Here is a 72089-nt window from a genome sequence, read left to right on the forward strand (position 1 = left end):
AATGAATTGTTAGGATTTGTCTAAAGACATAAACAGTAGTAGATAAACATCAATTGTAATTGAGACTAACATGAGAGATTCAAATGGAAAACAACTTGAAAATCTTGTAAAATTTATCATATGTATCATTAGAACTGCAAAATCTAACATGAATCCATAAACATATAAAAGGAAAAAAAAAAAAAAGCAATCCAAAAGGGACCATAACAATCAAATCCATTTTATAAAACAACTCAAATTTAGGTAACTTGATTAGAAAATACTAATTGATTATTTTTAGTAGTTCACTCTCAAAATACTAATAGAACTACTTTCGCACATAAAGTCAACTGTTGCAACCAGGACTACTGCTACAACTTAAACAACTACTTCAGCACATTTAACAACCATAGAAACATAAATTGTTGATGCCTTAACTAAAAAATAAAAATTGGAACATCAAAAATAAAAAAATACAAAGAAGAGGAAGAAAAGAAAAGTTACAAAGAAAAGCTAGCACTAAGTAGGTAGAACTCACAGGAGAAGAAAAAAAAAAAAAAAAAAGCACCAGAAACCAAAATAAAAAGTCTCATCCAAGAACTTTTCTGAGAGAATCCCATAGACAATAAGAAAATTTTAAATAAGTCGAATAATAATACCATTTCATCTTTCAGCAAGTATATCCCTTGCGGCTCGTTGTGTGTATAGCAACATTTTCTTAGCTCTCAAGTATTTAATTTTTGCTTCATTCCTGGAAAACAAATAAGTTTTTTAATTTAATATAAAATAAAAATTACAAAAGTTGTTATACTATGTTCTTACAATAGTCTCTTGAGAACATTATTGCCAATGTTCCATTGACTTAGCATTGTCAGGCTTCAAGAGGGCGGCGGCAAATGCAGAGTTACCATTTTGTGCAACAGTTCTTACATCTTTTGTTACTTTCATTCTATAAAGACGCACATACTCCCTATGTCTCTTTCATATTATAATCAACTATAACATATTTTTGCTTCATTATCATAAAGGAGAAACAAATATTAAACCATGAAGAATAAGTAACATTATCTAAATATTTATTCTAACTTTTCAGTTCCTTTATGCAAGTCCATAACTTCTCAATGTCATTAGTTGATAGTTTTTTTTCATCCTTCTAATGTAACTGGAACTCTAAAACCATCTCCCTCACCAGAATTCCTACAAAAGAAGTAAACTTAAATCCATTCTCTCCAATTGGTTGTCCCATCTCGCTAATGTAAGTGAAAGGGTCGTTCATTGGTAAAAATAAATAAATAAATAAATTTAAATTTCCCTTTCCCCTCCCCTTTTGCTTCCAAGGATTCGTTGTGTTTTCATTAGGTGAAGGGCTACCTCTATTTATAGCGAAGCACTACCAATTCCCTCAATAGGGATAGGTGGTGTCAAGATTAAACTTTTCCTAAACATACACTACAGACCTTTTTCAAATCAAAATACAACCACAAAATCAATGCCATTGATTACTAGATAATTGTATCACTATGTGTACAACAAACATATTTACAAGATGAGGGAGATTATGAAATGAATTGAGAGTTAAATAGGACACTATAAATTGAAAATAAAAAATTGAGAGTTAAATAGAGAGTGAGCAGAGTGTTAAATATTTTTTGCACATAATTTATATGTGTAAGTCTTGAAAATGGAGGAGACAAGTACAAGGGAATATTGGAATAATAAATTAATACTAAATACATTTTTTTGATAAATTAATACTAAATACATATATTAAAAAAACCTCATTTATAGAGTTTGCTAGCTTTTGCATCAACCCTATCATATGCGTAGATGCCTAAAGATACATTACACAGAGGTGTACTCTACAAGCCATTTGAGAAAGAGGCAATGATCTTGAATAATTCTTGATCTAAATTGACTTATAATAATTAATTATACATAAAAACTAACCGGACTACCTATGTGTTGGTGGCCTTGAATTTTAACTCCTAAATTCCTAGTTAAAGATTTAAGATTATGGAAAGAAGAAATAGAATATGTGTGTATATATATATGTATGTAATATGTATATATACACATAATACTAGATCAAAATTAGAAGAAGTAATTTAAATATGTAGAGAATGCTATCATTAACAATGGTTGGAATTTGAATAACTGACCAACAAATGATTTTCACACATCACCCATTATGACTAAGAAATACTAATTAATGTAAAACCCCCATCTATTACGTTGGATTATGATTTATAAATGTATTCAAATGAACACTTACTGCTCATTGTTATCTTTGAAGTCTAGGAGATAAAAGAAAGCTTTTTAAGGTTATCCTTTCCAACTTTTTTTTTTTCTTATACACTTTGTTTTCTTCTGCTTAACGAAGTATGCCTCTAAGATCACGTGTTTTTGAGTCATTTTGACAAATCCATTAAGAGAATAATAATCCACATCAATGGAGCACTGTTTATTTAATCTGCTTTAAAACTGAGGTCCACATTCCACAATGATGAGCAGCAAATTAAGATAAATAGGATGATGAAACCTATATGCTACACACTCAGTCCAGCAAGAAATTATTAAACTATTACCTACTCTGGGGTCATGGGCAGGCTGAGAGGTTTCCATCTAATTTAATTTTTAAAAAATTGCTAAAATTTGAAGAAATTTTAGTATAGTATTGGTTATCTAATTTTAAATGATTTAGCAACGTTAAATAAATAAAATCTTAAGATCCTAATCCACCAAAATCCAAACTTGTTCTCAAATTTTTTATAAGCATTTGGTATCAAATTTTTTGGATTTACATGATGAGACTAATCCTAAAAGCCTCGTAAACTGATCGAACAAGTCCACCATTAAATAATTATATATGTTTTTTCTTTCTTTCAAAAGCAAACGAGCATAGATTAATGGCGAAAAGAAATAAAATCCAATTGCAATATGTTCAATATATACACACACATACATATACATATGTGTGTGTTAGCGAGTGTGTGTGAAAAAAGGAATCAAGAGGAAGGAATTGAACAGAAAAAGTTACGGTTTGCTTACTGATCAGACAAAGGAATCTGAGCCGTGTGTTATCATTTAGGGCTTAAGACTTATTTCGATTGATGGCGAACTAGAGGAGCTTTGATCGAAAGTGTATCAGTCTTTAATGAACAATACCATAAATATAAATATGCATATATTTCAGATTCATCAACACAAAAAGTACCTACTTCAAGAGTTAGAAAGTGACCGGAGGCTGAGACGATGGTAAAAAGCCCCAATTGTTTCCAACCGTCTAGTTATTGCCACTACACCAGAAATTGGGAAGAGAAAGGTTAGGGTTTCATCAAAGAGGGAAAGAGGAACTGTTGAATCATCTACCGGTACTAGTGCATCTGAAAAGAAAAATACATATCCACTGCACAGATGAATCTAATTGTACAAAAATAACACTACAGATGCACAAATCAACTCAAAACAACATATCTGTACATATATATAATAAATTTCAACATATGAATATACACGGTCATAGGAACAAAAACACTTTTTAGATTCAAATAAAGAACAATACAAAAATCTATAGAAACCCTAGGAGATGTTGAGAAAGAGAAGTAAAGAGAACTGACCTTTTGCAGATGAAGAAAAATCGAAGACTCAGAAAGCTCTCTCGCTGGCCAACCTCAGGAGGAGAGAGAGAGTGTTTTGTAGAGTGAGAGAGTGAATGAGAGGCAAAAGTAGCGTCTTAAGGTTTATAAATGAGGTAGTAGTGCTTAATCATCGTTAGGGGCTTCGATCGGTGGCTTGGAGAGAAAGAGGGTTTTGATGGAAAGAGAGACACTTCTCTGTCTAAGCCGCGCCGTGTACAGATCGATATGTTCTGTGTGGATTGTATACAATATTTTATTTTTTATTTTTTCTTAATTAAACTAGTGGGAATAAGACCCGCCTAAATTACAGTAAAAATAATTTATTTTTTACCACGATTTAAAAATAATCGTGGCAGAAAGACCCACCTAAATTTATTAAAAATAATTCACTTTCTACCACGGTTGTGGTAAAAAAACATATTTTCTACAACGGTTATTTTAAAACGGTGGTAGAAAGACCTGCCTAAATTATATTAAAAATAATTCACTTTCTACCACAGTTATAAAATAATCGTGGTAAAAGAATATACTTTCTACCATGGTTATTTTAAAACCGTGGTAGAAAGGGTCTTCAACCACGGTTTTATTAAAACTGTGGTAAAAAAAGTGTGGTAAAAAACTATTTTTCTTGTAGTGAATCATTGATTTAAGGAGCTCCTATTCCATGGCAATTCTGGTGGCATTGAGGGAATCAGAGATTATAAAGGAAAGTAACTTTGCTCTGATTGTTTCCAAGGTGAGGTGGAGAATTAAATTAGCATTGAGTGCTTTCTTCTTGAAAATTCTTCTGTTCCTCTCATTCCAGATATGGTAAACTAGGGATGCTAATCCCATTTTGGAGATTACATTGTTGTGAACTTCTGAATTTCCCCTTCAATGGTGTTATGCCCAAACAATGAGTCCTATCTAAGAGGAGGGCTAGATATACTACCCACAACGGTCCAATAGAAAGTACTATAAGGGTTTAACAAATGAACAGGAGAAAAATAGATGATCATGTGATTCAGGTTCAATGTTGCAAAGGATACACATTGTTGAGTTGATGTGTGTTGTACATCTTCTGTTGAGATTTGGTAATTTGTGAGGATTTGCAACCCAAAGTGTAAAGGAATGTTTAGGTATGGATGGCTTGGACTAGACTAGATGAGGCCAAGGTAGGGTAGGGAACTGCTGATTGTAATGCTTCATGGTTTTTGAGATGGAGAACTAGCTAGAGTTGGAGGGGAGCCAAATGTACTTATCTCTACTATTAGGATTGGGATTTGGCAATGGGTCAATGCATTATAGCTGTGGCAAGATGTTGAGGATGGCTATTGGGAAGGACCATGTGTTGGAGGTGATGGATGCACTTATTTTTGTCATGCTGTCAAACCCAGTTCCAGCCCTTTGTTGAGGAAGAACATATTAATGAAGTGGACTAAGAGAGCTCCAGTTGTTAAACCAGAAATTGGTTGAAATTTCAGCACCAATTTCTAGCTTGACAAGGGGAAAGATTGCATCTCTAAGGCCAAACAGTCTTCTCCAACTCCAAGAACATTGACCAGGAACTTTAACATCCCAAATACTCCTACCTTTGAGAAGATATGTATGTATCCATTTAACCCATAGCATATCCTTAGAGCTGAAAATATGACAAAAATGGTTCATAATGGCACTCTCATTCTATGAGTGCAAATTAGGGAGACCTAGACCCCCAGCTCTTTTAGGGAGACAACATTTGTCCCAAGCAACTTTAGCACCTGTATTTTTAAGAATAGGACCAGACCATAAGAATGCACCAAAATACTTTCAAGTTCATGTATAATGCTCATTGTTAATATGAATTTAGAGCTCCAATACATTTGGGTTGAGAAGAAGACTACCCTAATGAGTTGTAATCTTCCTACAAAAGAAAGGTTCTTGCTTGTCCAGTGTGCAATTCTGGATGTAATTTTATCAACTAGGGTTCTGCAGTCATTTACTCTCAGCATTATAGTAACTAATGGTACACCAAGGTACCTCATAAGAATAGTTCCTTTTTCAAATCCTAGAAAGTCTAGGATGGCAGACTCCATCTGAGGGTTTACACTAGATAAAAATACATTACTCTTGTTGTGGCTAATTTGTAGACTAGATAGTGTATGGAATTTGTCAATGGTAGTTTTGAATGTGTGCAAAGATAGGATGCTACAATGTGAAAATAACATGAGGTCATTTGCAAAGATGAGATGGGACAGACCTAATTCCTTACACTTTCAATGGTATTTGAAGGTCATTGATGAGCGCTAAAAAGTGCACATTTAAAACCCCTTAAGCTCGAGTATTCTAGGACCTTTATCTATCCTATTTTTCCGTTTTAGACTAATTTCATATTATTTCCCTTTTCAGGCACTTATCCTCAAAATAAGTTAATTCAGCTGAATTAGAGCATAAAGAGATGCAATCTCAAGCTCAATGGAAGAAAGGAGCAAGGTGGAAGCAATTTGGTGAAAGGAACCATCTTCGATCGATTGAACTAGGCCCAAATCGATCTTACAGTGATCGTTCCAACAATGCCAAGATGGATCGAGCCTTTTGTCATTTTCCTCAGCAGAATACTATCTTCGATCGATCCAATATTTCTTCGATTGATCAAACTTCTTTGATCTTATCCCTACCTATCACTTTTGTCCTTTTCCTAAAATATCCCAAAAATATCTCAGCCTTATCTTTATTCCAAAAAGGCGCTGCCAAGGTTCGATCAATCGAATCAACCTTAAGATCAATTGAACTTCCTCAAGTGCATGAAAAGTTTGATTTCAGGCCAAATTAAATGTGTGCTCGTGGTACAATCATTTGGAGGTCCTAGTGCATGAGGCCTGACCATTGGGTGTGACATTTTAGCCTTCTATATATAGGACTTTGGCTATTTTGAGTATAGAAGTTGATTAGTTAGAGAGACTTGGATAGAGATTAGGGAGAGAATACACAAATTGGAAAAGTTCTTCCTCTCTTCTAGGGTTTCCATCAAGGAGGAAGAAGATCATTTCTAGCATGGAGATAGCCCTTGAGGGTTGGATGATAACATCAATGAGTGGCTAAACATCTTATTGGGGCTAAAGTTAGCCCTAAGCATGCCTCCTAGACTTTAATATTTTGTAATTAATGGGGATTAGAGTTGTAATTATTGTCTTGACCTTTGATATATATAAATCTTGTTTTATCATGATTTGTATAGTTTAATACTTCCAATTGATCATTTAATTCTATTCATATGTCTATGTATGCTAGAATGGATGTTCATGTGTTTATCTCTAGATTTTGTTACATTGATGCATGTCTATGTGTGTTGATATTATGAACCTAGTGACGGTCAAGGCATGGTGCTTAAATGGAACACTCTTGTGGTTTATTTGATGGTTCATACTCATTTCTTGATGGATTGTGCCACAACCTTAGTTTAATTAGTTTAATTTCCACATCACTAGCTTAGTTGTAGTGTAGTTGCCTTACTTTCTTAGATAGGTGAACAATCCATTCTTGTTGTTTGATGTTCCATGCTTATTAATGCAAGTAGTATATTTCTCTAATTTGATGATGTGCATTGATTATGGGCTTGTGGAAAGATTAATGGCTTAATTTGAAATGTTGTGCTATTCACTAGATTGATTAGACAATATATCCTTACTTGGCCATCAATGCTAATGTTTCAATTAATGGCACACACTCTCTCTTACAACATAATTTCCCCCTTAATGAATCAAAAAATTAAATTTCTAGGAAGGTGGTGCTTAGTGGTGAACTCTCGGTCCCAAGACCTCTTTCTTATTCTCTACATCTTACTTACTTTAGTTGCTTGACATTACTTTCATTTAGTTTAAATTGTAGTTTAATTAACCGATCAAACCACCCTTTGATCACTCGACCTACTAACTCGACATTGTTTCCAAACAAAAATACGTTTCCGATCCCTTGGGACGATCCCTACTCGCCTTAACTATATTTTTAGTTAGAAGTGGTATTGGCATTTTCTTAATTTAAACTTGGCACATTACACTTTTCTTGCAACTCGGTTCGAGTGACACCAAGTTTTGGCGCCGTTGCTGGGGATTTGGCAACGCCGTGTTTTGGAAACAATTAGGAATTAGTATTCTTTTGATCGTGTCTTTCTTTAATTTAATTTTATTTTGGTTACTTATTGTGTTTGTCCTTGATTGACTAGGTGATCCAATTGAGCCAAGGGAAGTGAAACAAAGGAAAATTCTAAAGCAAGGAGCCATGCTAAGCTAATCAAAAGTATAAAAGCTAAAAATCTAAAAATTTGTAAAACAAGGCAAAGCAAAAATTGAAAAATAATTTGAAGTTGCTTAAGGACCCTTTGTGAGCTTTTCTAACTCTCTCTCTAGTTAAATCGTAAGCCCACATCTTTGCAAGTTTTTAATTTCTTAGATAAATCGTGAGCCCACGTGGAGGCAATTTTAATTTTCTTGCATCTTGTTGAAAGCATGGGAGTATGAGAATATCGTATGTGAAGATTTGTTGATTGATTTGTTGTGGGGGCGAAGTGATTGCTACTTGCTTATTACTTTTTGTTTATTTTGTTAGTGCATGCATGGTCGTAGATCATTAAATCTTATTCTTGTCCCACTTAATTTAAATCTTGAATCCATTGGTCGTAGGGGAAGAGGTAAATTGAATGACTCCATTTCATCAATGGAAGTCCAAAATGAGGACTATGTGGAGGACCTTGGTCACATAGACCAACAAGGTAACCTCTACCCTAATGTGCATCATGACAACATTCAGGTCCCATTAGGCATGCCAAGACCATTCATTCCACCCTAACAACAAGGCCATGTTCCATTGGGAATGCCTCTGCCAATTTTTGCTCCACAACCTCCCATTGCTCAAGTTAATCATGGTACTCGTTTAGAACCACTGGTTGTGAATCCCCCCATTACTTTGCGTGATCATTATGTTCCAAATGAATATAATGCACCGACGTGCATTCAATTACCCCCTTTTAGAGCTCACCATTACGAAATTAAACCACAAACTATTCAAATACTTCCTAATTATCATGAACTTCTAAGTGAAGAACCTTACAAGCATCTTTATGAGTTTCTTGAAGTGTGTTCCACTATGAAATACACGGACATGATGGAAGAGGTTTTGAGATTCAAACTCTTTCTTTTTACCCTTAAAGGAAAAACAAAATATTGGTTCAACAATCTAAGACCTTTTTCAATAACCTCCTGGGCAGAGATGCAACAAGAGTTTTTAAAAAAGCACTGTCCAGTTTCAAAGATCAATGCTATGAGAACTTCCATTCGTGAATTTTCTTAAGGGGATGGGGAATTGTTTCATAAGGCATGGGAACGATTTAATGACTTGCTTAGGAAGTGTCCACATCATGACATTCCTAAGCAATGGCGTAGCCAGAAATTTCCTTCAGTGGGGGCAATTTTTAACAGCAATAATATATATATATATATATATATATATATATATATATATATTATTTGAACCAAAATAATATATGTAAAAATTAAACAGTACTAAATATTTTAGAATATTTTTCATATTCTGAAAGCACGCAGTCGAGTTTTCAAAATGTTCATGGCATAATAATAGCAAATTTAGATGATAAAAAAATTTATATCAGATTACCTATCTCTGCACTACAGTATTTGTTTGGATTTTGTGAATTTTTGAAATATTGAAGACTCGCGGAAAGAGAAATGTTGAGGATTGAAAATGTGATGGAAATTAACAAGGCATTTGGTTGTGGTAAAGTCAAAAGTGTGAAAGAATATCTTATATTTTTGGGGAAAACAGGAAATAATATAATATTTTGAGAAAGTGGAAAAAAAATATCATATTTTTTGGAAAGATTATATTCCTTTTTTTCCTTTTTCTTTTTCTTTTTATAATACCATGAATGGTCATTTAGTTATATATATATATATATATATATATAGTAATAGTATATATATGTGCAATGTCAACTTTTAGTGGGACAATTATACAAATATAAAAATCTTTCCATATAAAATTAAAAAAAATTAAAAAAATTAAAAATTCAGTGGGGGCAGCTGCCCCCACTTCTCCCTATGTGGCTATGCCACTGTTCCTAAGTGGTAATTAGTCCAATATGTTTTTGAAAGTTTGCCGAACAATCACAAAGGAATGGTAGATGCATCCATGGGTGGTTCTTATCTAAATAAGCATGAAGATGATGTTTGGCAATTGTATGAAAGTATGAGTGAAAATTCCATGCATCGATCTTTGTCATCAAAAAATGGTAGAATTCTATGTGAAAGGAAGAATGTCGGCTTGTATCAAGTTGACAACTCTAATGACATAGCCGCCGAAGTCAATTCTTTATCTCAAAGGTTCGATCAATTTTTAATCAACCAAAATTCGGTGAATCAAGTGTCTTCCTCCCCTAATCATACTCATCATGTTTCAAATGAATCTTGCATGACTTGTTCTAGTGTCTTACATTCTACTTCCAATTGTCCAGATGGACATGTGCAAAGTGAGAACCATGAACAAGTAAATGCCGCATTTGTTCACCAAGGGAATAATCCCTATGGCACACATTACAATCCCGGGTGGAGGAACCATCCAAACTTCTCTTGGAAAAGCCAAGGGGAAGGCTCAAACCCTCCCCAAGGTGGTTTTCAAGGCAAGTATGTTCTACCCCCAATGCAAGGCCAAGGTTCCCAAGGTTATAGATCATCTTTTCAATCATCACAGGGAAACCGATTTTCTAACTCTCATTTTCCTAATCAATCATCTATTTTCAAGGAAATTCTAGGAGTCCCGCTTTTGAGGAAAAAGTGTTTACTGCTTTGGGTACTTTAGAAGCCAATACCCAATTGCTTCATTCCCATTCTCAATCCATTGCTAAGCTAGAAACCCAAGTTGGACAAATAGCTAGTACCTTAAATGTTAGGGAAAAAGCAAAAATGCCATTGAACCCACCACCAAAGCAACAATTTGTTGTGGAGACCAATTCCTCATCAGAAGGTCACACAATTGAACATGTTAATGCGGTAACAACCTTAAGAAGTGAAAGAATTGTGGACAATCAAGTTGGTTTCCAAAATGAAGAGAGTGAACCGATGCAACTGAAAGTTGACACCCTCTAAAATTTTAGTGTTAGTGTTCTCATCTGATGGAGGCTCCCACAAGCTAAGCTTTCCAAGGTCATTCATGGAGGCTTATGGGTGAGTCTTAAATGCAAGATCATTACCAACAAGATGGAGATCTAAGAAAGAGGTATCTAGTAAAGGGATCTACAATAAGTGAGAGCATTTACTTTGAGGAAAGATTTAAGGTTTACTCAAACCTTGTTATAAGTTTTCTATCTCTAATTGAATCGATCATCATGCTCTTTATGCATAAAACTTGTCTCTACACATGAATCAAAATCTTTATTTAAAAATCTCTTTAAAAGTTTTTAAAACTTCTGTTTGCCCAAACAGTGGTATCAGAGCTAGATTTGATTCATGTCTAGAGATCATATTTTTTATTAAAGAAAATCATCATTCATGGATCTAAATTTATATGCATATGTATATATTAATATATGATGATGATGTATATATATTTGTGATTAGATGAAGATTATTGATAAGTGCACAAAATTTGTAATTTTATACTCAATAATAAATGTTTAATTAATATTTTCTATTAAATAAATATAATTATATCTGCTTTTCATGTTTTATAGGGGTTGATTTCAAAATAAGAAGAAAAGAGACAAAAATAGCAGAAATGTGGGATTATACTATCAATCAAAGTCAAATTCAAAATTACCTTTTCCATCAAATCAGCAAAGATCAAGCCAAATTGGAAAAGAAATAAAGCTAAATTAGGAAGCAAATAAAGCCAAATTGAAAAGCAGCAAGATTTTAGGAAGATTTTATTTTATTTTCACTTCCATAATTAGAATTTTCTCCTCCTGTTCCATTCTAAACTCTATAAATAGGATGTAGAGGAGGTTAGATGTACAAAGTTAGTGAGAGAAAATAATAAAAATTTAGAATTTTTATCTTGAATTCCTTTTGTGCATTTTTAATTTTATGTTTTATTTTCTTGTAAGTATTGCTAGCTCAAGAACCCCTTCTGAAGGGAGTGATGAAGCCACCATGGCTAAAATATAAGTAAATGTAGTTTATTTTTTTTTTTTATGAAATTTTCTCTTGAGAATATTAATTTTATTCTTCTATTCTGATATGTTTTATGTGAAAAATATAGAGGAAGGATTTTTCCTGTTTGCCAAGTAATGGTGACACAAAGAATGCCTACTTCTATTTGCAGTTTTTTTTAGTAAAGGTAAAACAGATTAAATAAAAAGTGTTCTCTCATACAAGCAACTGTAATATAATGTCATATTTTCCTTTATCTTTCCAAGTTGTAATTGGACTAGTGATGTGGTTTGCTTGAGAGAAAAAAAAAAAAAAAAACCCAGCCGGAATCCGTTCTCCTATCGTTAGCTTCTTATCACCAATGTGGAGGCGTCACTAGTCATCACCTGGAGTTAAAAGTCTGTTAAATTGTCAATCGTCTGGTGCAGTATATATGTGTAATATGTACGGAGTATATGCAACAAACTAGCCCTGTTTGGGCTTTAGCACTATCCTTGTTCTGGAATCCAGACTGAATTGAACCAGTTTCTGCAGAAACTAGTTCCTTCAAGAAGCTAGTTTTTTTTTAAAAAAACAAGTGCTAATTTGGACTGAGTACTAATTTGGGAGCATTAACCACTTGGATATTCTTATTGGAGCGTGTGGAAACACAACAAACCATTGTTTTGTCTTCCAGGTAAGTACCTCATTTATACAGTTTCTTTTATTTTTATTTTTATTTTTTTAATTAGGAAAATATAGTTTTGTTTAGGTTATTAACTTTTGCATGCAAACTCGAGGATAGACTAACTTAGAAATAACCCTAGATTAACACTTTCTTCCATTTTTTTAATTATTATTATTATTATTATTATTATTATTTTCTTCTTCTTTTATTTTTATTTATTTATTTTATCTTTAAAAAAAAAAAATTCACACACTCTACTCCCTTTTTCTTTTTATTATTTGTTTTAACTGTGCATATTTTAATTAGCATTTGCATAAGATACTTAAGGGTAGAACCCCAACAAGATACGGTCAGGATTCCATCACCCATTTTCGTGGCCCACAAATCACAAAATCCGAGCATTTGTCAAACCCTAAGCTGAATTTAATTAAAATTCATTTAGACATCAGTCATATTTAAGGTTACGAGCCCATAGGTCCTCTGGGTTGGACGCGGTTATTAGTAACTCCAATGAGCAATTATCAAATTGAAAAACGGTAGGCCAGTTCTGAGTAGGAGTGTGGACGAACCGCCATTAAGCAAGCCAAAAGCCTCTCCACTCTTTCCTGGGAACTACTCCGTTGTTAGTTTGATGGTCCTTAACTAGTAATCTCTCAACTTAAATCTGGAAAGGAATAGGAGCGGTTTAATTAGGGACAATTAATTTGGATATCATCCTATGAGGGTATCGAAAATGAACCGGGCCCATATATGGCCCGATCCATTGGATTCAAAGCTTGGAAGGTCATCAATCCACCCACAAGAATGCCCAACAGGCCCAATGTTTTCAAACCATCTCTAGGCCCAACTTCCTCATCACAATAGGGAAGTCCTCCTTTCATAACGGCCCAAATAAAAGGCCCAAGAAAGATGGGCCCAACTCAGAGGGTTTAGAGAGAGATTCCTAAAGCAAATGTACATTTTTGTAAATAGAAGCTAAAGAGAGAAAATAGGGGATTATTGAGTGAAGTGTATTGAAATTCCTTGATGTTATCGATAAGTTGGTTGAGGAATCCTTCCCAACTATTCTATCCAAGGATCCTTTAGAAGCTTATCTAAATCACTTCAATTTTGAGGACTTTGACATCGAATCCTCGATTGCTGAAGTGAATTCTATGCTCAACACCATTCCTCTCACAGATTTTCCTCCATGGAAATCTAGAACTAAGCCTTTTCCTCCACTCTCTAGTACTCCGCCGATTCCTTCTCTCGAGTCTCCACCTAAGCTTGAGCTTAAGCCACTACCGGACAAGCTCAAGTACGCTTTTTTGGGTTCAAATGACACCCTACCGGTGATCATTGCTTCTGTTAAACACTAATTGACTCTAGAGGGGGGGTGAATAGAGTCAATGGCCAATTTTTCAAATTTACAACTTTAACTTCTAATTAACAATTATGCAATAAACAATTAAGATAGATAAATAATTTAAAGCATAAATATAAGAGAGATAGGGATAATAAATTTGTAAACAATGACTCAGAGATTTTAGCGAGGTTCAAAAACTCCTACTCCTCGGCTCAAGATCCCTCTTGAGACTTCCCAATCTACTAGAGCTTCTCCTTAATGGTGGAGAGCAAACCTTCACATGAAGCAAGCCCTTGCTTCTCTTTCTTGCTAGGAGAACACCATTCTCCTAGGCTTTTTTTGGGTCACACCAACCCTTACAAGTTTGTAGCTATGTTTGTAATTGAAATACAAGATTGAATCTCTATCAAGATAGATGTACAAGTGTAAGCTCACAACTAGAGTAAATATATAAATGAAATGAAGCTCAAATCTCTAAGATGATATGAGAGAATAAGAGAAATGGAATGCATGATCAAATAAGGCCTTGAATGTTCTAGAATAAAACTCTTTAATGCTCTTCAAATTGCTTTCAATAGTTATGTATATCTAATACAAGTTGTGGCCCTTATTTATAAAGAGAGGAACACAATATAGCTATTGGAGATGAGATATGAATTGTTCAAGTTTGCAGGTAGCCGTTTGATTTGAAATTGACTTTGTGTCGGTCGGCTGAAAGTCTCTTGTCAGCCGACTGATCTCCAATCGTCGGTCGGTAGAAACGATTAGTTTACGAACCCAACTCACTGTTTTTAAAACCTCTTCTTGTCGGTCGGCTGATGCATCAAATCGGTTGGCCGATGCATTTATGATAAAGATTATTTTTAGTGAAACCCTTGTCGGTCGGCTGAACCATCATGTTCCGTCGGCCGAAACGTCTGTTGGCCAAAACCCAACTCTCAGTTTTCTCTATTAGCCGACTGATGCCTTAATTTAGTCTGCCAAAAGATCTTGAATGTGAACCTCCTTCTCTATTTCTAGGCTTTCAAAGTTATATGGACAATATATGATGCCATTTAAATCATGAAATGAGAAATGAATGATCCTAGAATGTGAGCTTCATGACATTCAAAAATTACTTTAACATTTGAATCTAAGGTTGTCACCAAACCTATCTACCCCATTTGAATTGCCGGTCTTGATTACTTTTCTTTTCTGTGTTTCATCTTTGAAGATTGGGATTGAATGACTTGTCTTCTTTTATCCTTGGAGTGCATGGAATGAAACTTGCTGGGCTCATTCTTGCCTTTGATTTCTACTCCATTTGGACTTCAAATGATTTATCTGTCATATGATCTTAATGCAAATATTAGTCCTTAAAATATCATTAATGTTTTGTGATCGTCAAAATTAGTCTTAGAGTTAACAATTTCCCCCTTTTTAATGATGACAAAACATTGATGTGTTTTAGAAATAAGTGGAGTTGCATTTAAAAATGCTCCCCCTATCATTATGCACATTTGTACTTCACAGTAAGGTAATCAAATGACGATTTTAAGTTTCAAATGAAAAGTCATTTTACATTTTAGTCTCCCCCTATCTTTATGCAATGTATATAAAATTTGTCAAGCTGGTATATTCAGAGGATCATATAGAGACTAACCTTTCTTTAACATTGATATAAGAAAATGAGTACATATAGTCATGAGGTTCGTTAAATAAACTGTGTTAGCAAAATAAACTATCTACCCAAAATGAACCTGTGTCAACCACTAGAAATAATGAACTACTATCAACACATCTTCTCCCCTTTTTGTCATCCTCAAAAAGAAAATATATAATAGGGAGGCAAAAGAAGAAAAAAAAACTAAAAAATAAAGTAAAGTAAAACATAGAAATCCTCAATAGGGAGGAAGATAGGCACCCATACGCAGCTCCCGGTGATCCTTTTTGATGGCGTCGACATCACCCTCAATAGTGTCAAGACAACCGACCATATCATTAACCTTAGCTTTAGTTTGGCGAGAGATACCAATATGCTCATGAAGAAGAGCATTTTGCTGTGTGAGAAGCTCTAGAATAGTAAGATCACTCTGTGGAGGTGGCATAGGGATAGGAGGATCAACTGGAGGGGGGTCATCACGATCATCATCTTCTTGCATAACAGGGGCTGGAATATTAGGAGGTTGAAGAAATTCCCTATCGTCCCAAAGTTCTCCCCTTTCTAAAGCTTCATTCCAAGCCCTCTCAATGGGATTGAACCAATACCCATCATGGTCCATCTTAAACCCCATTTACCCAATAGTGGTGGATGTAAGTTTGTTTTGGGGCCCTTGATCCTTTTTCACTTCTCTTCCAACCGACACCCCCATAGCATGAAAAATACAACTCAAAGGCATGGCATAAAGAGGTGTTTGTCTTCACTCCTTTAATAGTCAAAAATATGGTGAAAAATAAAGAATGCAAGATCAAAATCTTTACCATTGAGAATGCACCAAATGAGAAATGACTCCATGTATGAGACATCCGAGTGAACTCCAAATTTTGGAAGGATTGCTTACATAATGATGTTGTAGATGACTCGGGCTTCCAAAGTGAGCTGTTTGGCATGAACTTTCTAAGTATTTGTGATCCGTTTATTATAGCTCATTTGGCGTATGACCTTATGGTCATTGAACCCCTCCCCTTGGTACCATGTGAATGTCGTAAAGTATTTTATGGAACCCTCGGGTAAGTTAAGGATTGTGCGAAGTGTAGGGATGTCTAGGGTGAAGGAGGTACCCCCAACAAAAGACTCAATTTTCAGAGAATTTGGAATTCTTTCAAGATGTGTATAAAAAGATGAACCAATCGAGGGTAGAATGGAACATTCATAGCTACAAACTTTCCCAACCCTATGGCATCAAATAGGTCGTAAGTGTTTAGATGAAGGGCCTCACACTCAGATTTTGACAAGACCTTCCCAAAGGCAACTTTTCTATGAAGAAACTTTGTGTCATACAGATTTTTCATGACTGGATTTTTGAAAAGGGCAAGGTTGGAAATGGGCAGGGACTTAGTATTGCTAGCCTCTACTTGCCTTGAGAGCAAGGGGGATTTCTTCTAGCTCAGAGGATGACATGATTTGCTAAGGATTTTGAAAATGACTTTTGATAGAGAGTGAAATAAGATGAAGCCCTAAACCCAAAATAGAATATCAATAGAAATCCGCAAATATATTGTGATAGAAAATCTTATGAGTTTGTCCAAAAAAAGATAATCACAATGAACACTGATGAAGATGCAAGAAACTTCTTTTTCTTTCTCTCTCTAGAATTCTTACACTTCAACAGAAAAAATCCCCCTTTTCCTCTCGCAATGGTCTATTTATATGTAATTACCCGTGCCTTTAGAGTGTTGTGACTAACTTCTTATGTAGGGCTCTTAGTTTCGGGTCTCCTTCCTTTTGGGCTTGACTTTGTTCAGTAGATCCCGGATGTTAGGCCTAGTCTATAATGTTACAGTATGGGCTGAGTTGAACTGTTCGATCCGATGTTTCCTTCGTAGGTCAAATCCGGCCCATTTTATCTTCAACATCCTCAATTGCCCCCATAATTATTCCCTATTAAATAGGGGGTAATTATTAATGGTTGTTAATTATGACTTGACGGCTCAAGGAGATCGCATGGGAAATCGAACGGTTGGATCCGGAACCGATGCCTTGAAACTTGCAAACTCCTCGTTTCCCTAAATTCTCAACCTCAGGGCCCACTTTGCCTTTATAAACTTCAATAGGACTTCATTGCTCTTTTTTACTATCTCTATCTCACCTCGCTATCAATCACATCGCTACTTGCTCTATTTCAAAATAAATCAAACTTCCTCCAGCGAATACCTGCAAAAGTTTCTTCCTTTTCAGCTATCCTGCAGTGTTCTTTGCAATCTTCAACCTCTGAGGTTAGTTTTGTTTATACTTCTCATTTTAAACGCTTCTTTTATTTTCTCAAAATTTCTATTTACTTTCATCATGTCTTTTGATTTGGACGTCCTGCGTATGAAACTTCAACTTCCCAGTGATATGCATATTAGAATGTGTCCTGAAGATGTCAATGTTAGAACTGGTGTTGGTCTTCTTCCCGGCGAGGTTCTGTTTTCCCATATTCATCTTAACATCATTAGGTTCCCACTGCATCTCTTCTTTATCTTTGTTTTTAACAAGTTGAAACTCTCCCCTCTACAGCTAAACCCAAATTTCCTTAGGGTTCTATCCGCTCTGCTGCTCCTGAACCGTGATAGGGGTTTAGATCTTGACATCATAGATCTTCTCCTCTGTTACAAGGTTAGTAAAATCCGGCTAGACGAACCGTTCTACCATTTTTACCCGATTGATAAGAGATCCATATGTAAAGATAAAATCAAATCTGAGAAAGGTTGGAGAAAAAACATAATACGGGTTAGTGGGGCTTGGTCCTCTCCAACTGTAGAGGATTACCCAATTCCGAACGCTTTCGGAGAATGTTCTGTTTCCTCTTATAAGAAATTTAAAACACATAAAAATGATTGCGCTTGTGAAATTTGCATTCCCCGCTTCTGTACTTTTTTATGCCATTTCCTAGGCATTCCTTATAATGACTTGGGTTATAGCGTTTGCAGGGATAGGATCAACTACTTGAATGAGTACGTTCTAAACGACGTCCCTTCCTGCTCTTACCTTCTTGTGTTCGATAACCTTGTTGACATTTCAGCTTCAGAAGGAAAGATCCTCCCTGAGTCACTGCTGTTGCTGCAACAACCTCTTCCCTTACCTCGACTTTTTCCTCTGCCACTATTTCTAACTCTACTTCGAACGTTGTGGCCATTGATCCAACTGTTAGCGTTCTTCCTACCAATCCAAACACATCTCCTCAGGTCAATACCTCTTTTGCTGTCATTGTGGGTGCTCAGGATAAAGAGCGAGGCAAAAGGCTTCAACCTGATAGTGAACCCAGCCTTGATGACATCCCTCTGACAAATAGGATTCGGACCTCTGGGCCGAGCTCACCCATGCATCACCCAGTTGGACCTACTGCCCCCTCTGGGTCTGCTACAATTTCTGCCTCTACTTCCGTGATGCTGCCATGGACTCCTCGTCTCGTCCGAACAGATGGGTCAACTGTGAAGCCAAACGAGACCATGTTCAAGGATGGTCAGACTGCTGAACATGTGGACTCCCAAAGACATTGAGGTAGCCAAAGGTCTGTCTCAGAAGGAGGTGTTCAGCCACTTTCCTTTATCTGCTATAGAGGTAATTTTTATCCCTCAATCAATAGATCTTCACATAGTCTTTATACTTGAATTCCTCTGACCATACGTTCGGTTTAACCAGTGTTCGTGCATATCTCTGCAGACTTTGTTCAGGATGATGGCCATGCAGAAGCAAGTGGAGTTAGGAAATGCCAGGGCTCGTAAATCTGCTGATAGCCTTGATGCTGCCAAGAAAGATAATAAGATCTTGAGTACCCAGAATGCTGAGTTGATGGTACAATTGAACAAGGTCGAGAAGGAAAAGGGATGCCCTAAAAAAGGAGGCAGACTCCCTTCAAGATGAGAATGATGCTCTCCAAATTAAGAAGAGCGTCTGGCAGACTGAGCGAGAGTCTCTTAAGGCTGAGAAAGAAGAGCTTCAACTCTTACTAAGTGATGAGCAGACTGCGCGGATGGCTTTTGAAAAGAGGGCCTTGGAATAGCGCAACACCTTGCTTAGCACTATTGGTAAGGTGAATGGCGGTATGATGGCTCTTCATGCGCGCTTCTCCAGGATCGGTGCCTTCAGGTATGCACAAGGATTCCGAGAAGGTTATACCGATCGTGTTCCTGCTAAAGGTTAGACCGGTTCTTCTCCAGATGAGGTTGATAAGGAGTTAGATATCGACCCCCCAGGAGTCTATGTTGATCCAGACTATACTCCTGCCGAGCATATTTTTGATGAGTATCAGGAGATTGCCTCTTCCTGGGTTGCTTTAACTCCCTCCACTGCTCAGCCTCTGGACGTTCATCCTCTGTCCTCCATGGTCCCTTCCACAACCATTACTGAGGTTGGGTCTCAACAGAACAATTCAGTTATTCATCTCGACTTTCCTCCTCGTGGAGATGGGATGACCAATGATATTGAAGAGGCGAGTCAACACAACCAAGAGGCTGATGGAGCAGAGGCAGCTAGCTAGGGCTCTTCTGATGCCTTAATTTCCTACTCCTTTGTATTCATGTCATCTGAATATTTTACTTTTTGTAACTTCAAAGATTTATTATAAATGAGATGATAGATTTTTTGGCTAAACTTTGCCCAAGGTTTTTTTTTTTTTGGCTACTTTCTCATTGACTTCATTTGTGCATCGGTGATAACAATCAACTTTTCATTCTGCTACAGCAAATTTTGGCGTTCGGCTCATAGTGCCAACTGCCACTTACTTTGCCGAGTGATTGGCGCTCGGCAAGAATGCCATTTGCCACTTTCACTTTTAATTTTTGGCAAGTGTTTGGCGTTCGGCTCATAGTACCACCTGCCACTTTTATTTTTGATTTTTGGCAAGTGTTTGGCATTCCGCTCATAATGCCAGCTGCCACTTACTTTGCTGAGTGATTGGCACTCTGTAAGAATGCCACTTGCCACTTTCACTTTTGATTTTTGGCAAGTGTTTAGCGTTCAGCTCATAGTGCCAGCTGCCACTTACTTTGCTGAGTGATTGGCGCTCGGCAAGAATGCCACTTGCCACTTTCACTTTTGATTTTTAGCAAGTGTTTGGCGTTCGGCTCATAGTGCCAGTTACCACTTACTTTGCTGAGTGATTGGCACTCGGCAAGAATGCCACTTGCCACTTTCACTTTTGATTTTTGGCAAGTGTTTGGCGTTCTGCTCATAGTGCCAGCTGCCACTTTCATTTTTGATTTTTGGCAAGTGTTTGGCATTCGGTTCATAGTGCAAGTTGCCACTTACTTTGTTGAGTGATTGACGCTCAGCAAGAATGCCACTTGCCTCTTTCAGTTTTTCACTTAATCAACTTCTCATGGGAAAACAATATTTTTATAAATCTCTAATTTTTGTACACTCATACGTATATTATTGAGAAATGAACAATTACCATAATTGAAACTCGACTTTCTACTGATAGTACCTTTTCAAAGATGTAGCATTCCATAGCTTGTTAACCAGATTTCGAGCCATGGTCTCCAAGGTATATGCCCCCTTCCCTATGACTTCTGCAATTCTGTATGGGCTTTCCCAGGGCAACATCATCTTTTTAACTATCCCTACCTTCTTCTTCAGATCTAGGTAGCCAGGGGTGAAATCTCTATGTTTCACCCTTCTGTTGTGGCTATTTACAAGTGTTTGCTGATAAGACGCGAGTCTTATTGCTGCTGCATCTCTTTTTTCTTCTAACTTATCAAGGTTAAATTTCAACATACTGTCGTTCTGCTCTTGATTCCATGCTAAACTTCGGATAGTTGGAACTAAATGCTCGACCGGTATGACTGCCTCGGTGCCATATGCCATGGCAAATGGGCTCTCCCCTATTGGCCGTCTCGGGGTTATTTTATAGGCCCACAAGATATTTGGAAGTTCGTCTAACCATTTTCCTTTCTGATCCTTGAGCTTCTTCTTGATGCAAGCAAAGATTGTTCTGTTTGTAATTTCTGCTTGGCCGTTTGCTTGTGGATGACTTACCGGCGCCAGCTTTTGGTTTATTCCTTACTTTTCCATCAGCTCCCTTACTTGCTTGCTGTCGAGATTGGTCCCATTGTCCATGATGATCGACCTTGGAACCCCAAAGCGATAAATAATATTGTTACAGATGAAGTGCCTCACATAAGTTTAGGTCACACTAAGATATGGCTCTGCTTCCACCCACTTGGTAAAGTAATCCGTTGCTAGTAGAACGTACTTGTTCTGTGACCTCGTGGTCGGCAAAGGGCCAACCACATCCATCCCCTATTGCGCGAAAGGCCAGGGTGTGGCCATTACGTGTAAATCTTCAGGTGGTTGGTGGATTAATGGTCCGAATCTTTGGCATTTATCGCATCTCCTAGAGAAGTCTTCTGTATCTCGTGACATGTTCGACCAAAAATACCCTTACGTCATTGCTTTATACGCAAAGGACCTGCCCCCTGAATGATTTCCACATACTCCTTCATGGATGGTTCGCAATATCTACCGAGCCTCCTTAGGAGTGACACACTTCAAGTACAGTCTAGAGAAAGACCTTCTGTACAACTGGTCATGCCCTATAGTGTATTTTGCAGCATTCGATTTGATTTTCCTTGCTTCATCTCGCTACTCGGGCAACACACCATCTCGTATATAAGTTATGATTGGATCGATCTAACTTGGCTCATATGGAATGACATTCACTTGCCAAGGATCTGAGGCCGAAGGTTCTTCAAAGATGGATGGTTGGGTTAGTACACTTATTGGAACCACCCTTGCCAGTGTTTCTCCAGAACTCGACGCACTGCACGCTAAACGATCAGCATCTTCGTTATGTTCCATTGGCAATTGGACGAACTCAATTTTTTCAAAGTCTCTTGCTTTGCGCATTACATTAGAGCGGTATGCTTCCATTGTTTCATCCTTGGTTCCATATTCTTCGTTCACCTGCTGAATGATCAGCTGCGAGTCATTAAAAGCAGTTAAGTGCCTGACCTTCAGTTCTTTGGCTAATTTGAGCCCTATCAGCAATGCCTCATACTCTGCTTCATTATTGGTGGCGCAGAACTCTAATCTGACCACTTAACTTAGGGATGTGCCTTCTGGTGTCTGTAGTTTGATCCCAATGCCTGCCCGCATCTGATTTGAGGATCCATCTACAAAGAGTTTCCATATGCAACTTCGAAGGTCTTTTTCTACATCTTTTGAGTCATATTCTAATAAAAAATCAGCCACTGCCTGCCCTTTGATAGCTGTTCACGGTTCATACGTTATGTTAAATGAGCTTAACTCTATGGCCCACTTCGTCATTCTCCCTGAGAGGTTTGGCTTGTGCAGGATTACTCTGATTGGAAAAGTAGTCAGAACGACAACAGGATGAGACTCGAAATAATGCCTGAGCTTCCTTTTTGCATTTACGAGCGAGAGTATCACTCGTTCGGCCCTTGAATATTTGTGTTCGGCCTTAGTCACTGTTTTACTAACATAGAACATTGGGTACTGTGCTACTTCCTTACAACGGATCAAAACGGCACTCGTCGCAATACTGGATACCTCGAGGTACAAAAATATCTTTTCTCCTGGTTCGGGGGCAGACAAGACCGGAGGGTTCTGCATATATTTTTTCAAACCAGTTAGTGCTTGTCGGTGTTTATCCCTCTAGGCCTGTCTCCCATGGCTTCGTATTGTGTCAAAAAATGGCTTGCAGCGATTTAACAGCTTAGAAATGAACTGGATTAATGTAGCTACCCAACCTATCAGGGCTTGTACTTCTTTGACTGTCTTTGGTTCGGTATTCTTTGTCAGAGCTTTTGCTTGAGTTGGGCTAGCCTCTATTCCCCTGTGATTAACCACATGTCCCAGGAATTGGCCAGAACTCACGCCGAATGAGTATTTGGTCAGATTAAGCCTCATTCCATATCTTCTCAACACATCAAACACGTCCTCCAGATGTTTCAGATGGTCAACTTTCCTCTTACTTTTCACCACCATATTGTCAATGTAAGCCTCTACAGTTTTTCCCATTTGAGCCTTGAAAATCTTGCTGATTAATCTCTGATAAGTTGCCCGAGCATTCTTCAATCCGAATGGCATAACTTTGTAACAGTAGGTCCCTCGCTTGGTAACGAAAATAGTTTTCTGCTCATCAGCCGGGTCCATGGGGATTTGATTATAACCTGAATAAGCATCCAGGAAAGTTAAACGTTTGTACCCAGTAGTAGCGTCTACCATTTGATCAATCTTGGGCAACGGGAAGCTATCCTTCGGACAGGCCTTATTTAGATTGGTGAAATCAATGCATACTCGCCATTTCCCATTCTTCTTCTGCACAACAAAAACATTTGAAAGCCAATCTGGGTACTGCACCTCTCTAATGAACCCTGCATCAAGCAACCTATCAACCTCCTCAGCTATGATCTATGAACCCTACATTTGCATGCCTTCTTTACTTCTGCCTTACAATCTGCATGCCTTCTGGAGCGAACCTTCTCTGCTTCTGCCTTACAGGTTTTATGCTCAGATTGATGTTGAGAGAATGGTAGGAAACTGTTGGACTGATTCCGGGCATGTCTGAGTGACTCCATGTGAACACATCTGAGTTCTGGGATAAGAAATCAGTTAACCCCTGTTTCTCCCCCGCGGTGAGTTTCATTCCCACTTTTGTCGTTCTTTCTGGCTTATGATGGTCGATCTGCACATCCACAAAAGGTTCTTCGGTTAAGCTCAGGGGCTCCTCCTCCCCACTCTTGGTGGGTGGAGGTTCCTGTACTTGTTATTTCAGGCTCGCAGAACGGATGGGAGTTTTGCCCTTTTTAGCGGATTTCAGCATCACGGAATAGCATTCCTTGGCTGCTACTTGGTCGCCATAAATGTTAATCACCTTGGTGCTGTCTGGTCCCAGGCATATCATTACTTGATGCAAAGTTGAGGGAACACCTTGGACTTTGTGAATCCACCCTCTACCCATCAAAAGGTTGTAAGATGGATGGATTTCAACAACAACAAAGCTCTCTGTCAAGACTCTCTACGTGGCTTGCACAGTTACTTCTACCATTCTGATGGGTTCTACCCATTTTCCATCAAACCCTAGCAAGGGATTTCCAGTAGGCTTGAGCTTCTCTGGCTTGATCTCGAGCCGATTGAACGTGTCCCTCGGCATAACATTTGCGTTGCTTCCAGGATCAATCAGAACTCTTCGTACCAGGCATTCCGCCACTGTCAGGCTGACGACTAATGGATCCTTATGAGGAATTTGAACAAGTAACAGATCTGTCCTATCAAACTTTATCTGTGTTGACGTGCTCTGCTGGTGTAGAATGTTCACACTGCTTACCTTCCTTTTCATTTGCGCTTGGCGAAGACGCGTTCGGAGTAATTCGCCTGACTCCTCGCTTGATTCAGGCCGATCATGAATCACATTTATTATCCGAACTGGTTGTGTGTTATGGAAGCTCGGTTTCTGACTCCTTTTTACTTGTTCCATCGATCGGTTATGTTCTGCTGCAGGCCTTTGAATATAATTTGCAAATTCGCCTCTAGCGATCAGCATCTCCACCTGCCTCCTTAAGTTCCTGCATTCGTTAGCCTAGTGACCAAAATCGCTATGGAAAGCACAGTGCTTAGTCTGATCCCTTTGTTCTAGAGGTTACCGAATTGGCAGAGGTGGACGGAACTTATCTTTGTTTTCCTGGTATAGCCTCGCCAGAGTGACCTTCAGCGGAGTGATCAACTCTTCCTCTCTAGGCCTTTTCTCTGCCTTCTAGGGGGTCTGACGCTGTGGCTGAGCCTATTTTTGCTTGATCTTTGCTTTGGTTTTCTCTTCTATTGATATAATGGATGTTTTTCGAGCGTTGGCTATTTCCTCCTCTTCCAGATGCACAAAACCATCAGCTCTTTCATTAAGTTCGTCCATAGTCTTCGACGTGTTCACTACCAGGCTTGTGTGGAATGGAGTGCCACGAGTCATGGCTAACATGAACGCTTGAACCGCCGTTGTAGGATGGCATTCAATCACCATGCTTTTAGTAAGGTTAAACCTGGTAAGAAAATCTTGGAGGCACTCGTCTTCATGCTGCTTCATCGTGAACAGGCTCGAAATGTCCTTTACCGGATGCTTATTCCCATAGTACTGGCTTATGAACCAATTGCATAAACTTTGGAAACTATCCACTAAGCCCCTCGGCAGGTTTTTGAACCAATTGAGCGCTGGTCCAACTAAACTGGTAGGAAAGCACTTGCATATTAAGGAGTGGTTCTCGGTGTTCAAGGCCATTTTCAATTGGATATAATATACATGATCAATCGGATCGGTTGTTCCATCAAACAGAATGAAAACAGGCGTGGAAAACTTCCTCGAGTTTGGGGCATTCAAGATCTTATTAGTAAATAGTGAATCAACCGTGCTTGCTGCCGAACAGAGGGCCTCATTCTCTCTTTGGAACCTTGCAGTGATTCTTTGGTCTACAGGTCTGCTTTCCGAACTCTTATAATCGTATGTGGCCATCGAAGGCCGATAAGGTGGATCCAACGACCTTTCATCAGTGAACCCCTTTTGCCATGATGAGATAGGCTTGTGGTGATCAAACTCCGTAGCCTGTCCTAAATTATGCCTTTCCTGATTTGGATTGAAAGCCGTAGCTTCTTCTTGCCTAGTCTGCTCACGATGCGGATCTAGGTGTATAGATCCTTCTCAATCTTCGACTCAACGAGGATTTGGCGATAGATCCTCTAACCTATCCTCCTCGCTGTGAAGATCCTCGTGGTTATCTCCTTCTCGCTCGTCGCGATGTGCTTCATCAAGCTGTGCACCTCTTTCTCTCATCGGAGGCGGTCGTGGTACACTCGGACCTTCTCGATGCTGCCTTTCAGTTCTCAATTCTGCATTTTCCTTTCTCAGAGCCTCGATCATGCTCATCAATTCATCGAGCTTCATCTGCTGACTATTCTCCACTGGATTTGAACTCTTGCCTCCGATCATCATTCCGGATCGAAGCAAAGTCATCAACTGCAACACTTTGATCAGATCTGAGTTTCGCTAATGCGTTCACACCAGATCTAGATTCGAATCAGCTGAATTATGACCCCTCTTGACCTAATCCCTATCTCATCCACCATGAACCTGTCAAGTTAAGCTCTGACAGATCAATTGTAATCACGATCAAATTTATGCTACGTTGATCGATTGAACAGGCACAAAAAGCTGCTTTGATCGAATGCAAATCTCTGCAAAATCAAGAAGAATAAGAATTTGGCCAAACAAACAACGATGTCGCCGATCTTGATCTAGTTTTCAGAGATCAAGATTCTTCTCCACAAATCATTCCTGATCAAATTACTTTTAACCGATCGAAAATCAACCTTCTTCCTTCCCACAGACGGCGCCAATTGAAGATGCAAGAAACTTCTTCTTCTTTCTTTCTCTAGAATTCTTACACTTTAACAAAAAAAATCCCCCTTTTCCTCTCGCAATGGTCTATTTATATGTAATTACCTGTGCCTTTAGAGTGTTGTAACTAACTTCTTATGTAGGCCTCTTAGCTTCGGGTCTCCTTCCTTTTGGGCTTGACTTTGTTCGGTAGATCCCGGATGTTAGGCCCAGTTTATAATGTTACAATATGGGCTGAGTCCAACTGTTCGATCCGATGCTTCCTTCGTAGGTCAAATCCGGCCCATTTTATCTTCGACATCCTCAACTAAGTATTGGAAATACTGGATTTTGTTTTGACAGATCAAAAATCCCCAAATATTAAGCATAGTGAAATCTAGGATTTGGCAAAAAGAAATCACGGCAGGATTCACACCCAATACAAACCCACAATATTTTGCATAAATCAAACCTAAGGATAACACAATGAAATCAATAATTCATGCTTGGATTAGCTCATGCTAGAGATTTGGGTTTGGAAGATTTTATAGAGGGGCGTATATAACAGAGACCCAAGACCCATTCTTAAATACATGGTAAAATGATATGAAGGGACCATCAATTGAAGAGGATGAGAGATAAACTTACCAGATGAGATGGATTTGGCGAATGAGGAGATTGAGATTCAGTGTGTGATACAACTAGAAGGGATGAACCAGCTGCGAAGATGGAGAGACTTGGGAGAGATAAACCAACGGCAAAAATATAGAGAGAAACCTTAGATTTGAATTGAAAAATGAAATAACTAAAGAGCGGCTGAAACCCTAGATATAAAATCGCAGATCTGAGTTTTGATTGGCTGATAAGACAGCGTCGGTTGACCAAACTTGTGACTTTCGGCAGGCTGATAAGTAATTTTCGGCCGACCAAAATGCCCTGTATCACAATTCTAGCCACTGGATAAGACATCCTCCTCATAAGCCATTCCAAGTTCTATTTTGATGAAGTAAAATGTATCCCACAACTCCAAGGATTGAAGAAGAGAAAGATTTCCCTTCCAGCCCCATTGTTGCAAAACTCAGCATAAAACCCTAAGGAAAATTTTCTCCCTCTCTGTATATTTTTAGAATTCAAAACTCCCTCCTTAAATTCAAGCCTTTGCCCCCTCTTAATCCCAAAATGAGTTTCAAAACAACCCAACTCGTCAAAATTCAAAATCCCACTTAAAATGGAACAAACTTTGACCTATTCAAAATGGGGGCCCGTAGGCTTGCGTCCGGACGCGAAGCATGGCATCCGGACGTGAGGTCCTGAAACTTGGGCTTCTTCTCTTTTGCAGTGTTGACTGTATCCATTGCATATTTGGGCCATCTCTTCCTGAAAACTACTTGATATTTAGGCCCAATATGACTTGTTCTTCAAAAATCATTAAAACCATATTTTTATTTCTTTTTAGCAATTAAACCTATAAAAACACAAAAATGAAGATAATCTATATACAAAGATAAATAATGAACTTAACTAATGCAATTAAGGGCACTTGAATATGCAATATTCGGCGCTTATTAATTAATCCCCCAGCCTTGGGGATCGATCCCCCAGTGCTAGAAATTTCTTTTAAGCCCTATTTAACTATATTTTGGCCCCGGGCTAATCGGTTTGCTTCTTGATCATTGGGAACATCATCAAAGGCCCGAAAAAGGTAGAATTGATTGCTTTTGAAGGATAAGCACACTATACGAACAATGGGCTGCGGCCTCTTTTTGCCGTTTTCTAAACTTTTTCAAACTATTTTTGCTTGACTCCAAAAAGGTTTTAATGGACCAAAATTAGTCCGTTTGAACCTTATTAACCTAAAATTGACAAAAACAAAAAATAGAACTAAAACATGAAAGTAAAATACATGTAAGGACCTAAATACCCTAGCTTAGGTGCTGAGATGTGCAACATTTAAGCACTTGTGACACCCCCAAACTTAGATATCGCAAGTCCCTAGGAATGAACTACAGTATGAAAATGAAATAAATGATGAGCGCTGAAAAGTGCGCATTTAAACCCCTTAAGCTCGAGTATTCTAGTACCTTAATCTATCTTATTTTCTCGTTTTAGACTAATTTCATGTTATTACCCTTCTCAGGAACTTATCTCCAGAATAAGTCAATTCAGCCAAATTAGAGCATAGAAGAAGCAATCTCAAACTAAATGGAAAAAAGGAGCAGAGTGGTGGAAAACAGCAATCTTCGATCGATCAGACCAAGCTCAGGTCGATCTCACAACGATCGTTCCAACCATTTCAAGATGGATCGAGACTTTTGTCATTTTCCTCACCAAAATACTTTCTTCGATCGATCTAACATTTCTCTGATTAATCAAACTTCTTTAATCTTATCCCCACATACCACTTTTATCCTTTTCCCAAAATATCCCAGAAATATCTCAGATTTGTTAGTATTCTAAAAGGCGCCGCCATCTTTCGATCGATCTCACCAGACTTCAATCGATCGAACCCCCTCAAGTGCGGAAAAAAATAGAGTTCCAGCTAATAAAAAGGTGTGCTCGTGGTACAATCATTTGGAGGTCCTAGTGAATGAGGTCTAACCATTGGGTGTGATACTTGAGCTACCTATATAAGGATTTTGAGCCATTTTACACATATACAACCTTGGAGAATCATATACAAGAGAGAGGGGGAAGGAGTCTAGAGATTAGAAAGATACACACCATTTGGGAGTTCTTCTACTTATCTAGGGTTTCCATCAAGGAGAAAAAGATCACTCATACCATGGAGATAGCCCTTGAGGGTTGGATGACTAGATCAATGAGTGGCTAAACATCTTCTTGGGGCTAGAGTTAGCCCTAAGCATGCTTTCTAGACCTTGATGCTTTGTATTTTGAGGGGATTTGTGTTATAATTCTTGTCTTGACATTTGATTTATACATGAATCTTGTTTCTATAATAATTTATGTGGTTTAATACTTTTAATTGATCATTTCATTCTATTCATATGTTTATGCATGCTAGAATAGATGTTCATGTGTTTATCTCTAGGTTTTGTGATATTGATGCATGTATATATGTGTTAATGCTATGAATCTAGAGATTTTCAAGGCATGGTACTTTAATGGAATACTCTTGTGGTTTGTTTGATGGTTCATACTCATTTCTTGATGGATTGTGCCTCTTCCTTAGTTTAATTAGTTTAATTTTCATGTCCCTAGCTTAGTTGTAGTGTCTTTGTCTTACTTTTCTAGATGGGAAGACAATCTATGCTTGGTTTTTGATGTTCCATGCTTATGAATGCAAGTAGTATATTTCTTAGTTTGTTGATGTGTTTTGATTGTGAGCTTAAAGGAAGGAACAATGGCTTAATTTGATATATTGTGCTATTCATTAGTTTGTTTAGACAATGCATGCTTAATTGGTCATCCATACTTGTTGATTCAATCAATCACACACATTAGTATTGAAATATGTAATCCCCCTCATTTATTGCATATTGAGTGTCTAGGAAAGTGATGCTTAATGGTGACCCCTAAGTCCCAAGATCCCTCTCTTTAATTCTCTACATTTTATTCTATTTCAATTGCTTTACCTTACATTCATTTATTTGACATTATAGTTTAATAAACCAATCAAAACTTTTTTGATCACTCGACCTACTAATCCAATATTGTTTCCATATCAATATTGCTCCTTATCCCTTAGGACGATCTATACTCACCCTAGCTATATTAGTAGTTAAAGGTAGTAGTGGCACTTTATAAATTCAAACCTGGCCACTCTTTAACATGTTTTAACTTGTTGGTTCATGACGACACCAAGTTTTGGCGCCGTTGCCGGGGATTTAGGCAATGCCGTATTTTGGAAACAATTGGGAATTAGTACTCTTTTGACTGTGTCTTTACTTTATTTTATTTTAGTTACTTATTGTGTTTGTTCTTCATTGGTTAGGTGAATTGAGCCAAGAAAAGTGAAGCAAAAGAGAATTCAAAAGCAAAGAGCCAAGCCAAGCTAAGCTAAGCATCAAAAGCTAAAAATCTAAAAGAATTGCAAAAGCAAAGCAAGGCAAAGAAAAAAAAAGTTGGAAATTAATTTGAAGTTGCTTAAGGACCCTTTGTGAGCTTTCTCTTAACTCTGTCTCTAGTTAAATCGTAAGCCTGCGTGGAGGCAAGTTTTTCATTTCTTAGATAGATCGTGAGCCCGTGTGGAGGCGATTTAATTTTTCTTGCATATTGTTCAAACATGGGAGTATGGGATTAATGTATGTGGAGGAGTGTTGTTGATTGATTTGTTACGGAGGCAAAGTGATTGCTACGTGCTTGTTTTTGTGTTATTTGTACATGCATGGTCATAGGTCATTAAATCCTACTCTTCTCCTACTTAATTTGACTCTTGAATCCATTGTTCGTAATCCTAGGGGAAGGGGTAGCCCTCATCACTACATTTTACCAATGGAGGAGCAAAATGACGACCATGTGGAGGACCTTGGTCACATCGACCAACAAGGTATCCACCACCCAATGTGCATCATGATAACATTCACGTACCATTAGGCATGCCAAGACCTTTTATTCCACAACAACAAGGCTAAGTTCCATTGGGAATGCCTCAGTCAATTTTTGTTCCACCCTCACCTCCTATTGCTCAAGTAAATCAAGGTGATTATGTAGCACCACCGGTTATGAATCTTCCTCTTGCTTTGCATGATCATTATGTGTCAAATGAATATAATGCCCATTTAAAGCAAATCACTATGAAATTAAACCACAAACTATTCAAATGCTTCCCAAGTATCATGAACTTCCAAGTGAAGAACCTTACAAGCATTTGAATGAGTTTCTTGAAGTGTGTTCCATCGTGAAATACACAGATATGCCGGAATAAGTTTTAACACTCAAACTCTTTCCTTTTACCCTTAAAGACAAGGCTAAATATTGATTCAACAATCTTAGGCCTTTTTCAATAACTTCTTGGGCAGAAATGCAACAAGAGTTTTTGAAAAAGTACTATCCGGTTTTAAAGACCAATACAATTAGAACTTCTATTCGAGAATTTTCTCAAGGGGACGGGGAGATGTTTCATGAGGCATGGGAAAGGTTTAATGATTTACTTAGGAAGTGTCCACATCATGACATTCCTAAATGGCAATTAGTTTAATACTTCTTTGAAAGTTTGCCGAATAATCACAAGGGTATGGTTGATGCATCTATGGGTAGCTCTTACCTTGATAAGCATGAAAATGATACTTGGCAATTATATGAGAGCATGAGTGAGAATTCAATGCATCGATCTTTGTCTTCCAAAAATGGTAGAAATCTAGGTGGAATGAAAAATGTCGGCTTATATTAAGTTGACAATTTTAATGACATAGCCATCGAAGTTAAATCATTATCTCAAAGGTTTGATCAATTTTTGATCAACCAAAATTCGGTGAATCAAGTGTCTTCCTCCCCTAATCATTCACTTCGCAATCCAATGAATCTTGCATGAATTATTATAGTGTCATAAATTCTACTTCCAATTGTCCCCATGGACATGTGCAAAGTGAGAAACACGAATAAGTTAATGCCACATTTGTCAACCAATGGAACAACCCCTATGACACACATTACAATCCCGGGTGGAGGAACCATCCAAACTTCTCTTGGAAAAGCCAAGGGGAAGGCTCAAACCCTCCCCAAGGTGGTTTTCAAGGCAAGTATGTTCCGCACCCAATGCAGAGCCAAGGTTCCCAAGTTTATAGATCATCTGTCCAATCACATGGAAATCAATTTTCTAACTCTCATTTTCCTAATCAATCATCTTATTCTCAAGGAAATTCTAGGAGTCCCGCTTTTGAGGAAAAAATGTTGACCGCTTTAGGTACTGTGGAGGCAAACACCCAATTGCTTCATTCCCACTCTCAATCCATTGCGAAACTAGAAACCCAAGTTGGACAAATAGCTAATACTTTAAATGCTAGAGAAAAGGGGAAGATGCCTTTGAATCTACCTCCCAAACAACAATTTGTTGTGAAGACAAATTCTTCATCGGAAGGTCACACAATTGAGCATGTTAATGCAGTGACAACCTTAAGAAGTGGAAAAATTGTTGACAACCAAGTTAGTATTCAAAATGAAGAGAGTGAACTGGTGCAACCAAAAGTTGACACCCATCCCGTTTCACACCCTACTCCTTCTTCATTGCATGTGTATGATCCTTTTGTTGAGAAAGAATTGAGAAATGATTTCAAAAATTCTTATGCTGAAAATGTTTTGAAAGGGTTTATGAGCCAAAAGCTCCGTTTCCGAATGCCTTAAAGGGATCTAATTCTCTTGAAAAACAACAAGGCAAAGTGAACGAAATCATTGAAATGTTTAGGCAAGTGAAGATCAATCTTCCCCTCCTGGATACAATTGAACAAATTCTGGCTTATGCTAAATTCTTGAAAAATCTTTGCACTCAAAAGAAGAAGAACAAGAGCCAAGCACCAAAAAAAGTTGTCTCGACCGAGCAAGTAAGCTCTCTTTTACAACATAACACACTTCCAAAATTCAAGGACCCCGGTTCACCTACTACTTCTTGCATCATTGGTGACCATGTCATTAATTGGGTTCTTCTTGATTTAGGAGCAAGTATGAACCTTCTTCCATATTCGGTTTATGTTAAATTGGGTTTAGGAGATTTAAAACCAACATCGATAATTTTACAACTTGTCGACCTATCTATCAAAAAGCCCAGGGGTATTATTGAGGATGTGTTGATCAAAATTGATAAATTCTTCTTCCAGTCGATTTCGTAGTCATATACACGAAACCAGTCCCAAATTCCAAGAATCAAATTCCCGTTATCCTTGGCCGTCCATTCTTCGCAACCGCTAATGCCAACATAAATTGTAGGATGAGGATAATGAAAATTTTATTTGGGCATATGAAGGTGAAGTTGAATATTTTTAATCTAACTCCGAGTTCAATGGACAAGCATGAAGAAGTGTGTGATGTGGAAAAGTGTCTTAACAATGAATTTGAAAAAGTTGAGTCTTTGCTTAAAAATGGAATTTCCTAAAGTTTACCTTCCAAAATGATTTCAAAGAATGTTGTTTTGAAAACAAGTGTTGAAAGGGCATGGAAGCCCAAGAGTTGCATTGACAAAGGACAATCAATCTCTTTTTATTCAAATCCAACAAAATCTTTAGGGAACCATTTGTTGGGTGGGATTCAAAATGCTTTTCACCCCGTCAAGGAGGGGATAAACAATAAGATTTTCGATCTAGGCTAAAAGAGCCCAACGTCTTGCTAGAGACGTTAAAGACTAGTGCTTCGTAGGGTTTACAACCCTATTCCTCCCTCATTTCTATTTTACCTCTTATTTCTTACGTCATCTAGATATGTTCCGGGTTCATACACATTGTTGGGGACGTTAATTGAGAATGCTTGCACTGTTATTTTCAAATTAAGCACTTAATGCCTATTCGATCGATCTCAAAAGGAGTTTCGATTGATCGAACATCATCTCTGCATCCAATCATCTCTCTGTCCCATCGTACGAAAATTTCCTGCATATTTTAGCTCTATGTGTATCGTGCGAAATTTATTTCTGATCGATCCAAAAATTCCAAGATCGATCCAATTTTCCCTTGGATTGATCTTCATTACATACTTGGAAAATTTTTTAAAACAATGAAAAATCACCTTTCTGTGTATTGTTCGAACATGTCTGCAGGTTTTCACCTGTTGGATGGATCGAGTTTCGATTGATCTATGTTCGATCGATCTGTGTACTTCCTTTTGATTTTGACTTCTTTTTGAGTTTCAAATGTCATTTAAAAAAAAAAAATTCTTTTCTTTTTAGAAATTTGTTTTGGTATATATATATATATATATATATATATATATATATATATATATTTTATTTTCCAAAACTCCAAAAATATTTTTTATTTTTATTTTTCAAAAATTTAAAAATTTTCATAAAAATACTTTGTCATTTTGTTTGATCGATCTGAATATCTTTATGATCGATCAGGGTTCAATCGATCTGATCACCCAAGTGATCGATTGAACAGGTCGGAGACAGTTTTTAAAAATATGACCCAAGGGTCATTTGTATTGATTTCAACATCGATCCAAAGCACTCCTTCTCTTCTACCGTTGTTCATTTGTCTTCCCAACCTCCGGCGAATCTCCGGTGACCTCCCAAGCTTTCCAAACTCAATCCCGATCTTATCTCTCTCGATCCACTTCTCTCTTCTCACTTTGGTAAGTTTTTGGGTTCTCTCTTTTTATTTTCGAATTGATCCACATGTTTTAGATGTTGCCATGTTTAGATCTTCACCTTCCCATGATTTGTTGTTCCATTTTTTAGTTATTGAGCATATGTATATATGTGTATACATATGTATATATTTTTGTATATATTTTGTTTCTGATTTTGATTTCAGGGGTTACGTGCCGACTTAAATGACTATTCTTGACTTGTTGAGGTGTATAGGGGCCGACAAGCATATTCGGGTGTCCCCGTGTTGTCCATGTCTTAAATCTGTGACTATTCGTGTTTTTCTACAGGTTCGATCGATCACAGTAGTGCTCTGATCGATTAGAGCACGATCGATCTCAACCATATCTTGATCGATCCAACCTGGATCGATATCATCTTTTTCATGATCGATCGAACCTCACTAGTTTGCATACCCTCTTTTGTGTTCCATGCTATCTCAGTTATGCCCAATGCCTGTGTTTTCCACATTGGTTGCATTCTACTCTGTTATATCTAGCATGCTTCACTTTATTGGAATAGTCATTATCGATCCTTGGCTACATTATAACTTGCATAGATTCATGTAATTTCTTCTGAGTTATCTATCCTGACTTAACAAACATGTTTCTATCTATGTGCTTTCAATTCTGTATCTCGTATACTGACTACAATTGCAAGTATTTTTCTATTTTGTAGACCATAACTCGAGTCAAGACCATTGCCCGCTGGACATATGAGCAAGGAGTACGGCCACGAGTAAAGGAGTCTGAGGAACCAGCTCCAGCTCAGTCCAAGCGCTCCTCCTCTTCTGCTTCTGCATCCTCGTCTTCTTCATCAGTTGAGGAGGCCAAACAGACACTGCCTCCCTCACCTAGTCCACCATAAGCACTGCCCCGGTATAACCCATGACAGGGTTGAGCGCAGATATTCACGCCTTACAGTGGCGCAAGAGTCCATAGTTGATACTACTTTCTTTTCTCGGTCGATTCTGACCAAGGTAACCTATGATGAGATTTTTCGCCGCTGCATTTTACCTATTCTGGCCTCGGTGGCCAATCTAGTTTACCCGGGCTTGTCCGGTTGTTCTACCAGAACCTCCGGCCAGCCCCGAGTAACTTGGCGGAGTTGCGGACCACCATTGATGGCCATCTCATCCGTATTACAATCGAGACACTGGCCACATCCCCTCAGTGCCCATACATTTGCCCTCCCAGCCTTGATTATCCTATTCTCAGGAGGCCATCTGATGTAGACATGGCCACAGCTCTAACTGGCACTGTTAGTGCTGGTGAGACATTTGCCACTAGGACTTATTTGCTTGGCGATTTATGGTTCTTGGATTCGGTGTTATATCGTAATGTATTTATGACGGGCCATAAGATTCAGCGCTGTTTAGATTTTCTTGCAGCCCTCTATGCCTTCTATACAAGCCATTGGTTTTATATTCCTGCACTCTATTGAAGTGTAATGATGAGGTTTTACACGTGTTACATTAGCAAGATAAAGCCCAGGTGAACCACATTCCTCCCCTTTGCACATCTGATTACTGAGATCCTCAGAGACCAGCACTATCCCTTCCATTCAGAGGAGCATACTGAGATAGGGCTTGCCATTATGGCAAGAAGGACTGGAATAAGAGCTACAATGCTCTTATTAAGAGTCTACAGATCGAGGCTACCTTGGCAGTCGAGGAGGCAGAGTTGGCAGAGATGGAGGAGGCAGAGGCAGCAGCAACAACAGATGATTCAACAGACCCACCAGCGGCTACGGATGCACATATGGACATAGACCTAGAGCAGGAGCCTCCAGTAGAGTCACCACATCACTCTCCGAAGGGTTACCATTACATTAACAGGAGTAGAGTCAGGATGAGCCTCAGTTTTCTGACCCAGTCATCCCTGACGCTCCAGCTCAGACACCCAGCCTAAGAGAGCATATCTAAGCATTGGAGGATGCAGTTGTCTCTTTTTGAGCAAACGTGACTACTCTTTTCACGGATGTACTGATTGCACTGCAAAGCCTTTCCAGAGACATTTAGGGATAACGCCCCGCTAGACCGACTTCCTCTGCTTGATCTATATCTCCCTCTCATCATTTTATATATCTGTGCTATTTGATTGTTACTTTAACATTGTTACTATATTTTTGCGGCCAGTCTGTTGCTCGATATTGTATTGTACTGTATACTACTTTTATTTTCTCTATCCTATGCATGATATTTTTGGATGTCAGATTATTATATTGATATATCTATCTCTGATTGACTCCATTATCAGGTGCATCCCAGTGACTTCAGTGAGGGAGTGCTGCCCAAATTTTTCAGGATCATCCTTATTCCTCTTTCCTTAGTTCATTTACTATCCCACTTACACTTACATGTCCACTGTGCACTATTATTATTCCCTTTGTTATCTGATGAGATTTTATCCCAGTGCCATCTTTTCAAGACCACAATAAATCCCAAGTTTGGGGGGGTTATACCACCCACTTCGGATACTTATGTTCCAGCCATTTTTTTTATATATATAGCTGCACTGGTATACTCTTTCCTCTTTATGTTGTTCTCTTGCACATTGAGGACACTATGCCATTTAAGTTTGGGGTAATGCATGTTCTTTGTAGTGTTTGTTTTCAATTCAACATTTTGAGCATGACTTATGTATTTAAGGAATTTTATATGATTGGTCCATGATTAGCGATGATTTTTATCTTTTGAGGACTATACTGCTTAGAATTTAAAAATTGCTTGACTTGAGAGTCCAATACTTCTTGTATGCCTTATGGATGCCATTTAGAAGTAAATTTTTCAAAAGATTGATATCTTGCTTGCATTTGTGGTCCACATTATCCTAATTTTGTGATTGTTTTGAGATTCACTCTAGGATTGTACACTAGCACAGGCGCACACTAGCATTCATTTGTGGGGTACATGCTTTGTTGATTATTGAATTGGTTATAACCCAATTAAACTAGTAGTGCATTGAAAGCTTTAATTCTTGATAAAGGTGGATAAAAACCCTTTTCATTAAGGAGTCAGGATTCTAGCCTCATCAAGCATTGAATTTCTCGCGCCGAAAGGTAGAGGGCCCAAACTCTAGGTTAATAATTGAACTTGCTTGGAAAAAAAAAAAAAAAAAAAAGTTGTTGCAAAAATAAATAAAAAAGTGAGGACTTCTCCCAAAAGGTGAGAAGTGGGAAATGATTAGATGGAGATTGTTTTAATTTGTAGCCTAGTTAATTTGAGCTTGTAAGTCCTTAGGGGTGTTTGAACACCTAATGCCCTAAAGCCATCTGGTTTAGGAGTCATTAACCTAATGCTCGACCTCATGGATCGCTAGAAAGCTTAATAGATCAACACATTACACCATGCTTCCATCTTTGATCCTCTAGGTTAGTTAAAAAAAAAAAAAAATATCAAGTGAAAGGAGTAAGCGCACCTAGATGAATAAAACTTTAATAAAATGTCCACTCTTTGCCTTGATGATCAGTACAAGATTTGTGTGCTAGTTTGAGGGTAAGGATGTGATCATTTCTTTAGTTGGCTTAGATAGCAACATATTTGATGCCGGTCCACTTAAAAGGATTCTAGAGTTGTTTTGATTTGCATGATCATTTTCTTAATGTGTGGAGGACCATACTTGTTTGCTTGATGTTGAGATTTTGGGAGATTGCTTGGAAATGATTGAAAAACTGCATACTTGAGGTAGTTTTCTCCCAATGCTTGTTTGCAATATTGGTGCCTCTTTTGTGAGAATGAGCTTAATGTTTGTGGGTATCATTTCTGGAAACCCTCACGAGACTTCACTCATCCACTAGGGGTAACCTAGGGGTTTAAAAGGCTTGTTGTATGTGCTAAATGCAGTCGTGTTCCCTTCGAAAGTGGCATTATCCATTTATTGCTTTCTAGATTATAGTTGTATAGTTGTCCATTTCATTGCTTTACTTTGTAGTTCATTGCTAGGGACTAGCAATATTTAAGTTTGTGGGTGTGATGAGCACTGAAAAGTGCGCATGTAAACCCCTTAAGCTCGAGTATTCTAGTACCTTAATCTATCTTATTTTCCCGTTTTAGACTAATTTCATGTTATTGCCCTTCTCAGGAACTTATCCCCAAAATAAGTCAATTCAGCCAAATTAGAGCATAAAAGAAACAATCTCAAACTGAATGGAAGAAAGGAGCAAAGTGGAAACAAAGTGGTGGAAAACAGCAATCTTCGATCGATCAGACCAAGCTTAGATCAATCTCACAGTGATCGTTCCAACCATTTCAAGATGGATCGAGACTTTTGTTCCTCACCAAAATACCTTCTTCGATCGATCCAATATTTCTCTGATCGATCGAACTTCTTTAATCTTATCCCCACCTACCACTTTTGTCCTTTTCCTAAAATATCCCAAAAATATCTCAAATTTGTCAGTATTCCAAAAGGTGCCGCCATGGTTTGAACGATCTCACCAGATTTTGATCGATCGAACCCCCTCAAGTGCAAAAAAAAAACAGAGTTCCAGCTAATAAAAGGGTGTGCTTATGGTGCAATCATTTGGAGGTCCTAGTACACGAGGTCTGACCATTGGGTGTGACACTTGAGCTACCTATATAAGGATTTTAAGCCATTTTACATATATCCAACATTAGAGAATCATATACAAGAGTGAGGGGGGAGGAGTCTAGAGATTACAAAGATACACACTATTTAGGAGTTCTTCCACTCATCTAGGGTTTCCATCAACGAGAAGAAGATCACTCCTACCATGGAGATAGCCCTTGAGGGTTGGATGACTACATTAATGAGTGGCTAAACATCTTCTTGGGGCTAGAGTTAGCCCTAAGCATGCTTTCTAGACCCTGATGCTTTGTATTTTGAGGGGATTTGTGTTGTAATTCTTGTCTTGACATTTAATTTATACATGAATCTTGTTTCTATAATGATTTGTGTATTTTAATACTTCCAACTAATCATTTCATTCTATTCATATGTCTATGTATGCTAGAATAGATGTTCATGTGTTTATCTCTAGGTTTTGTGATATTGATGCATGTCTATATGTGTTATGCTATGAATCTAGAGATTGTCAAGGCATGGTGCTTTAATGGAATACTCTTGTGGTTTGTTTGATGGTTCATACTCATTTCTTGATGGATTGTGCCTCTTCCTTAGTTTAATTTTCATGTCCCTAGCTTAGTTATTGTGTAGTTGCCTTACTTTTCTAGATGGGAGGACAATCCATGCTTGTTTTTTAATGTTCCATTCTTATGAATGCAAGTACTATATTTCTTAGTTTGTTGATGTGTTTTGATTGTTAGCTTAAAGGAAGGAACAATAGCTTAATTTGATATATTGTGTTATTCATTAGTTTGTCTAGACAATGTATGCTTAATTGGTCATCTGTGCTTGTTGATTCAATCAATCACAAACGTTAGTATTGTAATATGTAATCCCCCTCATTCATTACATATTGAGTGTCTAGGAAAGTGATGCTTAATGGTGACCTCTAAGTCCTAAGATCCCTCTCTTTAATTCTCTACATTTTATTTTACTTCAATTGCTTTACCTTGCATCCATTTATTTGGCATTATAGTTTAATTAACCAATCAAAACATTTTTGATCACTCGACCTACTAATCCAACATTGTTTCCATATCAATATTGCTCCTTATCCCTTGGGATGATCCCTACTCACCTTAGCTATATTAGTAGTTTGAGGTAGTAATGCATTTTATAAATTCAAACTTGGCCACTCTTTAACATGTTTTAACTTGTTGGTTCACGACGACACCAATAAATATCTATACAACTATAAAATAATAAAGCAAATAAAAGATAACATCACTTTCATAGGGATCATGGTTGCATTTAGCATATGCCACAGGCCTTTTAAACCCCTAGGTTATCCCTAGTGGATGAGTGAAATCTCGTGTGGGTTTCCAGAAATGGTACCCACAAACATCAAAAGCTATTTCTTACTTAAGAACCAACGACACATGTCAAACAAGTGTTGAAAGAAGACTACTTCAAGTATGCAAATTTCTGCCATTTCTAACCTATTTTCTACATTTCAACATTATGTAAGTAAAAATGGTCCTGCACACATCAAGCAAGTTAATCATGCAAATTGAATCAATTCTATCATCCTTTTTTAGTGAATCGGCCTTAAAATGTGTTGCTATCTTAGCAAATCAAAATAATGGCATAGCCTTACCCTCAAACTAGCATACAGTTATAGTACCGATCATCAAGACAATGAATGAACCTTGTTATTCAATCAAATATTATTTTTATTGATTTTATTTTCCTTTATTTTTATTTTTATTTACTTTATTTTTTTATGGGATCAAAGAAGAGTATGGTACAATGTAGTGATCTTTTAAGCTTTCTAGGGGATTCATCTAGTGAACATTAGGTCATTAACTCCCAAACTATATGGTTTTAGGGCATTAGGTGTAAAAATACCCCTAAAGACTTACAAGCTCAAATCAACTAGGTTATAAATCAAAACAACTCTTATTTTTCATTTCCTCATTTTGTCACCCTTGGTGAGTGCTTTTATTTCTTTTCTTTACAAGGTCATTTTATCAAGAATGAAAGCTTTCAAAGCATACTAGCTCAACTGGATATGACCAAAACAATAATGAACTAAACATGTACCCACAAATTGAATGCTAGTGTGCATATGTGCAAGTGTAGAATTCTAGAATCAACTCTCAAAGCATTTTCAACAAACAAGATGATGTGTACCACAAGAACAAACATGATATCAAAAATTAAAATTTACCCTTAAATGGCAATCGTAGAGCATACAAGAAGTATTAAACATTAACAATTTGCTTTTAAAAGGCACTATGCTTCAAAAGTTTGAAATCATTGCCAAATATATCTCAAATCTCAATCATGCATTTAAAGCTTAACTTAAAGAGAATGTAACAAGATCACTTTAGCCCCAAACTTAAACTGCACATTGTCCTCAATGTGCAATGAAAACAATGAAAAAGATGGAAAGAGTATACCGTGATGGCAAAGACTATGAAGTTCGTCAATGATCCAAAATGAAAGATACCTCCCCCAAACTTGGATGCAAAAACCTATTTGAATAACCATACTAATAAACTCACATCAAATATCAAATGGGATATAGATAAGCAAATCATACATTCCAAAACAATATAGAACAAGATGCAAAGAGATATGAGATCAAGCCATTGGTAAAAAATGAAAACATGCATAACTATGCAGAGGGGCATAATGGTGAAACATATTTTTGAATTTTTTTTTGCTTTTTCTTTTGTGTTTTTTTATTTTTTATTTTAAATTGCTATTTTTTATTTTTTGAATACGGGGTCCGTCCCGGGCCCTAAAAATTTCCTAATTACAAACTTAAGCTCCCCTAGGTCCTAAACACCTAGAACGATGATCGGAACGAAAGTCGGAGCCTTCCCGTGAAAGCGTCATTTTTAGGGTCCGAAATTTTCGTGAATTTTGAGATTTTTGAGAAAATGCCCGAAATGAGCCCGAAAAATCCCGAAATTGCTACCAAGACTTTAATATGATTAGAGACACTCAGAATGACCATTGGAAAAGAAATCGAGATAATTCCGGGAAAGTGCTAATTTTGGGGTCATACTTAGTCATTTTTGTTAAAGGCTAAAAAATGCATAAATTTTTTCAATGAAGTGCAATGAATCTCAACTCAACATATCTAGACGCCGCAAGAAGTTAACATGTAATGAAGGAGGAACTCTATACAACTAGTGTTTAACGTCACTAGAAAGACATGAAATGCTCTTAATCTTCAAAGTAAATGGGATTCACCAAGAGGGCGACTTCTACATTTCTTTAAAGTGTTTGTCCATCAATGAAAAGTTTTAACCTTTGGCCATTAACTTTGAAGGTCCCTTCATCTTTTAAACTTTGAAGTTCAACCGCTTCATGAGGTGAGATGGAGATGATTTGATAAGCGCCTTCCCATTTGGTTCGTAGCTTTCTAGGAAAGAATTTGAGTCTAGAGTTGAAAAGCCATGTTTTTTGCCCGAGCTCAAAGGACTTTTTCATAATATATTTATCATGAAATGTTTTAGCCCTTGCATTGTAAATTTTTGAACTATCATAGGCATCATTTCTCAATTCCTCTAGCTCATTGATTTGGAGCAAATGGTCCTTTCCAACTTATCAAGATTAAGGTTGAGCCTTTTTATTGCCCAAAGTGCTTTGTGTTCTAGCTTAACCGGAAGGTAACAAGGCTTCCCATAAACAAGTCTATGAAGACATGCCTATTGGAGTCTTGTAAATGGTCCGATAAGCCCACAAAGCATCATTCAATTTCCTTGACCAATCTTTTCGGGTCGGATTAACCATTTTCTCAAGAATATGCTTTATTTCCCTATTAGACACCTCGACTTGCCCACTTGTTTGAGGGTGGTAGGGAGTGGCCACTTTATGCGTGACAGAGTATTTTAAGAAGAGTTTCTTCAAAAATAAATTGTAAAAATGTTTTCTTCCATCACTTATCATGGCCCTTGGCATACCAAAACGAGCAAAGATGTTTGATTTGGCGAATACAATTACCACGGAGTGGTCATTCATTTTGGTAGCACAAGCCTCAACCCACTTCGAGACATAGTCAACAACAACAAGGATGTATTGAAAGCCATAAGACATTAGGAATGGTCCCATAAAATCTATACCCCATACATCAAAAATTTCAACCACAAAGACCGAAGTTAAGGGCATCATGTCTCTTTTTGACATTGATCCCAACTTTTGGCATCGGACACACACCTTGCAAAAGTTATAGGCATCTCGGTGGATAGTGGGCCAAAAGTACCAACTTTAAAGAACCTTCAAAGTGGTATTCTTTCCACTAAAATGGCCCCCACAAGTAAGTGTGCAACAAAACACAATGACGCTCAAAACTTCACTTTTCGGCACACATCTCCTTATGATCTGATCCGGGTAATAACAAAACAAAATGGGATCTTCTCAATAGTATTTCCGGATGTTAGCAAAGAATCGGTCCTTTTCTTGTTTTGACCAATTAATGGGAAGTTTGCCAATTGCAAGATAGTTAACAATGTCGGTGAACCAAGGCAACGTCCCATTTGAGATTTGAAAGAGTTGTTCATCCGGAAATGATTCATGAATTTGAAGATTTGGAGAAGATTCAACCATTAATCTAAAAAGGTGGTTGGCAACGACAATGTCGGAGCCCTTTTTGTCCTTGATTTCAAAGTCAAATTCTTGAAAAAGTAGGATCCATCTTATTAAGCGAGGCTTGGTTTCCTTTTTCTTTAAAAGATGCCTAAGACCGGCATGATCTGAAAACACAATGACTTTGGATCCTAAAAGATACGACTGAAATTTATCAAGGGCATATACTGCGGCAAGTAATTCTTTCTCAGTGGTAGAATAGTTCAATTATGCACTCGAGAAAGTCTTTCTTGCATAGTATATAGCATATGGTAGCTTACCTTCACTTTGTCCCAAGACGGAACCTATTGCGAAGTCGGAAGAATCACACATAATCTCAAATGGTAAGGACCAATTTGGAGGTTGCATGATGGGAGTGGATGATAAAAGAGTGCGGAGTTGATGAAAAGCATTTAAGCGTGCTTCATCAAAGACAAATGGTGTCTCCTTGGAAAGAAGACTGCACAAGGGTCTAGCAATTTTTTTAAAGTCTTTGATGAATCGGCGATAAAAATTGGCATGGCCTAGAAAGGAGCTATAATACCTCGATATTTTAAATAATTTATTAATTGGGATTAATTACTTTTATTTTATTTTTAAATGGTTTGTTTGATTTAATTGGGATTAATTGCTTTTATTTTTTAAATGATTTTTTATTTTATTTAATTGAACGCTTGTATTAATTGATTTATTATTTAATAGATTTTTCTTCAGCGAGTTATTTGTTCTTTTTATTTTCTTTTTGTACTCTGTGCTTGCTTGAAATACTTTAATTATTTTGATATCCCCTGATTTTGTGCGCAGACTTGATCAACCCGTGTTTCGAAATCTGGGGGTATCACAGTTGGTATCAGAGCACTCCAGGTTCAAGTGTCCCCATGGTGTCTTTCGTTGTGTAACTTCCGCATTGTGTACTCTTTTACTTAGAGCTTAATTTTAGGATTCATTGTAATCTATATTCGATCCGTTAGTGCGTCCTAAAGTTAAATCGTACAGTCTTATCAGCAAATGGTAAGACACCAATTTGGAAGGTATTTGAGGAGGTAAGAGCATAGATGCCAGGATCGTACAGTAAATCAGTATATAAGGAGATAATATTTATTGTGGAAACTGACTAATTGACATAGACTACGAAGTTTGATAGTTTATATTCACACAGTAAACACAATTGTGAGATAAAGATAGATAACTAAATTGTGGGAAGTTGTTACTTTTACACTCAGTATTGTTTAGGAAGGATGAAAGTAGTTGTAGATATTCTCAAATGTCAACACGATACAAAATGGTTAGTCTGTTGAAAAGTTATCTGGTTTAGGTATTGTAAGAAAGATGGTACACTTGCTATTACTCACAAGGAAACTATGGGTTAACTTGGAAATAGGGAGTTGATTTTCGGAGAATTTTTATTTATTTTTAGTCAGTGGAATCCAACAGGGTATGGGTTATAGGAATTGACTAATAGGTCTTCGTGATAACTTTTAAGGAAAGTGATGATGAATAAGGAACTTCATTCTCAGTTTTTGATTATTCAAGAGGGCAGGGGAAAATCATGGAGTTAATGTAACCACTTCATATACTAAAGCATATATGAGAGGGTACTTTCATGCAATAGACTATAGGGCTCCCGACGTTGTGATGAGATTTTTAATTCCATATGGGTCATAAATGATAGTTTGACCAAGATTAGTTGAGAGCATTAAATAAAGTTTTCGGAGTTGCCTATTGGTATGGCTTTGCTTAAGGATTTGTTTGGACGATCTTTTAAAATTTTCATTCGTGCATTGTTGTTTAAAAGGAGTTGAATTATAAGTCCTACATTAATTAAGGACATACTTATGGAGATTACTCAGATTAGAGATCTGTTGTGCGCTGCCAAAAGGGCGAAATAGTTAGGTTATCGTAAACTCGTATATTAAAGTTCGAAAATGGGAAGCAGGTTATTACCTAAAGCATTTTTTTCCCATGAAGGGTATAACGTGGTTGAGCAATAAAGAGGAGGTTATTGCCTCATTATGTGAGTTATTCATATTTTGTTTGATTAGGCAATAGCCTGTTATTGGAGATGTTATATATTTCGCATCATGTATGTAAATTTGTGAGATTAAGTTGCAAAGAAATGCAATGAGTATAGATTAACTTAGTATATTCTTAATAAATTGCGAGATATGTCTACTAATTATGAGAGTGTGTGGATGGGTTAATTTTCACACGGATAAAGGGAACATGGAAATTTAAAATTAAATACTCAAAGTTTTCATTTCATGGATTCGTGAATTCCGGGGATGGAATTCCTTTTGTTAGGGGGAAGAATGTAATACCCCGATATTTTAAAGAATTTATTAATTGGGATTAATTACTTTTATTTTATTTTTAAATGGATTGTTTGATTTAATTGGGATTAATTTCTTTAATTTTTTTAATGATTTTTTTTTTAATTTAATTGAGTGCTTATATGAATTGATTTATTATTTAATAGATTTTTCTTCAGTGAGTTATTTATTCTTTTTATTTTCTTTATGTACTATGTGCTTGTTTGAAATACTTTAATTGTTTTGATATCCCCTGATTTTGTGGGCGGACTTGATCAACCCGTGTTCCAAAATCAGGGGGTATCACAGAAGCGGATTTCTCTCACCGTTGTAGGTGCAGACAATTCAAAAATTAGCTCAACTTTTGCTTTGTCAACTTATATTACTCTTTTAGAAATGACGTGTCCAAGCACGATTCCTTCTTGAACCACGAAATGACTATTTTCCCAACTTAACACGAGATTAGTCTCACGACATCTTTGAAGCACTTTTAAGAGATTTTGGAGACATGAATTCGAAGGAGGACCCAAAAATTGAAAAGTCATCCATGAAGAGTTCTAAATATTTCTCCACCATGTCCGAAAAAATTGACATCATACACCTTTAGAAAGTGGCGGGAGCAATGCACAATCCAAAAGGCATCCGTCGATACGCAAATGTACCAAAGGGACATATGAAGGTGGTTTTTTCTTGATCCAGTGGGTCTAAAGCCCCTTGATTGTACCCCGAGTAGCCATCTAGGAAGCAATAATATTATTGCCCAACCAATTTTTCCAAGATTTGGTCAATAAAGGGCAACGAAAAATGGTCCTTCCTAGTGGCGAAATTCAGCTTTCGGTAATCTATGCATACATGCCACGAAGTGGCAATGCGTTTCGATATGAGATCACCCTTAGCATTATCAACAACTGTAATTGCTGAATTTTTGGGAACCACTTGAGTGGACTAACCCACTTGGAATCAAAGATGGGATAAATGATTCCTGTATCTAGAAGTTTCACAACCTCCTTCATGACAAGTTCCTTCATATTTGGGTTCAATCTCCTTTGAACGTCCCTAAATGGCCTTTCATCCTCTTCCATGTGTATACGATGCATACATATGGAAGGGTCAATGCCTTGAGAGCGAGGGGGATTTCTCCTTGCTCAGAGGATGACATGTTTTGCTAAGGATTTTGAGAATGACTTTTGACAGAGAGTGAAATAAGATGAAGCCCTAAACCAAAAACAGAATATCAGTAGAAATCCCCAAATATATTGTGATAGCAAATCTTATGAGTTCGTCCAAAAAAAGATAATCACAAAGATTTTGTTTTGACAGATCAAAAATCCCCAAATATTAAGCATAGTGAAATCTAAGATTTGGCAAAAAGAAATCACGGCACGATTCACACCCAATACAAACCCATAATATTTTGCATAAATCATACCTAAGGATAACACAATGAAATCAATAATTCATGCTTGGATTAGTTCATGCTAGAGATTTGGGTTTAGAAGATTTGATAGAGAGGCACATATAACAGAGACCCAAGACCCATTCTTAAATACATGGTAAAATGATACGAAGGGACCATCAATTGAAGAGGATGAGAGATAAACTTACCAGAAGAGATGGATTTGGCGAATGAGGAGATTGAGATTCAGTGTGTGATACAACTAGAAGGGATGAACCAGCTGCGCAGATGGAGAGACTTGGGAGAGATAAACCAGCGGCAAAAATAGAGAGAGAAACCGTAGATTTAAAATGAAAAATGAAAAAACTAAAGAGCGACTGAAACCTTAGTTATGAAATCGCAGATCTGAGTTTCGGTCGGCTAACAAGACAGCGTCGGTCGACCGAACTTGTGACTTTCGTTCGGCCGATAAGTAATTTTCGGCCGACCGAAATGCCCTGTATCACAATTCTAGCCACTGGATAAGACATCCTCCTCATAAGCCATTCCAAGTTCTCTTTTGATGAAGTAAAATGTATCCTCTTGAAGAGGTTTGGTAAAAATATCCGCTAGTTGTTTATCGGTGCTTATGAAGACTAATTCAATATCACCCTTCGAAACATGATCTCTAATGAAATGATATCGTATCTCAATGTGTTTTGTTCTTGAATGTAAAATAGGGTTCTTTGAAATACAAATAGCACTCGTATTATCACATTTTATAGGAATGTGGTCAAATTTAAGTCTGAAGTCTTCAAGTTGTTGCTTAATGTAAAGCGTTTGAGCACAACTACTTTCGACCGCCACATATTCGGCTTCCACCGTTGACAAAGCCATGGAATTTTGCTTTTTGCATGACCAAGATACTAGTGATTGACCAAGGAAGTGACAAGTGCCATTAGTACATTTTCTATCAACTCTACATCCGGCAAAGTCGGCATTCGAATAGCTAACAAGATTGAAAAAAGTATTTCTAGGAAACCAAAAACCCAAATTTATTGTACCACATAAGTAGCAAAAAATACGTTTAATGGCGCATAAATGAGATTCTTTAGGAAAAGATTGAAATCTAGCACATAAGCATACATTAAACATTATGTCCGGTATACTTGCGATTAAATATAAAAGACTACCAATCATGCCTCTATACTTCTGGATATCTACATATTTGCCTTTCTCATCTTTATCAAGTTTCTAAGATGAACTCATGGGAGTTTTGGACTGTTTGACTTCCTCCAAGCCAAATTTTTTTAGCAAATCTTTAATATACTTGGATTGAAAAATGAAAATGCCATCAAGTGCTTGTTTGATTTGCAATCCTAGAAAGAAAGTAAGTTTACCCATCATGCTCATTTCAAATTTGTTTTGCATGCTAGAGAAGAACTTTTCACAAAGCACACTATTGGATGATCCGAAAATAATATTATCAACGTATATTTGAATAACCAATAGGTTGCCATCAATGGTTTTAGTAAAAAGAGTGTTCTCAATTTTTCCTCTAATAAAACCATTTTCAAGTAGAAATCCTTTGACGGCCCAAGTTTTGCAACTCGGTGCGTCAGTGATGAATCGAAAGTTGACCCAGTAGTGGGTCCGAAATGCTGAAGCGAAAGATAAACCAAAGTCTCTAGAGATATAACTATCCCTAGGACACAAGTGTGACCTTCCATGAAGTCACGAAACTCAAGGAAATAACCGAAAGCAGAAGATAGAATGAAAAGGGGTCGAATGGTACCCTATGGCACCAATGACAGCCAAGGGAACGTGATCTAGTTCAAACTAGACTACGTATGCCATTAAAGGGCTCAAACAAAATCAACGAGGCTATGCAGAAATAAACAAATGAAGTTAACCTGTCTAGGCAACAAACCAAACAAAACCCACAAGGCAGCATCATTTCAGTGGTCTGAAATGATGTTTCGGTCGACCGAAGTTAGCCAAGAAAAGATAGGGAATGAGCCTTCATTTTGGTCGGCCGAAATGACAAACTGGTCGACCGGTTTATGGCTCAGAATTGGAACTGGCTACTAGAATTAAGTTTTTACTGTACAATTTAAATCCAAAAAGCCATCGATCGACCGAAATTGCATTTCGGTTGGCTGAAATGACTCAAAAAAGTGCATATGAACCTACTATGCACCAAAAATGGAGAGAAGTTCCTAAGTCTCAAATGAATCCCCCATAGTATAATCAATTTAAATTATATGCTATTGTGTGATGATGTGAACATACATGTAAATGTAATATTGCATTTTAAACATGCTACAATGGCATATGGCCTTATTACAATTCATTTATAGAATTTGACATGTCAAACTCTCAAAGTTAGGAAAATTTACATTTCAAAGACAAAACTTAAACATGCTAACACTTGCATGTGAACAAGAATACAAATAAAAGAACTTCGAATCTACAATTCACCCAAGGCAAATGTAAATCCCCAAATCTTGAATCTTGTACCTGAAAAATAACTCCGGTAACTTTGGGGTGACCAACATAAAGTTACTAATAGGAGATGAGCATGTATAGACCTAACATTTTACAAGTTTGCATAATTTAATCATTGTGGTTCATTCTACCTAGCGTCTATATCAAGAGTGAGACTCAGAGAGCATCCTAAGCTACCATAAAACATTTCTTGCATAAATCACATCATTCATACAATTCAAACAATATAGAAACATGTTATACAAGGCAACAAGATATAGATTCTCAAAACCATCAACTTGAAATCTAAAATACGAAAATGACAAAAGTGGGTCATGCCACCTAAGGTCTATGTTTCAAATAAATCTATAGGATCATTCCTAAGTTGCATTTGAACAATATAGCATAGATGTATTTTATAACATCAAAACTTACAATGATTCATTAAAATCATAAGGCATAAATGTATTTAACAACATTAAATAACATGCAATTATTCCTTACAAATCGTAATGCATAAATGTATTTCAACATTAAATAACATGCAATGATTCCTTACAAATCATAACACATAAATGTACTTAACAATATTAAATCGCCAATAACCGAAACCACAAGTCACAATTAAACATTAATTGTCAACTTGGAATTGAATGCGAAATCAACAAAGGCGGATATACTTGGACATTAATCGGATTAGACCGACACAGGGCTACTTTTGGGCTACTAACCCCTAGGCAGCCTACCTAACGCACGTACAATTGACTTAGAGGACTCTTGTCCCCGTACTAGAGCCAAACCCTAGCCACCAAAACCAACAAGTAAGTTCACAACTTATACGCAATAAAATGATGCACGAAACCAACTTTCATGCACAAGTAAGTTGAAATCACACAACACATGCTTTAAATCTACAACTACTATAGGATGACAAATGTCGAATCTTCAGTGTGCAATTCGTTACACGCTATAACAATATAATTCAACATTGAAAACATAAACTCATGAATCCATTACAAGTCCAAAATCATGATTGAAACATACTACCAATGTCAAACACAAGATTTAATTAGTAATGCTATAGAAACGAAAATTAATCAAATAAACTAATTAATTTCCCCAGGTTTCAAATCTAAATCAAATGATCCCTAATTAATACATGTTGAACAACATAACATGGTCATTACATATATCAATTCAAAACTTAATTAGGTCATTGGAACAATAAGGTATAATTTAATTAAATCATGATAGCTAAATCCCCTAGATTCTAAAGCAACATCAAATGGTCCCAAATTAATATATGCCAGTAAACAAGTCCTAATCATTACAAATATCAAGTTAAAAACTTAATTAAGCCAATAGAACCATTAAATAGATTTTAATTAATTCTTTTAATTAAAATCTCTAAATTTTCAAACTCATCCAAATGCTCTCAAATTAAAGTATACTAAAGAACATGCCAAGACTTAATTTAAAAGCATATCACAAGTTAGTTTCATGCAAGGTATGACCATGGGAATTAAACTTTCACCAAGGAAAATTATTAAATAAAAAGTGCAATTCTTATTCAAAAAATACCAATTTAATATATGTTAACAAACATACCAAAGCCTAATATTCTAGCATGTCATAATTTAATTCTAAGTTGAATATCATCAGGAGAATTAATTCTTAACCTTAGAAAATAATTGAATTAAATTCTAGAACTTGAACTAAAACATGCATACAAGTTGTATAAACTTCTAAAAACAATCAATACAACATCAAAATAAACCTAAGACATCCGCCACCTCAATTTGAGATGAAAATCTCAAAAGCCACCAAATGGAAACCGCTCCGAATCCGACAATACTCCGAGGTTTTGTCGAAGACAACACGGTGAAGAAGAACCCCAAAGAAGCCCCATCAAAATCACAACTTGACTTCAAACCCAAACTCAAAAAAATGGCCAAAACGAGATTTCAATCGGTGGAATCAGAGGCCTTGCTAAGGCGAACATAAAACACTAAGGCATTACGACTTTTTGCTGAAGGGAGGAAGTTCAAAAGAAGAGAGAGAAGGTGGCAGCCCCTTGGTTGCCATGGAATTCGGCCAAGAGAGGGGAGAGAGAGAGAGAGAAATCTAATTTTTCAATTTAAGACCCCTATTTATAGAAAAACTCAAAAAGTGCCCTGAATGGGCCCCGCCGGGTCCAGAAAAGTGGAATTGGAGCAGACGCACTCAAACGGCAAAACTCCGTGAACAAAAAAGAACCGAAATGAGAAATTATAATCAATGGAAGAAACAATGTTAAAAATCAAGTTCCATGTAAAACGATATGCCCCGAACAAGTTCGGCGGCAACTAGAATTAAACACCCTGAAATTGGGGAAAAACGACCAAAAGGAAATTCTAAGAGTACGCGACTCGACGAAAAGTGAAAATAAATCCCTTACGAGAATCCAGGCTCAAAATAAGGCATTTATGCAATAACTTTCATTAATTACATAATGGCCCCTCCAAAAAGTGATAACTGCACTAATGACCCAGAATGAAAATATCTTCCAAAAATATTTTCTTAAAAACCCCTGAAATAAAATATCTTTAAAAGATATCTACGAAAAACACCCTAAGAAAAGAAAAAGATTTCAAAGAACTATGCATCCATGCCCCTATAGACACCGGAAGCAACCAGAGTACTTTTTTGCAAAAATAAAGATACGTATTTCGTGGAAACCACTTAGAATGAAGGTATGTGAAGTCAAAAATCAACTCTGAGCACAAAAAGTGAGGCTATGTTAATACAGTGACAAAAGGGGAAAAGACAAAACTGGAAAAAGGACGAAAAGTGAATAGTGTCCAAAAAGTGAAAATGTGGAAATGACTCGGTCCTCAAAGGAAGTTGTCAATCCAAAGGAAAGAGTCTCGGAAACCATTCCTGAGCACTCGAGATGACACCAAGAGATGAGAAACCGTACACAGAAAAGAAAAGACAACGGAAAAAATTTATCCGCAAAATTTGAAGAAAATGGAAAAGAAGGAAAATGACCGGGTCATTACAATCTTCCCACCTTAAAGGGATTTCATCCCCGAACACAAACAAAAGGCGAAACCAGGATAACTATGGAGTACATCTCCGACTATCCCACACAACATGCTACGAAAGCAATCCCAAAAGTGAAAGACAACATACAAACCAATGTCATTCGCACCCACGTACTCAAGACAGGAAAATCTCTCAAAGGAAAAGTGACCATACGGCCACACGACGAGTCAGAACTCACATACAGAACCCAAGGTCAGATAAAGGAACGGAAGACAACAACCATAAGCATCCCTCCTGATAAACCATCATACGGATAAACAACCACCAAAAGAACTCCAAAATAACCACGTATTAAATCAAGGTACCGAACAAAGATGACTTGGCAGTACGAATAGTGACCAAAACCCGCCCACGACGTACTCAAATGTGTGGTAGCAATGACAGTGCCTAGTGCCCACCTACACTTACTCATCAGTAAGGTAACATCGACGACAACTAGCACTCGCCCACAACACACTACTTTGTGCAATAGCATGACAGTATAAGGTACTAGTTCATAACCTGCCCCCACTAGGTCGGCCCATGAAACCTCTCAATACAAATGACATCAATGTCACAAAACGATCATGGTCAAAAGTAATGTGGGAACCAGGCATCTGTGAAAGTTGGAATATAGTCCAAAGACGTTCCAAACCATCCTGACCAATCCCAAACTCTGACAACAATATCATATGCACCATTATGCTTAAGACCCCAAATCCTCAATATAACAAAACCAACAACTCTAACGTCTTCTAATACTCCTATTAACAACATCAATCAAGAATCCAAAGCCTAACAAGCAAATCAAAACCTCCAGAAATCAAAGCGAACCTCACCGCAAGACATCTCATCGAAAGTCCTATATATCTCCCTGAAACAGATCAGCTACAAGACTGTACCGTAATCAAATATCAAATCCATATCCCTATCATGGATAACTAAGTCCTCGAAATATAAGTCCACTACATGGCACACACATCAAAGTCCTGACAACCAAAGTCACAAAACGAATCTCTCAAAACCATACTTGACAACAACAAACTAAATCAAAATTCCTCAATTTCAATCCATAAATAATCACTGGAACTACAATCCCTCAAAACTACGCCTAGCCATAACTAGGATAAGAAAACTCCATATATAAGTCATATCCAACAGCGATCCTCCAAAACTTCTCCTAAGAGTCAACCACATTCAGGTCTTCTAAACTGAAACAAGTCTCCAAAAGACATTCTCAAAAGAGCATCGAGCTCACCTCACGAATCAAACAAATCCTTATTGATATGGACATAAGTCCCCGTGAAATGATCTCATACCAATCAACTCACTATGAGCACCACAACTCCGTTAACAACCACAGCAAAAACTCCCCAAGGGAAGACATGAAAGAAAGAGAACCACCAGTCCTAAGAAGGATAACGCCACGACTCCATCTCCGAAGTAAAAGACAACAAGGTCAAAGACTTCACCCCCTACATAGAAGTAAGTCGACCAAAAAGCATCAAATCCTCACTAAGGGCTCAAGACAACAATGGTGATCCTCACGGACCAACCAACCCCAAAACCGTACACAACACGACGAAGAGAAGAGACTCACCCCTTGTAAAGTCCCTATCACGAACCAAGAAAAAGTGGAGAAACCCTATTCTCCCACAAGTGTCAATATGAATACACAAAACAAATGTGACAACTCCTTTACAAGGAATTTCACAACGAAACCATTGTGGAAACCCGCATACACACTACGTGTGACCGAGGGGAAACAAAAGGGAATACTAAATGTGGAAGTCATGCAAATAACAAGGAAATGCAACTACCAAGTAAGTAAATCTACTCATATAGATAAAAATCAAGGGTACATGTAGCATGTCTCCACGTAAGTACAAAATCATGTCACTAAGGTACAGTAACAACATGACATCTCTAAGCATATAAATAAGGCATGCTAATGCCACACAATAGGAAAACAAATGTGGACACACTTCTACCTACTCATGCATTGCAATATCCTAAATCATACTACTAACATTGTAGTAAACGAAATAGCAGAAGATAAAATGATGCAACAATGAACCCTATAGACATCGTGTCCTAGAGTGTCTAGGTAAAAAGAAAGACCAGTCCTAGCCATACACTGACTCCAAAAACTAATGCGACAACAACCTGTCTCAAAACAAACATGAGCCCTTACCATAATGGTAAGACTCTAACAATCCATCTTTGAATCTAAAGGTGACACTATAAGTGACACTAACAATGTAATGCTCTCTCTCTATCCGAAACATCAATTAATCGACTTGATCCATAATGCGTCATCACACAAGAAAACTCAAAGAAAATGGAAACTATAGCCATACCAACAACAACCAAATCAATCACCACTACTGATCCTCAAAATAACCATTATCATCATCGATCAAAAGGACTATGCCTATCAAAACAAAAACAACATTGATTCCATCCGAACTGCACTTGTAGCTGGCCAGTATGGTAGCATGACAGTGCCAAGCACCCATGCACCCGTAAACGTACTCGCCCACGAAAATTGCAATCCTAGAGGAATCATCCCAAACAACCAAGGATCCTAAGAGGTCCATAATCTCGTCATGGCCCAAAACCAACAAATCATGGATGACGGCAACGCCAAATGACTCACTTCATGAGAGCCTAAACAAAAGGTGTCCCTCCACCTGCCTCAAAACCCATGCTAGGTCGACAACAACCTATACTACCATGAGACTTTGACTACAATCACCATTAACCCCAACTCATGCCTTAATGACCAATCCCATGTCATGCCAAATATACAACACAATTATGCATATACAAATCTAATCTAGCATACATCATTTTTCATGCTCTTTACATTAGAATAAAATTATGCTAAATAAACGACATGCCACATATAACATATATGCATATAAACATGTTATCATAAAGCATATAAACACACAGAGCATGGCAACAAAAGCATGATATTCACCTAAAACCCGTCGTCCTAAGGTTTTCGAATCTAGGAGCTCTGATACCACTTATGACGGCCTAAGATTTTCAAACCAGTGAGCCAGTGATGAACCGAAAGTTGACCCGGTAATGGGTTCGAAATGTGGAAGCGAAAGATAAACCAAAGTCTTTAGAGATATAACTATCTCTAGGACACAAGTGTGACCTTCCATAAAGTCACAGAATTCAAGGAAATAACCGGAAGCGAAAGTTAGAATGAAAAGGGGTCGAATGGAACCTTATGGCACCAATGACAGCCAAAGGAACGTAATCTAGTTCAAACTAGACTATGTATGCCATTAAAGGGCTAAAATAAAATCAACGAGGTTATGCGGAAATAAACAAATGGAGTTAACCTGTCTAGGTAACAAACCAAACAAAACCCACATGGCAGCATCATTTCGGTTGTCTAAAATGATGTTTCAGTCAACTGAAGTGAGCCAAGAAAATATAGGGAATAAGCAATCATTTCGGTCGGCCGAAATGACGAACCGGTCGACCGGTTTGTGGCTCAGAATTGAAATTGGCTACTGGAATTGAGTTTTTAGTGTACAATTTAAATCCAAAAGCCATCGCTCAACCGAAATGGCATTTCGATCGGCCAAAATGACTCGAAAAAGTGTATATGAACCTGCTATGCACAAAAAATGGAAAGGAGTTCCTAAGTCTTAAATGAATCTCCCATAGTATGATTAATTTAAATTTTATGTTATTGTGTGATGATGTGAACATATACGCAAGTGTAATATGGCATTTTAAACATGCTACAATGGCCTATGGCCAATTCATTTATAGAATTTGACATGTCAAACTCTCAAAGTTAGGAAAATTTACATTTTAAAGGCAAAACTCAAACATGCTAACACTTGCATGTGAACAAGAATACAAATAAAAGAACTTCGAATCTATAATTCACCCAAGGCAAATGTAAATCCCCAAATCTTGAATCCTTTACCTGAAAAATAACCTGGTAACTTTGAGGTGTTTCTCGAGAAAGTGTGTGAGGCAGATTTCGAGGACGAAATTCTTTTAAGGAGGGTAGATTATGACGTCCTGGATTTTCTTGATATTTTTGGGCATTTTCTTTTAATTATTATTTTATGTATCTTCAGGTTTAGAATACTTAGAACTCCTTTAGGTTCATTGTGTTCTTCGTTTACGAGAGTTTTATCTGTTTTGCAATACGTTGAGTCATTTGCGATTGTCCAAGAGTCGAATTGACAGTTTTAAGCTTTTCAGTGGAAGACAGGACCCGCATATGAGACTTGGTATATAAAGAGGCCTTATACACTTTTTAGCCTCATTTTTTTCACTTTTTACTCTCCCTACACGCCACTCTCTCTCTCCTACTTTCCTTTTCTTTTTCCTTTCTTTTTCATTTTTAAGCTTCAAAGTTTTTCTTCCATTTTTTAGCCGACCGGGTTGGTTTCTGGGCTCGGTTCCTTGACAGAAAATGGTCCCCTCATCATTTTCTACCATATAGTCTAAGGGTTCAATTTTTCATTGAGTATTGAATATTTTTGGAATTTTTGAAAAGTTTTAGATTTAGAACTTCACGGGAGGTTTTGATCTATTTCGAGTCGAATTTTAGAGTCGCTCATTTGGGACAATATGCTCTCCTCGGTGTCCTCTTCTCGTAGTTCTGATTCAAGTCCTCGCATCATAGCAAATAGCAAAAGTACAAATGAGTTCTATAACGAATTACCTGGTGAAGTCGCTATCAAACAAGAATCATCTTTGAAAAGCGAAGAGCTAATAAGTCTACGAACTACAGCTAAAGCTACAACGGAGTAACCATTGACTATATTATTATGGTAAATCAGTGTGTCAAGATGTCAATCTGAGATCTTATTTTGGTTAGCTACAACCTCACCGAATAATTTTCATTTAGTCGGAGATGACCAGCGTTGACAAGCATTGAACAGAGTTGACCGGCGTTGACTTTCTGGCCTGTGAGGATTTTTAGGTGCATTTTGAGGTAGGGTGAGAAGTGGTTAAATGTTACACATTTTAGCACCTAAGGTAGAGTATAATTTATAAAACCGCTCAACACTTATACTATGGAGTATGAAGTGAAAAGGGATCGTCCCAAGAGATCTAATAATGTTGGTTTTTTGGAATTGAATTCTACCTTAGTGCCTATGTGAGGGTTAAAGAGAGGTTTGTTTGGTGATTAGAACTAATTTGAACTTTAATAATGCAGTGGAATTAATACTTAAAAGATAGAGTTTAAGAGAATGGGAATGAGACTTAGGGCATAGGAATCACCACTAAGCACACTCCCTAACCCACTAACTTTAAATTAATTGGGGAAATAATAATGTGTAATCTAAATGTGGCTAACAATTGTAATGAAGAGTATGGACATCAATTTCAAGCATGAATCGTCTACTTAATGACAATTAAACTAAGTGTAGTGCAATTCACCAATTCAAAGTATGATCCATCAATTCAAGTAACGATTTTAACAACATTAATCAAGAGGATAATGTCTTTGTGACAATAAGTATGGAAATCAAATACAAGCATGGATTGTTTACTTAACTAGGAATTAAAGTGCAATTAAACTAATTAAGCATGAAATTAAATTAATTAAATGAGAAATTAAACTAATTGTGTAGTGTAATCCATATAGTAGAAGCATTATCCATCAAATTAAACTACAATTACAAATAATTAACACCATGAATAGCCATCACAAGATTCAATTAACAAATAAATCAAGTGTAGAAGTTGATTATCAATCAAGCACACATAAGACAACATGAGATTAACATAGATAATCAAATGAAATAATTAGTTCATATATTCAAGGTTACATCATCTATTACACAAATTAATCCCAAAAAAGTGAAAAGTTAGAGATTAGGTTACATGCTTAGGGTTTATCAAACCCTAAGTTGAAAGATCAGCCCCTTATGGTTGATGGATTCAAGGTGTCAGCAAGCTACATCCTTTGTTTCATCATTCTCTTCTTCTTCTTCTTCTCTTTGCTTTTTCTTTTAAACCCTAGCCTGTTCTTTTTTCTCTTTTCCGCCTCTTTTCTAGAGCATACAAGAAGTATTAGACTCTAACAATTTGCTTTTGAAAGGCACTATGCTTTAAAAGTTCAAAATCATTGCCAAATTTATCTCAAATCCCAATCATGCATTTAAAGCTCAACTTAAAGAGAATGTAACAAGATCACTTTACCCCCACACTTAAATTGCACATTATCCTCAATGTGCATTGAAAACAATGAAAAAGATGGAAAGAGTATACTGTGATGGCAAAGACTATGAAGTTCGTCAATGATCCAAAATGAAAGATGTCTCCCCCAAACTTGGATGCAAAAACCTATTTGAATAACCATACTAACAAACTCACATCAAATATCAAATGGGATATAGATAAGCAAATCATACATTCCAAAACAATATAGAACAAGATGCAAAGAAATATAAGATCAAGCCCTTGGTAAAAGATGAAAACATGCAAAACTATGTAGAGGGGCACAATGGTGAAACATATTTTTGAATTTTTTTTTGTTTTTTGTGTTTTTGTGTTTTTTGTGTTTTTTTTTTATATTTTAATTTGCTATTTTTTAATTTTTGAATATGGGGTCCGTCCCGGGCCCTAAAAATTTCCTAATTATAAACTTAAGCTCCCCTATGTCCTAAACACCTAGAACGATGATCAGAACGGAAATCGGAGCCTTCTCGTGAAAGCGTCATTTTTAGGGTCCGAAATTTTCGTGAATTTTGAGATTTTTGAGAAAATGCCCGAAATGAGCCCGAAAAATCCTGAAATTGCTACCCAAACTTTAATATGACTAGAGAAACTCAGAATGACCATTGGAAAGGAAATCGAGATGATTCTGGGAAAGTGCAAATTTTGGGGTCATACTTAGTTATTTTTGTTAAAGGCTAAAAAATGCATAAAATTTTTCAATGAAGTGAAATGAATCTCAACTCAACATATCTAGACGCCGCAAGAAATTAACATGTAATGAAGGAGGAACTCTATACAACTAGTGTTTAACGTCACTAGAAAGACGTGAAATGCTCTCAACCTTCAAAGTAAATGGGATCCACCAAGAGGGTGACTTCTACATTTCTTTGAAGAGCTTGTCCATCAATGTAAGGTTTTAACCTTTGGCAATTAACTTTGAAGGTCCCTTCATCTTTCTAATTTGGAAGTTCAACCGCTCTATGAGGTGAGATGAAAATGATTTGATAAGCACCTTCCCATTTGGTTCGTGATAAGCGTTGAATATTGCATATTCAAGCGCCCTTATTTGCATTAGTTAAGTCCATTATTTTATCATATTGCATATTCTAGCTTTATTTGCATGCTTTTGTTTACTTTCAGGTTGGTTCCCTAAAGAGAGCTAAAAGAGATACTTTGACGAGTTCTTAAAGAATCAAAGCACGCCGTTGCCAGGGACCTTCATTTTGGCCAAGATTAATGATCCACGAGACTCATGATGCTCTATGCAAAAATTTCTAGGAAGAATTACCGCTTTTTCGGGCCGAGCCAAATCATTTCAGGTTGCAAGTATCAAATTGGTGCAAGGCTGTAACAGCGCGGGCGCCGGTTAATATTCCATCAGACTTTGGCCTCCAATTTTGACCATTTACATGTGCGAATTTGGTCTTTAGTAAAACATGGAATATGAAGGGCTATGAGTCAGCTTTCAATAAACATAAAGTTTGACTCAATTGGATTAGTATCCAAAGAGTTATGTCATTTTTACCCCAGGTGTGCAATGCTAAAATTTACAGCCTGCCAGCAGTGAAGTTTGACTTTGTTCTTCATTTTTGACCTACCAAACTTGAGAACTGAACTTCCATTAAAACATAGCATACTTATATATTTGATTTAGCTTTCCAAATCATTAAACGGTTTATCATTTGGAGTTTAGAACAGAGAGTTTTGGCATTTTTACCAAAGGTGCGCAGAACAGCCTGGCAGCAGTGAAGTTTGACTTTCCTCTTCTTTTTCGACCCACCAAAATTGAGAATTGGACTTCCATTAACATGGCATACTTAGATACTTGAGTTAGCTTTCCACATCATTAAACGGTTCATGATTTATAGTTCGGAGAAAAGAGTTATGGCCTTTTTACCAAAGGTGCGCAGAGCTAGCAAGCACCCGCGGGCGCCCGCCAAAGTGACCAGAATCTTCATGCATCCGCGGGCACCCGCCATTCTGCGGATAGGCAGGCACGGGCTCTCTCTTTTCCCACCAAATGTTATCCCCTTAATTAGGGGATTGCTCTAATATTGTCTTGAGGCTTTAGGACCACAAATTTGGAGTAGATAGAAGGCTAAGGTTGATATAATAGAGGGTGGTTACATTGTAAAAGAGATATCTCTCATTTTTGTAAGGTTCTAGAGAGAGAAATGAGTGTTCTTGAGAGCTTGGCTTGTGGGTGGCTCCTAGGTGCGAAAATGGAAGGGTTGGCCATCTCTTCTCCTTCCTCCATTGCTCCTATGGGTAACTAACTCCCTTTCTAGGGAGGTGATGAAGCCCTTCTTTGTAAGCATACTTTAGTTTCATTTAATTTGGGGAATGATTCATGCATATGGTAGTTTTATGATTTAGAGCACTTGCACTAGTTGTAATGGATTTTAATGCCTATAAATGGTCATGTTAAGTTCATTATCTTGTCTTAGATTTTATCCTCTCATGATTATATAACTTGCATCTTCATAGTGCGAATGGAAATGAAAATTGTGAAATGGGTTTAATAGCATGTTGTATGAGAAACTTGATATTCCATAGCTTAGGGCCTTCCTTTGATGGATTACTCTTGATTTTTGACTTCATGTGCTATTATCATTTGATTGAGGGTTTCATAATCCCTAGCTTAGTGAGCACGCTATGGCTACACCCTAGTTTAGGTAGTTCAAGCATGTGGAACTTTGAGGGGTTATACTTAAGTCTTAATCCTATGAACTTCTTGCTATTAATGTAGCAATCTAGTATTGCTACATATCATTGCCATACATTGACATTGTTTCCCAAGTTGATTACAATCTAGCATGTTTATGCGGAAGGTAGTGGATTCACTTCCCTAGTCCCCTCTACATTATTTTTATCTCTTCAATTCCTTACAATTATTGTTTTATGCATTTTAAATTCCTAAGTTTAATGACAAACCAACAAACCTCTATATCATCTTTCATCATTGTAAAAGTGATTCTAGATACCTTAGTTGCCATAAAGTAGCAGTCCCAGTGGTTCAACTTACCTCACCAACAGCCCTATTTTACAATAATTTGTGCTATTGCAAAAGTGTTGATTTATAATTATAATCGATCCGTCGATGAATTTTTGGCGCCGTTGCCGGGGATTTCAAACGGTTTTGTAACCGAGGTTTTAGAATTAACTTTGGTTTGATTGTGGATATTATTTTCTTATTTGGTTTTGATTATCTGAACAAAACCCCCAGTAACTTCAGGGTGAGTAAACAAGTTTACTCGTAGAGAATGAGCATGCATAGACTCAATTTCTTACAGATTTTTACGTAACATGAAACAATTCAAAAGGATCATACCACCTAATGTCTATGTCAAAGGTTAGACTCAGGGAGCATTCTAAGCTACCTTAGAACATTTCTAGTATAAATCACATCATTCATGCAATCCCAAACAACATAAGGGCATGCTATACAAAGCAACAAGATATGGATTCTCAAAGTTATCAACTTGAAATCTAAAATGCGAAAACAACTAAAGTGGGTCATACAAACCTAACATCTATGTTCCAAATGAACCTATAAAATCATTCCTAAGCTACATTTGAACATTTAGCATAGATGTACTTAACAACATCAAAATTTTACAATGATTCATTAAAATCATAAAGCATAGATGTACTTAACAACACCAAAAGCATGCGATGATTCCTTACAAATCATAATGCACCAATGTACTTAACAACATCAAAATCACCAATGACCAAAACCACAAGTCACAATTAAACATGATTGTCAACTTGGAATTGAATGCAAAATCAAATAGTGGAAGACTTGGACATCACGTCTCAGAATGAACCAAGAACAATACGGTTATTTTGGGTGTTAACCCGCTTGGAAGACCAACCTAGTGCGCACTATCTCAATTAGGGAGAACTCATACCTCCCGCACTAGAGCCAAACTTTAGCCATATCACTTATAACAATGTCCCAAGACTTCAAAATAAACCAAATAAGTTCACAACTTATACATAATTTATATAATGCACGAAATCATCTTCTATGCACAAGTAGATTGAAACCATACAATCCATGCCTTAGAGTTTAAATTCTAAAATGGCATATATAATGTCAATTACGAAGTGTGCAATTCATTACACAAGGCAACAATATATTTCATAAAGAAAACATGTTCTCATGAATATAAATATAACAGCAATGTTATCAAATGCTCAAAACACAACCAAGTGAATACACAACAAGTCCAATTCCATGATTTGAATATAGAAACAACTTCTAAAATACAAATAGATCCAAGGAGCCATTAAATAGAATCTAATTAAACAAAAATAATTAAATTCTCTAGATTTCAAATCAATTCCAAATAACCTCAAATTAATATATGTTAAACAATATAGTGATGAGCGCTGAAAAGTGCACATTTAAACCCCTTAAGCTTAGGTATTCTAGAACCTTTATCTATCTTATTTTCCCGCTTTAGATCAATTTTGTATTATTTCCATTTTCAGGTACTTATCCCCAAAATAAGCTAACTCAGCCAAATAAGAGCGTAATTGAAGCAATTCTGGGATAAATCAAAGAAAGGAGCAAAATAGAGTAAAAGGAAGCAAAGGGTGGAATTTCAGCAACTTCGATCGATCTCAAGAAAAGTTCGATCGATCCAACTTTCATCGATCTCAGCACTTCAAGATGGATCTGAGCCATGTTTGTTCCTATTCAGAGATCCCATAAGTTTAATCGATCCAATATCATTCTATGATCGATCAAACCATCTTGTCCTTATCTAAATGATTGATCTTATCCAGTTGTACCACCCTACTAACCACTTTTGTCCTTTTCCCAAAAATATCTTCAAAATATCTCAAATTTGTTTTTATCCAAAAAGGCGCCGCCATTAAGGATCGATCCAACTTCAGTTCGATAGATCTCAGCCATGTTCGATCGATCTCACCTCAAGTTCAATCGATCGAACCTCCCAAATCCCGAGAAAAATCCAAATTCCAGCTCATTAAAAGTTGTCTCATATCCAATCATTAGAGGATTATTAGTGTACGAGCCCAGCTCATTTGGGGTGATTTTTGACCTACCTATATAAGGAATATGAGCCACTTTTTAATGATATACTTTGATACACACACATACCTAGAGAAGATAATACTTAGTGAGGAAACAAAGGAGAGGAGGAGGCTAGAGACACCATTGGAGACTCTTCATCAACCAAGGAGCATATTTCTTCCATGGAGCTTACCCTTGAGGGTTGGAGGACATCATCCATGAGTGGCTAGACATCCTCTTGGGGCTAGAGTTAGCTCTAAGCATGCTGTCTACTTCTTGATTTATGTATTTTTGAGGGGATTTGTTTTGTGATTCACGTCTTGACACTTTTATATATATATATATATATATATATATATATATATATATATATATCTTGTTTATTCAATGATTTATGTGGTTTAATGCTTCCAATTGACCATTTCATTCTATCCATATGTCTATGTATGCTAGAATAGATGTTCATATGTTTGTCTCTATTTCTTGTGTTATTGATGTATGTATATGTGTATTGATGCTATAGATCTAGAGATTGTCAAGACATAGTACTTAATGTCATGTTCTTGTGGTTTATTTGATAGTCCATACTCATTTCTTGATGTATGTACCTCTCCCTTAGTTTAATGAATTTAATTTCATGTCATTAGCTTAGTTATAGTGTATTTATTAAATGGGAGGAGAATTCATGCTTGTTGTTGATGTTCCATACTTATGAAAGCAAGTAACATATATCTCTAAACTTGTGATTTGTTTGGATTGTGAGCTTAAAGAAAGGATTAATGGCTTAATTTGATATGTTGTGCTATCCACCATGTTGTTTAGACAATATATGCTTAATTTGTCATTCATGCTTGTTGGAACAACCACACACACACTCTTTGTTGTCATACATGTTCTTCCCCTCATTAATCATTCATTAAAGGTGTAGAAAAGCTATGCTTAGTGGTGATCTCTAAACCCTAAGATCTCTCTCTCTTTTATTCTCTTTATTGCATTATTGTTTACCTTAGTTTAATTTGCATCTAGTGTAATCCAACCAACTAACCACTATTTTGATCACTCGACCTACTAACCCTAATTTTGATTCCCAACCTAGTACGACACCTCAATCCCTTGGGACAATCCCTACTCGCCCTAGCTATATTGTTAATGAAAGGTAGTAGTGGCAATTTCTAAATGTAAAACTTGGCCACATAGCATAAACTTTGGGTTTGAATTGACAGCACACCACATAGCATGGTCATTGCATATATCAAATCAAAAGTGCAAGATAGGAAATATATCATCATATAGAATTTAATTAATTTAAATCAATTAAATCTCTAGATTTCAAAAGTTGTTCAAATGAAATCAAATTAATATATATCAAGCACTAAGTCATAGTCATATTATATATCAAGTCAAAAATGGAATACAAACAAAACACAATTAACTAGAATTTAAATCAAATTAAATTCATTAAATCTCTACATTTGAAAACTCATTTAAATCATTCCAATTTAATATATAACAAAGATCAAGTCATGATCATGCCATATATCAAGTCTAAAATGAGTTATATGCAAGCTAAGATAAATCATTAATTTCTCAAATTAACAAAAGACATGCATACAACTTATATTCCATACAAAAGCAAGTAAAACCACTTAAAAAATAAATTATAACACCCCCTACCTCACAAGAGGATTGTTCCTCTTGAATCCAAGGCAAATCAACACAAAATGGCAAACCCTTCAAGGGTTATGTAGAAGAGGATGAGGGGAACAAAAAGTATTCCAAACTTTATGGTCTAAGATGAGTGGAAAGAGGCCAAAAATGAAGTCAAAGCCTTGAGTCAAGCTTTTCCTTCCATGGAGGCTAGGTTAGGGTTTGAGAACAAAGTGGTGAGAAAGATGAATTAAAATGTGGTGAGTAGAGGATTTAGCATTCCTCCACTCACTATGTGAGTCTACACTATGGTCTTCACACACACATAGTGCAAGACCTAAAATGAACCTTACACTTGTTATCAATCTAAGGCTCATTCCTACACTCCCTAGCCTACACTTGTCAACCATCCAAGCTAACAAGTGGTCCAATCCTAGCCCAACAAATGGGTGAATCTCCACCCTCCATGTGTCAAGAGATTAAGCTTCCAAGTGGTTCCATCAAAATGTCAACAAGTGGTTTCATAGGAGTGTGACACTTGTCACACTTTTCAAAAATTGCAAAAAGGTCTTTTTCTAAAATATCTTCCAAATTAAATTACAAAATGGTCCATAAGACGAAAAATAATTACTTTATTTAATTACACTAAAACCCCACAAGTTAAGAATATTACAAAAAAGTTATGCATCTATACCCTTTATAAGAAAAGTAAACACTAAGCATGCTTTTCTAAGAAAGTAAAAATACACATGGCATGGAATTTAAATATCGTGGATGGATGCAAAACCGGAATCAAATCTGGACACAAAAAGTGAGGTTGTGCCAATAAAATGACAAACGAGAAAAAGACGAAAAGTGAATAGTGTCACAAAAGTGAAAATGTGAAAATGACTTGGTCCTCAAGGGAAGTCGTCAATCCAAAGGAAAAAGTATCGAAAACCATCCCCGAGCACTCAAGATAACACTAAGTGACGAGAAACCAAACTTAGAAAGGAAAAGATCAACAGAAAAAAAAATTACCCGTGAAAATCTGAGAAAAGGAAAGGAAGAAAAATGACTGGGTCATTACATTTGGCTTCTACTAGCCTCTCCGCCTGCCATTTCAAGATTTCTTTGAAAGGTGATCATCCCAAACAGAGTCTGCATAAAGACACAAGCATTCAGGTAAGTACAAGTGCAAAGGGATCTGAACGAAGAAAATGGATCAAAGATAGTATAAAAGAAAAGAGAGTTACCTCAACAACGGTTGCGAGGAAGCGGTGGAACATTTCATTGCAGGTCATTTTTTCCTGGGTCTGTAGATCTTGAGGGGTCCAAATGGCCCTATAAAAGGCAAATGAGGTGGCAGGATCCTTAAATACAGTGTCTGTAGAGGCCACAATTAACCCATCCTCCCGTTTGAGCAAGAGGCACCATAGAACCACTACTAGGGAGGAGACAGAAGTTCTAGCTGACTCACCCTCTGGAATGGATACCTGAGGCAAAGGGAGAGAGGTGATAACCCTGTAAGTCCGGGCCCTTTGGGCTGAAGGAAGGATGTAATGACCCGGTCATTTTCCTTCCTTTCCTTTTTCTCAGATTTTCACGGATATTTTTTTTCCGTTGATCTTTTCCTTTCTGAGTTCAGTTTCTCGTCACTTAGTGTCATCTTGAGTACTCTGGAATGATTTTTGAGACTTTTTTCCTTGGATTGACAACTTCTTTTGAGGACCGTGTCATTTTCACATTTTCATTTTTCGGACACTATTCACTTTTCGTCATTTTCCCTGTTTTGTCTTTTCCTCGTTTGTCGCTTTGTTGGCATAACCTCACCTTTTGTGTTCAGAGTTGGTTTTTGATTTCACGTATCTTCATTCTAAGTGGTTTTCATGAAATACGTATCTTTACTTTTGTAAAAATATACTCCGGTTGCTCCCGGTGTCCATAGGGGCATGGATGCATAGTTCTTCATAAAATTTTTCTTTTCTTGGGGTGTTTTTCGTAAATTCTTTTGAAGATATTTTATTTCAGGGGTTTCTAAGAAAATATTTTTTGAAAGATATTTTCATTTTGGGCCATTGTGTAATTAATGAAAGTTATTGCTAAATGCCTTGTTTTGAGCCTAGATTCTCGTACAGGATTCATTTTTGCTTTTCGTTGAGTCGTGTACTCTTAGAATTCCCTTCTGATCATTTTTCTCCAGTTTCAGGGTTTATGGCCCCGGCTGTCGCCGAACTTGTTCGGGGCATATCTTTCTGCTCGGGACTCGATTTTCGACGCTGTTTCTTTCGTTATTCATCTTTTCTCATTTTGGTTCTTTTTTTGTTCATGGAGTTTTGCCGTTTGAGTGCGTCTGCTCAAATTCCACTTTTCCGAACCCCGCAGGGCCCGTTCAGGGCACTTTTTGAGTTTTTCTATAAATAGGGGGTCTTTAAGTGAAAAATCAGATTTCACTCTCTATCTCCTCTCTCTTGGCCGGATTCCATGGCAGCCAAGGGCTGCCACCTTCTCTCTCCTCTTTTGAGCTTCTTCTCCTTAGTGAAATGTCGTAGTGCCTTAGTATTTTATGTTCGTCTTAACGAGGCCTTCGATTCCACCGATTGGAATCTCGTTTTGGGCATTTCTTTGAGTTCGGGTTTGAAGTCAAGTTGTGATTTTAATGGGGCTTCCTTGAGGTTCTTGTTCACCGTGTTGTCCCCGACAAAACCTAGAAGTTTCATCGAATTTGGAGCGGTTTCATTTTGGTGACTTTTGAGATTTTCATTTCAAATTGAGGTAGAGGGTGTTTTAGGATTTTGTATGTGTTGTATTGAGTGTTTTTCATGATTATACAACTTGTTTGCATGCCTTGTATCAAATCTAGAAAATTAGTAATATTTATTTCTTTGTATGAGATTTAATTTACAAGGATGTATATAGCTTAGAATTGAATTATGGCATGATGATAAATTATATTTTGATATGTTTGTTAACATATATTAAATTAAAATTATTTGAATAAGAATGACACTTTTTATTTAATAATTATCTTTTGTGAAAGTTTAATTCTCATGGATGTACCTTGCATGAAATTAACTTGTGATATGCTTTTAAATTAAGTCTTGGCATGTTCTTTAACATACTTTAATTTGAGAGCATTTGGATGAGTATGAAAATCTAGAGACTTTAATTAAATTGATTAATTAAAATCTATTTTAAAGGTTCCATTGGCTTAATTAAGTTTTCAACTTGATATTGGTGATGACAAGGACTTGCGTACTAGCATATATTAATTTGGGACCATTCGATGTTGTTTTAGAAATTAGGGATTTGATTATCATGATTTAATTAAATTTTATTTTATTGTTCAAATGGCCTAATTAAGTTTTTGAATTGATAAATGTTGTGATCATGCTATGTTGTATAACATATATTAATTAAGGACCATTTAGTTGAGATATGAAACTTAGAGAAATTAATTAGTTTACTTGATTAATTTCTGTTTCTATTGCATTATTGATTTAATCATGAGTTTAACATTGGTAGTATGTTTAAAACATGATTTTAGACTTGTAATAGATTCTTCAGTTTATGTTTTTAATATTGGATTGTATTATTATAGCGTGTAACAAATCGCACACTGAAGATTCGACATGTGATGTTGTTATAGCGTGTAACGAATCGCACTCTGAAGATTCGACATTGTCATCCTATAGTAGGTGTGGATTTAGAGCATGTATTGTGTGGTTATAAACTACTTGTGCATGGGATGTGGTTTCGTGATTTATATATATATTTCGTATATAACTTGTTAACTTATTTATTTTGGAGTCACTTGGGACATTGTTACTATAATATGGCTAGAGTTTGGCTCTAGCGCGGGAGGTATGAGTTCTCCCCATAGAGATAATGCGCACTAGGGTGGTCTTCCCAGCGGGTTAATGCCCGGAATAACCGTTTTGATCTTAGTTAACCCCAAGACATGATGTCCAAGTATTCCACTATTTGATTTCGTATTCAATTCCAAGTTAACAACCAATGTTTAATTGTGACTTGTGGTTTTGGTTATTGACGATTTAATGTTGTTAAGTACATTTATGCATTATGATTTTGAATGAATCATAGCATGCCTTTAATGTTGTTAAGTACATTCATGTTTTATGATTTCTAATGAATCATTGCAGGTTTGATGTTGTTAAGTACATCTATGCTATATTGTTTAAATGTGACTTAAGAATGATCCTATAGATTCATTTGGAACATAGACATTAGGTGGCATAACCCACTTTGGTTGTTTTCACATTTTAGATTTCAAGTTAATGACTTTAAGAATCTATATCTTGTTGCTTTGTATAGCATGCTTCTATGTGTTTTGAATTGCATGGATGGTGTGATTTATGCTAGAAATGATCTAGGGTAGCTTAGGATACTCCCCGAGTCTCACCCTTGACATAGACTTTAGGTGGCTTGAGCCCTTTAACATGTTTCATCTTAAGGTGATAAAATTGTAAAATGCTAGGTTGATGCATGCTCATTTCCTATGAGTAGCTTTATATTGCTCACCCCGAAGTTACTAGGGATATTTTTTAGGTACAGGAATCAAGGTTAGAGATTCTCATTATGCTTGGATGATTTGTGGACTTAAAGGTTTCCATTCTTATGAAGGTTGGTTAGGAATGCCATTTGTAGCCTTATTTGTCAAATGTGTATTTGATTCTAAACTTGTAATGTGTGCCTAAGCACACTTTTTGATTCACATTTTATGTATATAACATGAGGCTAAGGGCCAAACTTCTTTTGAAATTACATATATGTCATGGATGTTAAATCATGCCTTTATTGAGAATATTTGAAAAATCATGCGTTTTAGTATGTTATTTTGCACCGGAGCGTGCATTATATATGAAATTCATCCATTAGCATCCATTAATCATGTATGAAGTGTGGCCAAGGGCCAAACGGTATTTTGAAACCATTTCATAATTTTGAGTTCCAAGTTTTCATTCCAAACTTCATTTTTGTCATTTTGGCCGTCGAGGGGTCGTATTTTGCATCGGCAATATTTTTAAGTCATGAACCATTGTAGCACATCCTATTAGATAAGTTATGTTTGCGTGCATGATCGTTTTCATGAAAAACTTCTTCTTTGGTGAAATGAGCCTCTTATGGACTCATTTTGCATCTTTATTACATAATCTGGTCTAAGGGAATTTTGGGGTTTTTCTTCAGGAAATAAATTCCAGTCTTGACATGGTCACTTAGAAAACATGATTTTATGGGGGGTTTCTTCTTCATTTTTTTCCAGAAAATGTCATCTTGGTACCGGAAATTCATCGCAAAGTTCAACTTTCAGTTTTACATTTTAGCAGCTTTTTGACCCTCATGACCTGATTTCATGGAGGGGAATTTTGGGCATTTCAAAGTGAGTTTTTTTCATTTTCTTTCACGTTTTCAAGTAGAAAACTCGATTTTGAGGAGGGTTTTTTCTTTGTGTTTTTCCAAAAAATGTCATCTCGGTCCTCAAAAACCTATTTTTTACCGAAAACCCCTGCTGCCAGGTTTTTATTAAGCTGTAGTACAAGTGTACGTGTCAAGTGTACGGGTAGTGGATCTCGTAACCGGTTACATGAGCTTGGGTAAAATGAGTGACCTCTATTTTTAGCCTCCTAACCGGTTAGGAAAGTTTGGTAACCGGTTAGATGACCTTGAGTTAACTATTTTGACTTTTTTGACCTTTTTTCTTCCGTTAGCCATATCATCTTCATCCGGACTCCGAATCAAGTGATTCTTGAGTCTAAGTTTATTGATTTTTTGTT

The 72089-nt window shown here is 36.9% G+C and overlaps 1 non-coding gene across 1 annotated transcript; it reads right to left on the reverse strand.

Moving 5' to 3' along the window:
• Nucleotides 1–31779: 31779 nt before the first annotated feature.
• LOC132283720 (small nucleolar RNA R71) lies at nt 31780–31886 on the reverse strand. Its single transcript, XR_009472121.1, has one exon. It is a non-coding gene; the product is annotated as a small nucleolar RNA R71 (small nucleolar RNA).
• Nucleotides 31887–72089: the final 40203 nt, after the last annotated feature.

The sequence above is a fragment of the Cornus florida genome, unplaced genomic scaffold (genome assembly GCF_030987335.1).
Source record: "Cornus florida cultivar Cherokee Brave unplaced genomic scaffold, ASM3098733v1 CherokeeBrave_3.0.0_Hap2_Chr01, whole genome shotgun sequence".
NCBI lineage: Eukaryota > Viridiplantae > Streptophyta > Magnoliopsida > Cornales > Cornaceae > Cornus > Cornus florida.